General features: G+C 38.3%; 3 protein-coding genes and 1 pseudogene across 4 annotated transcripts in view; 3 read left to right on the forward strand and 1 right to left on the reverse strand.

Moving 5' to 3' along the window:
• Positions 1 to 6,029: 6,029 nt before the first annotated feature.
• On the reverse strand, positions 6,030 to 11,046 carry LOC143037421 (uncharacterized). The gene is made up of 6 exons (XM_076205587.1): positions 10,618 to 11,046; positions 10,288 to 10,506; positions 9,673 to 10,170; positions 8,175 to 9,566; positions 6,241 to 6,841; positions 6,030 to 6,127 (listed from the first exon to the last, which is right to left on the reverse strand). The coding sequence occupies exons 1-5, from the start codon at positions 10,852 to 10,854 to the stop codon at positions 6,416 to 6,418; spliced, it is 2,772 nt and encodes a 923-aa protein (XP_076061702.1). The 5' UTR covers positions 10,855 to 11,046; the 3' UTR covers positions 6,030 to 6,127; positions 6,241 to 6,415.
• Positions 11,047 to 17,397: 6,351 nt separating this feature from the next.
• On the forward strand, positions 17,398 to 21,262 carry LOC143037543 (uncharacterized). 2 transcript variants are annotated; one of them, XR_012967477.1, is made up of 6 exons: positions 17,398 to 17,833; positions 17,948 to 18,166; positions 18,284 to 18,781; positions 18,885 to 20,282; positions 20,451 to 21,051; positions 21,165 to 21,262. XR_012967477.1 is itself a non-coding variant. In XM_076205947.1 (5 exons), exons 1-5 carry the CDS (start codon positions 17,597 to 17,599, stop codon positions 20,874 to 20,876), a joined length of 2,778 nt encoding a protein of 925 aa, XP_076062062.1. In that variant the 5' UTR covers positions 17,398 to 17,596; the 3' UTR covers positions 20,877 to 21,262. The 2 variants fall into 2 exon arrangements, 1 of the variants encoding a protein (XP_076062062.1); XM_076205947.1 differs by having other exon boundaries at positions 20,451 to 21,262.
• A 13,591-nt stretch (positions 21,263 to 34,853) lies between these two features.
• Positions 34,854 to 55,972, forward strand: LOC143034578 (uncharacterized; annotated as a pseudogene).
• A 7,066-nt stretch (positions 55,973 to 63,038) lies between these two features.
• The window catches only part of LOC143034583 (uncharacterized), an 18,576-nt gene continuing 9,525 nt past the window's right edge, over positions 63,039 to 72,089 (forward strand). The window contains exons 1-6 of the mRNA XM_076200856.1: positions 63,039 to 63,472; positions 63,585 to 63,803; positions 63,921 to 64,418; positions 64,524 to 65,918; positions 66,087 to 66,509; positions 70,933 to 71,058. Coding sequence (XP_076056971.1) covers positions 63,236 to 63,472; positions 63,585 to 63,803; positions 63,921 to 64,418; positions 64,524 to 65,918; positions 66,087 to 66,509; positions 70,933 to 71,058 — 2,898 coding nt within the window. The 5' untranslated portion in view covers positions 63,039 to 63,235. The remainder of the gene's footprint in view (positions 63,473 to 63,584; positions 63,804 to 63,920; positions 64,419 to 64,523; positions 65,919 to 66,086; positions 66,510 to 70,932; positions 71,059 to 72,089) is intronic.

Consider the following 72,089-nt stretch of genomic DNA (forward strand, 5'->3'; position numbering starts at 1 on the left):
CTTAGTCTTGAGTTTATTCCTGACTAGTTTCGCAGGTATGCTTTTTCAAAGGAATATGTGTACAAACGGGCTGTGGGCATTATATACATAGGGTGGACCTCACCACCTCTCCGAGTTACCATAGTTGGTGGCGAATGTGAACATCACATTGTGGCTCATGTAACAATGAAGACATTTTTACAATTAAATATGATAACACTAATACCAAAGAAATTATAAATAGAAAATGTAACAATAGTAATGATAACGATGTAGATAAACAATTAAATAATAATATTAACAATAATAAAAAAATGATAGTAGCAATACAGTAAATAATAACAATAATAAGAATAAAAATGATAATATTAATAACCAAGAAATGAAAATTATTAATATTAATTATGACAATAATGGTGAAAACAATAATAATAAAAACGAAAAACTAATTAAATATTTAAATAGTAACAATAATAATAATGATAATAAAGATAATGAAAGTAATAATAATAAAGATGGTAATAATAAGAATAAAATTGTAATGATAAATTGAGACAGACAGGACTCATCATAGTAAATGACACAGGGAATAAAATAGGACACTTGACCACCAACAGAACCAAGACGAACCGTGACAATAGCATCGTTTACAAAATTCCCTGCAAAGGATGTGACTGTGCATATTACGGAGAGACATACAGAGGACTTAACAACAGACTCAAGGAACACAAAGCGGACATTAGACACCACCGAGAAACCAACGCTCTAGTTAACCACATTGACACAGAGGGACATTTGCCTAACTGGGAGGGTTCTACCATTCTAGCTAAAGGACTACACAAGAAACAACGGAAAATAATTGAATCACTTTACATTGCCAACCACAAAAACACAAACAAGAGAACTGGTGACTCGAAATGGACAAAATCTACCGCGACACTTGCCCTCCAAGTAGATACCTTTTTCCCACTTCGGCCTACCCTCTCCAGCTTTCTTCCTTTCACTCTGAAGTTCCTCCATGCTACCTTGCCCCAACTTTTTATCATGATTTATTCTTTTAATGCTATTTGTTAATATTTATTCTCAACACTATTATTATTATCATTGTTATTATTATTTATTTATTACTTCTATCATTATATATTTATAAATTTATCATTACAATTTTATTCTTATTGTTACCATCTTTATTATTATTACTTTCATTATCTTTATTATTATTATTATCATTGTTACTATTTAAATATTTAATTAGTTTTTCGTTTTTATTATTATTGTTTTCACCATTATTGTCATAATTAATATTAATAATTTTAATTTCTTGGTTATTAATATTATCATTTTTATTCTTATTATTGTTATTATTTCATGTATTGATACTATCATTTTTTTTATTATTGTTAATATTATTATTTAATTGTTTATCTTCATTGTTATATTTACTATTGTTACATTTTCTATTAATAATTTCTTTGGTTTTAGTGTTATCATATTTAATTGTAAAAATGTCTTCTTTGTTTCGTGAGCCACAATGTGATGTTCACATTCGCCACCAACTATGGTAACTCGGAGAGGTGGTGAGGTCCACCCTATGTATATAATGCCCACAGCCCGTTTGTACACATATTCCTTTGAAAAAGCATACCTGCGAAACTAGTCAGGAATAAACTCAAGACCAAGACTCCTGTGTTTCCTATTCCGCTTATATATATATATATATATATATATATATATATATATATATATATATATATATATGTATACATATGCTGGTACATTGTGACAAGTTGATGAAGGTGGAAAAAGAAGTCACGGGTCTAGTTCCGTGACTTCTTTTTCCACCTTCATCATATATACAGTACATATATATGTATATATATAGCATGATCCTTCAATTCCGTCCCTGTCAAAAGGGTACCACGGAAATAAATAAAATCGCCTGGAAGCAGCAAGAATAAAAGGAAAAACACCACCCAGTCCACAAGTGATTAATCATGATAGTCCATAATTTCTTCAAGGCTCCCACTTCTAGGGATTTTGTCCCCAAATTGGGACTTTTTCATGCATTAGTGATAATCTGGAGATTGTTTTTCCTAATGCGCTGAGCGAGAGATGACTAGCAACTGTAGTGTATCATCTATTTAATAATAAAAAACAAACTTCTGAAATAATTAACAAACAAGTTTTTTCTTCTTATTTCATAGAAATATTATTGTTTTTATGTAAATGTACCTGTGTCAATATCTGTAAACTTGGGACTTTTTGTCCTATCAAGATATTTTTCAGCACGAGTCTATAGGGAATTGTTGATCTGCCTTTGTGGGACCCCTGAGTTTCTTCGACAACAATGAGGCGCCTCAAAGGGGAACAAAATCACTTGTTTACAACCAGAATAGTGTAAGTGGATAAAGGATCACAAGGGAATAACAATAAACACACAATATTCAGTCAATAGACAAGCATTACATTCTTCCACACCATCGTGTTTATGGGCTCATTTATATATAAAAGAAGATGAAATCGGTCCATAGATGAGATATATGTAATGCATGTATCTATTCCGTCATTAAAGTAACATTAGATCGTATGTCATTAGGAAGCACAAAATATATCAAGTGCTTCAGTGCACTAAAAGATTGACCTAGAAGTCATATTCGCTAGGAGGACACCTATTTATATGAATGAAGTAGTCTTGAGTCAGCCAGAATGTAAACTTTATCGTGAATATACCATGTGTATTGGCATAACTTCAACAAAACTTTCAAGACGTCTTACTTGTCACCTCAAGAAGAACCACATATGTTGTCTACCCACCTCTCCTTTCACCACGGAATATCCATAAAAAGAAACTACAATAAGAATGAGTCAAGATGACTCAATGCGACTTCAAATTTCACAAGCTCTCTACATAAAGATTAAAACGTTTAGTATCCGCATAAAAATTATACATTCCTCTGCTTGCCTTCTGCAGTATGTCAAGTAGTCATCATATTGGGGGTTTTAGTAGCATCTAGGTGGCTTAGCATTTTGTTAATACTGGAGGCTATTTGCCTCTCTCTTTCTCAAAAAGTAAAAAAAAAATGCTGGTCCGTTTTAACATCTACCACCCTTCCGTTCTCCTACCTGCCATAGATCTCTCTTTTACGACCTCAGTGACTCTCTTTCTCAAGTACGGCATCATCCCAACGATAAAAGCGTTGGTTACTGAAGAGAAAATACCCCCCGGTTCTTCTCGACCCACTGACTTGCCCAGGAGGTGAAACTGTGGCCAGGTGCCCATCCCCTCCCAGCCCTCCTTGGCATGTGACACAGTCGCAACCTTGAGATCGAGGGGGAGAGCAAGACTCTTCATCTTCAGGCGTAAGGCTAGCGGAAAGCACCATTTCTTGTTTATATCAAAGAAGGAAACAAGCCATAACATATATATCATAAATTCATTGTCGGTTTTATCATTTTCGAGCAGTAGTATTATGTGCCTTATAATACTCAGAGCAACCTAACAGGCTAAATGTTGTATATATTGTTTTCAAGTGAATCGTCCACATAATTCTGTCTCACTCCATTTAACTTCTTGTATCCAAGGTTGCGACAATGCCACACGTTGGGATTGGCTGAGAGAGGGTGGATGCTCACTCCCGGCCGCAGTAGTACAAAGATACAATGAGTGGCACTCCGTGAGGAGCTATGGGACGCAACACGCCTGATTCCTCCACATTTCGTTTGTACGTCTTCTGTATGGCTGTTTATACTCAAATCTTTGTACTTTTAGTTCCGAATCCGAACCAGCCGAAGGGACGCATATGCACCAACAACATTATTCCTTCAAAATGTTGGGTATAGTTATTGTTTCCATTCAACAGGATTGCCTTACCATGAGCTCTACGCCTTTACTCTCCCGACTTCAGGAGAACATTTAAGATATTGCCAGAAGAAAATTATAATATTCGGGAAAAAGCATTCAATCGTATTAGTGTCACGGCCTTCAATACTTGTCTGTAAGATAACGTGTGTAAGCACAACCATCTATATAAGTAATGGAGATAAAATCAATAGGTGTTGTTTCACGTTCCCTGACTACAAGAATTCTGTTCTATAGAGTCTGGCAACAGACCTCGGGCCCTCTCATAAATCTCTCTTGAAAGAAAAAATAAATAAATGCTATTTGTGCTGTATTAGTGTGAAATAGCTTCTATATCACCGGCTTACAGTAGTAGGAGGATATGTATGTTTGTATGTTTGTATGTATGTATGTATGTATGTATGTATGTATCTATGTATGTATGTATGTATGTATGTATGTATGTATGTATGTATGTATGTATGTATGTATGTATGTATGTATGTATGTATGTCTGTATGTATGTATGTATGTATGTATGTATGTATGTATGTATGTATGTATGTATGTATGTATGTATGTATGTATGTATGTATGTATGTATGTATGCATATATGCATGCATGCATGTATGTATGTATGTATGTATGTATGTATGTATGTATGTATGTATGTATGTATGTATGTATGTATGTATGTATGTATGTATGTATGTATGTATGTATGCATGTATGTATGTATGTATGTATGTATGTATGTATGTATGTATGTATGTATGTATGTATGTATGTATGTATGTATGTATGTATGTATGTATGTATTTATGCATGCATGCATGTATGTATGTATGTATGTATGTATGTATGTATGTATGTATGTATGTATGTATGTATGTATGTATGTATGTATGTATGTATGTATGTATGTATGTATGTATGTATGTATGTATGTATGTATGTATGTATGTATCCAGAAAACTAAAGGAAGGAGAAAACTAGAACACAAACATTTTCGTCTGTTAAGACGTCGTCAGTACATATATCATAACAAAATAACAATCAAACAACGTTCAACGTTCAAATATAAAGAAATTAGCTGAGGGTTCCATTAGGGATTCCACACGATCTCACATGCCATCTGACCGTTCCTGACTTGCTGATGTTTGGAAGTAATTTTTTTAATAATGAAATTATCTTAATTGTACAAGCCACGGCTTAGGTTGAAATGGTCATGGATATATTTTTGATAATCATACTTTATTATGTTTCCATCTGAAAAGCATTTTCTATTTACAGTTTCCTCTAAACTGTCTGACCCAACATATTGATATGAGGCCTTTCAATTAGCGAGTTTATTGGAAATTTGGACATTTTTAATATTACATTTCTGATGGTTTCTTCTATCTTGTATTTTCTCCTGGATCCGAATAATACATCTTTTATCGTGCTTGCTTACGATGGAGTGTTACATTCTCTATTACTCTTCAGGATATTCTTTAATAATAAAGCTCATCACCTGGAAATATTGAAGACCAGTTGGATATTGAAATGATTAAGAAAATAAAGGAAAACTACAAAGTTGTTCGTAAGAAAGTATTAGAAGTTTTTTATAAAAAGATTCTTATTTAATTTCCTTTATTGACAAGGCTCTCTGGGAATTTCAAATGAAATGTGTTTTTGTATATTGACTCAGAGACCCTAGATTTGTTGATGTTAAATATTTTTAAAATCTTATTAGTTCCATTTCTAGACTCTGACAGGATAAAATAAATGGAAAAATAAATGCTCATAAATATGCTCCCTATGTACATTTAGTATGCATAGATAATTTACATTTGGCTTGTGAATATCAATATAGCAATTTTGATATAAACCAAACTTGTTTAGTATTTTTCCCTGGTTTCAATATTGAAAATAACTGTCATTTCATGATGCAATCATTATAATGTTTTACAAAAAATATTTCACATTTGATCTGTGCAGGGTACCTATTAATATTTCTTTTCATTGTTCTGTATATCTATTCATTCAGTTATTATTATCTACATGCTTATTTCATTATGGACAGAATGTCTCTTGTTGATATGTTTTGCCACTGTAATCCATTGTAACCTCTCCTTTTGTTTTCAGTTTAGCTTTGTATCTATATTGATTTCTCCTTTCAGGTTCATATCTGTCGTCGTTTTTATTTTTTATTTTGAATTGGAATGATAGTTTTTAATTATTTTAGAAATTTTATTATATAATCCATTTTATCAATATCATATAGAAATACAAACATATCCTCTTGACAGTTGAACTGGGTGTACGTCCTGTAGGAGTAAAGGTTGATAAGAACACAACAAAAATATATATACACCTTATATGATTTGTAACAGGTATATAGATTATAAGGCATCTAAAAAAGAAGAAACAAATATCTTACCAGTAGTAAATGACGCACTTGTAACCCTTCTGACTGTCCATCGGGTCGACATGAAGTTTTGTATTGATCCCATCAACCATGAATCCTCATACGAATAAGAGGTAACACCGTAAATTTAACCTTACATTTATCACTAATCATTGAATATATGGAAGAGTGTTCATCAAAGAGCCATTTATAGGATGTTTCCTGAAGTGGGACTGGACTGGAAGGTCATCTTGGTTTGCCGATCAGCTCCTCTACCGAAGGAAGATTCATGGTAGGATGTTTGTTCCCTCCAGCCCTTAGTTCTGCTGCTGCTGAGCGTCTGCGAACTCTGAGACACATCCTTCTTGACCTTAGGGATGGCGCCGCAGTCTTTTGTAGAGCCCTGCTCCTCCTCCTTCTTCGGCGCCGTGATAGTGAGGACGCCGTCGGAGGAGAGCGCCGAGGTGACGGCCTCCATGTCCACCGAGGTTGGTAGAATGAATCTTCGACGGAAGCTACGACTCGAAGTAGTGTTGTCCTCTTTCTTCTGTGTTTGGCCCTCGACGACCAGCATCTGTCCATCTGCCTTCACCTTCACGTCACCACCAACGAACTCATACACGTCCAGCACTACCTGTGGGTTTTGAAATCAAAAGACGATGAGTCATTAAATAGAATTATTGTACATAGAAGTTTCTTGATGTACCATGGGTAATTTACTGTATGATGGAATAACAATAGAGCAAGACACTTCGTAATTGTAGAAATCACTGCGTTATTCAACATAATAACATAAGAATAAAGGAGACTGCAGGAGACCATAAGGCCTACACTAGGTAGCTCCGTATCCATCACCACCGGTCATCCCCATCCATAAAGTTGTCTAATCGTTCCTTAAAACAACTGATAGTTTCAGCGCTTACTACATGGTTACTAAGTCTATTCCATTCGTCGACCACCATATTAGTAAACCAATTTTTGCCTATTTCCTTCTCAAATCTAAATTTGCCCAGTTTATAACCATTACTGCGAGTCCTGCCCTGTTGTTTTAATATGATGACCTTGTTTGCATCACCCTTGTTAAAGCCTTTGATCCACTTGAACACCTCTATTAGATCACCCCGCACGTAAGGCAAATTTCTGAGTTCATATAACATTTTGGTCATTCTTCTCTGTACTGATTCTAGTGAATCGATGTCCATTCTGTAGGACGGAGACCAAAACTGTACCGCATAGTCGAGGATGGGTCTAACTATCGCTAGATAGAGTTTGATAATTACCTCTGCTCTTCCATTCATTACCGTCCTAGCAATGAAACCTAATGTTCTGTTTGCTTTATTCCTGGCACTAATGCACTGTTTCCTGGTTTTAAAGTCCGGACTCACTAGAACTCCCAAGTCTCTATCGCACTCAGTTTTCTCTAAAACCGTGTTATCTAAGCTGTATCTATTTTCGGGATTGTGTAGCCCTGCGTTTAACACGCTACATTTAGGGATATTGAAGTTCATTTGCCATTTCATCGACTATGTGAACAGTTTGTTAAGATCATCCTGCAGAACCTCTTCGTCGTCTCTTGACCTAATTTGGCGTCCTATTTTAGTGTCGTCCGCAAACTTATTAACATCACTATTTATCCCATCGTCTAAGTCGTTTATATACATAATGAACAACAAGGGACCCAAAACCGAGCCCTGGGGGACCCCACTAATAACATTGCCCCACCAAGATTTTACTTGATTTATGGTGACCCGCTGTTTTCTGTTACTAATCCAAGCTCTAATCCATTCTAACACTTTTCCTCCTATGCCATGCGCTTTGATTTTATTTGGTAGCCTCTGGTGTGGCACCTTGTCGAACGCTTTGCTGAAGTGAAGGTAAATAACATCGTAATTATCATTGTTATCTGACGCCTTATATACTCAAATAGACTCAGTCTCTAAATCTATTTTTCACACATGTCTCCTTACCTTGTAACTGGTTTCCTCGTCTATAACCTGAGCAGCCTGACTTTCCTCCACAGATATAGACTGGCGAAGAGTTCTGTAGGCCTTCAAGTTATCACTGGTAGAAGCTACACCAAATCTTTCAAGAACCTTGGAGATGGCTGCCTGAAAGTGTTTGTGGTCGTTGCCAAAAAGAGAATCCTGCAAGAAGTTCCCTCGCCGTTCGACGGGAAATGAATCGTTGACCTGAACTGTTGATTTGTGAGAGTCCACCACTGTTTCAGGATGAGTTTCAGACCACGTGTTCGATGAGCTGACGTTTTCCTCTAATACAGAAGCACTGCCTTTGTTATGAACACTGGAAGAAGATTCCTCCGAAAGACTTTCTGCATCTGCGCACTCGAATTTCTTAAAATTCAAGAAGCCAGTCTCCAATGAGCCAATTTTGGGAGCCCAGTAAGGCTTGTCACTCCAACTAGAGGTGTCATCAGTGCACATTTGAACGGAAGAGTATTCTTTCGTTTCTTCTTGATGTGCATGAGCTTGATGAGTCTTTTGTTCTTGCGTGTTATCTGACTTCACTTCTTTATCACTGACATTTGAAATACTGGCTTCGATGTTCTGTTTGTTAACATGGCCTTGTATCTGTTCTACTTCCGTTTCAAACTTCTGATCGTGAACCTTTTGAGGACCGATCTGTTCCTCCTGCTGAATGGAGATGATTTGCACGTTTTCCATATGTTGCTTCTGCTCAAGTTGCTGTTTATCTTGCTGCAAGGGCTGTTGTTTGAGTGTGGTCTCACTCTCTTCCTTCTCATCCACAATATTAGTGTTTATCTTAATTTGCAATTCTTCTGCATTCTTTTGGAGTTTCTGATTATAAGCCTTCTGTTGCTCAATTTCATGTTTCTGTTGTTCGAGTTGGTCTTCTTGTTCGGAGAGCATCTGCTCCTGTTTGTGTATCTGCTGTGCTTGTTGCTGGATCTGATTGTCCTGCTGCTGGAAGAGCTGCTGCTGTTGAAGTCTAAGATGTTGTTCTTTCTCTTTAGTGCAGGCGTTTTGCTCTGACTGAATTTCACTGACAGAAGTCTGTTGACTTACTGAACGTACCTCTTGAGATTGTTCTGTGTTTTGCTGATCGGTGTTACTTTCATTCTGAATGGGAATGATGTGTTCAGATTGTTTGTGAGTGTTGCATTTCTTCTTGGCCAAGATTGTCAGGACTCCATCAGAAGACAAAGCGGCCGTAATGTCACTGGCATCAGTGTGGTAAGGCAAGGCAAATCGACGCTGGAATGTTAGATTGGAAGGAGAGCTGTTGACTGCTTTCTCCACTCTTCCCTCCACCACCAAACTTTCTCCAACAATTTTCACCTGCACATCACCATTCTTAAAATCTTGTGCGTCCAATACGATCTGAAAAAAATAATAAGAAGTTATAGTTGTTGTTTTTTAGTCTGTTATATGTCCATTAGGCTAAACGAGTTGTTTTTTTCATATAGAATGATAGAGAATAACCAACCTTGTAGGAAGAATCGTCCTCTGAGAGGGTGAATGCCTGAGTTTCATTCGAGAAGTCGACATCACGGAGGGTCCTGTACCGTTTGACGTTATCCGCACTGGAAGACGCCGTCCCAAACCTTTTCATGACGCGCTCCATTGCTGACGCGAAATCTCTGTGGGCATGGCGGAAGAAGGAATCTTCAAAGAAAGATCCTCGTAGTAGAACAGGCAGGGGTGTAACCGGCTCCACTACGATGCTGCTCCTTTCCCGTGACTGCTTTTCTTCTTGCGTTGTTTCCTTGTTTGCTTCTGTTGCGGAAGTTGAGCTGTTACAGTTGTCACTAGTGTTGTGATAACTCTTTGTTTCATCTTTGATTATTTTTTCGGTGATCTCTTTCTCCTGTGATTGCGTGGAGGAAGTGTTTTCAGAGGATGACTCTTGTGTCTTGATGGTTTCGGTTGTTGTGGTTCTATTTTCGATTGGAATGTTGAACTCATTTGGAGCATCTGGTTGGTTCTAGAAAACAGATTAATCATTAATAATTGAGAAGGAAATACATGTTATAAAAATTTAGTTTGTTTTCTTAGTCAATCTTTATTCTTATATAAAAGTGTTTTGGAGTAGAATACATACCTTTTTAGGTGCGGAGATTGTAAGGATTCCGTCGGAAGAGACTGTGGAAGTGACGGAGGCCCTATCAACGTTCCTTGGTAAGGAAAATCGTCTGCGGAAGCTGTGCGTAGAGATGGAGTTACCCTCTTTCTTCTCCACACGCCCTTCAACTTCCACATTGTGTCCTTCTGCCTTAACAGACAGATCACCGTCCTTGAAATCCTTCACGTCAAGTATGAACTGTTGGAAAAATAATTAAGTGTGGATTACCTCGTCTCTACATGTGACTTAATTAGAGTTGTTATCTTGGTCAGGAGATAATGTATAATTGTATACCTCCGAAAGACTTACCTCCCTGGCGTTGTGTTGATCTGTGACTGAGATTGCCTGGTTCTCCTCCTTGAGGTCTCTCTGTCGCAGACTTCTGTAGGAGGTCAGGAAATCTGGAGAACTGAAGCCATGTCTATCTGTGATCTCCTTGAGGGCCATCTGGAAGTGTTTGCGCCTCTGTTCGAAGAAGGAGTCGTGGAAGAAGCTGAGGCTGGACTGAGTGATGGGCAGGAGGAGTTCTTGACTCAGGAGAGACATGATGTCAAATGTTTATGTCGTCACTTGATATGCACGAAACCAAAATGTTTAGAAGTTTGGTCGTAGGAAGTGGTTGGCGCTGATTCACAGGTGAAGGACTGGATGCGGAATGGTCTTGAATAAAGGCGAGATCTCGAGTATATCTCAGGTCTTCTTTCTGATGTCTTGCTTACTGATGGGGTGCCCTGAGGACGAGGGTCCTTTTATAAGACCTGCTGTTGGCACCGGTTCACGAGGGAAGAGTCAGGTGCCAAGATACCCCGACACGTCACGATCTTGGTCACTTGAGAAGAATTTCTTGCCTTTTTTATCTTCTTCCTAGAGTTTATTAGTAATTTTCTGTTTTTATCTCCCACCCCCGAGCAAGATGTCCTGACTTTTGTTGTCAAAAGAAAAAGCTATTAAATTATTATTTTTGTTTTTTATCTTCTTTCTAAATCTTATTAGTAATTTTCTATTTTTACCACCAAGTAAGATATCCTGACTTTTGCTGTCAAAAGAAAAAGCTATTAAATGTCTTCTTTTTCTTCTTCCTAGATTTTATTAGTAATTTCCTATTTTTTCCCTCCCACCCCGTAAGATATCCTGTCTTTTACTGTCAAAAGAAAAAGCTATTAAATGCCAACAATATATTTATATTGTTTATGATAATAGTGATTCTGTGCCTGAAATGTAGATGTTCCGATAATGATGATAGTAATTATCTTTACCATTTTCTTGATTATGATGATGGTAGAGTTAGCGATAAATGCAAAAGTGGCTATTACTCTAATGATGGTGCCGTTGCTATGACGACGAGGGTCGTCTTCGTCGTCGTCGTCGTCGTCGTCGTCATCATCATCATCATCATCATCATCATCATCATCATCATCATCATCATCATCATCATCATCATCATCATCATCATCATCATCATCATCATCATCATCATCATCATCATCATCATCATCATCATCATCATCATCATCATCATCATCATCATCATCATCATCATCATCAAGATTATTATCATGATAATCATGAGTGCAATAATGACTGAGGAGGAAGGAAGCGAAATTAATTAAGCTTTCTCTTCCCCGTGTCTATTCGAATCTTTGTTAGGTTTCATTTACACATAATGCTTACCTTTTCTTTTCTCATCAAAAATTTTGTCGGGTATAAATTTCTGCAGTAAGATAATGAAATTATGAAACACACACACACACACACACACACACACACACACACACACACACACACACACACACACACACACACACACACACACACACACACACACACACACACACACACACACACACACATACACACACACAGATAAAATAATAAATATATATATATATATATATATATATATATATATATATATATATATAATTTCAATTATATTGGACAAACAGGCAAGGATTTAAAATTGAGAATAAACCAAGATAAATATAAGATCAGAACAGGACAAGTTTCAAGTGGGTTGTTTTTGCATTTAAGGGATTATCATTGCGTTGATTAGGATGACACAAAGAAAATTGTCTTAAGTAAGGACATTAAGGAGAGGAATATCATAGAATCATGTTATATAAAAGCTTCATTTGAGAACAACAGGAATATGAGTATGGGAATGTATAAATTAGAAAGCTTTGTAACATAAAATTGTTGACAGTAGCCGGGTCAAACGTCCGGCAGTACCGAGAAAGTGAGGTCGCAATTGGACCTGTCCTAATTCCCCCCCTAGCGTGCTTCTTTTGTATATATAATGTCACTGCTACCTTACTCTGTACCTTTGAAAATGTCTTGAATAGACGAAAACGTTCGGTCACCTTTAATTTTATTTTCCAAGTGTTTTTTTTTTTTTTTTTTTTTTTTACACATTTTGTAAAATCACGTGTTTTTGTGATTTATTCGCATCTATCTATCTATCTATCTATCTATCTATCTATCTATATATATATATATATATATATATATATATATATATGTACCGTATATGTGTGTGTATGCTGTAATGCCTGCCATTTATTTTATTCTATTTATTTATTCATTATTTTCTATTATTATAAGTTATTGTTATTTATCTTTGTTTATTATCTAGTGATTCACTTTATATATTTACTTATCCATTTCTCTATTTTGTCTTATATATATATATATATATATATATATATATATATATATATATATATATTTTTTTTTTTTTTTTTTTTTTTTTTTTTTTTTTTTTTTTTTTTGGCATCCGACCTATTTATGGGCCGAAAGGTCTCCTGCCACCATACTCTTCCTCAGTGCTTTTATTCCCGCCCAGACATAAGCTCTTGCTACTGCGCTCCCTCCCTCTGTTACCGCTCGCCATAAGCATCCCATGTAGTGCCAAACCTTTCTATGTCCAAAGGAAATCTGTTAACTGCTTCTAATCCTTTTCCTGCTCTGTCTCTCTCTTTCTCCCTGCTAGACAGGATACAGGTTGATGCACGACGTGGGGTGTCCGGACGTGAATAGTCACACAAGGAGGGAGGGTTGTGATGTGTCGGCGTTTGCGTTTGGCGTGCTGTCTTTTTTGAGGTGTCTCATGTGTAGTTTATGTTTGTGTTGGTTGGGTGGACGGATATTAGTAACTAAGTGAAGAGACTCAGAGGTCCCGAAGTCGCTTCATAGCGAACCCACGATGAATCGGACTGTGGCATTCTGAACCCTCTGATGGTCGTAGTTTTTTTGTGGAACATGGCATCTGGCTCAATCTCGGGGACTGGCACAGAAGCGGTCTGACTAAAGTTAAGTACAATCGACACTTGGCGAATAGTGTTGTGGTTCTGAAGCGATTAAGCTTTACCAGCACAGCCTTAGCTGTCGCTTACTGTCTGAGGAAGTGTGGGGTCCAGATAAGGTCACTGTCCAAAGTGCTACTCAGCACACAGGCATGATCTTTCAGTGGGATGTTTATACTGTTTATCTTAAGAGGAGTGTTCGTGATTGTTCTGCTGGTTTTCTTGCAGCCGAAGTATACAGCTTTGCATTTTGACGCGCTGGTTTTAATGCACCCCCGTTGCTTCCATGCGCGTGCCTTGTCTTGTATGTTTTGTATTACTTGTCACTGACACAGAGACAAAGGCACTCTCTCTGGGCCTTAAACTCGACACTGGGTTATACAAGGGTCAATTCAGTGACTTCATTAATAAGAACTACTGATGGGAAGAGAAGAAAGTGGACAAAGGATACAAACAAGTTGTGATTACGTGTTACCAAACCCTGACCAACAATAGCGATAGCGGTCTCTGAAGGAGATTCATGAAAGCCTTAGAGGACATCAGCAAACTCACGGACATCATCATAACACAAGCAGATAATGGTGGTGGCATCGTGATAATGAACAAGAAGGACTACGCGGGAAAGATGCACGAACTACTGAATGACGAGAACACGTATGAGAAGACGACTGCCGGCTTCGTGCAGCTAGAAATGGACAAGTTCAAGATGGAGACTTTATCCAGAACGAAGAGAGGCAAATGTCTTCTTGGGCTTCTGGAGGAGGCCCCAAGACCCACCAAAGATGAGAGGACTACCGAAGGTGCACAAGCCAGAAATTCTAATGAGGCCCATTATATCGGGAATAGGCAGTGCGCCACACCGACTATTCAAACGACTCGTGAAATCCTCTACAATGGGTTCGATAACTAGCGCATACCTACGCAACTCTGCAGATCTGATCAAACGCCTAAAGAATGTAAACTTCGAGAAAAAAAAAAGTTTTAAGGTTTTTTATGTGAAATTGTTCTTTGCGAATGTAAGCGTGAAGGGAGCTATGAACGCAGTGAAAAGGACTGTCAATTCCATGGATGACGTTGATTTGCCGGTCAGAAAAGTGGATTACCTGGATTTAGTGTCTCTATACGTAAACTTCGGTGCATTCATGTTCAAATACCAGGAGTATATACAACATCGAGGTTTGGCAATGGGCTCCCCTCTGAGTGCTGCCATGGAGTCCTTCTGTATGGAGACATTACAAGAGGCCAGGCTGTTACGCATCATTGGAAGAGGCTGTGAATGGTTCCGCTGTGTACACGGTGTGTTGGTTTTGATACCTGGATGTGGATGATAAACTTCGCATGTTTAATGAAGTAGATGAGAACATTCAACTTCCGGTGGAACTGGAAGTGGACCACAAGTTGCCGTTCCTCGACACTGTGATACACCGGGATGTATATGAGGTTAGATATTCTGCATACAGGAAACCAACAAACAATGACGAATTCATACACTACTTGTCGAGACACAGTACACGGACCAAATCCGGAGTAGTAATTGGTTTCTATCTGCGGGCCATTAGAATTCATAGCAAAGAGTTTTTAGAGCAAGAGATGGCCTATATTACCAGTACTTTTTGCATGCTATCGTACCCCTAAGCTCATTCAACAGACTCAAGAGAAAATCAGTAGACATTTACAAGAGAGCTAAAGGGGGAAAGGTAAACCGCGATTGGAGCTGACGTGCAGACTTCCTTGTTGCCCAATATTGGCGGACACGTATCTTATGACTCTGGGCGGAAAATTAAGGACATAGTAACAAGGACAGCGTTGTATACATCCTCCCGTGTGGTTGATGTTCGGCTGTGTATTGTGGTAAGACGTCAAGAAGGCTTACAAAAACGATAGGAGAGCACAAAAGTAACCTGCGGCACTACAGAGCCTCCAACTCCTTAGTGGTGCATGCAGAGTCACAGGGACACCTCTCTAGCTTGGAAAAAGCTCGCCCCCTCCTACAAAGGATTACAAAGGCGGAGCATGCCGACAGGAGACCATTTGGTCCATATCTACGTCGGATGCGAAAAAATCATAATAATAATAATAAATGAATAAATAAATAAAAAATATAATAATGTAAATAGCAAATAAAATACATAAATAAATGCATAGGTATAGTTAAATAATAAACAAACAGGTAAATAGTAAATAATAATAAATTGACATATAACTAATAATAAATGATAATCAAACAGACAAATGATAACAAAACAAAAACAAATAATATAAAATAAATGTTAATCATTACAGCATCTTGCTTAGGTGTTTATCTAAATGATTCTTAAAGCTTCGAACCGAACTACATTGCACTGCCTCTGCAGGAAGTTTATTCCATTCATTAACTACACGGTTGGCAAAGCTGTTTCTGCCCACTTCCAAATTGAATCTATTTCCGGACAGTTTGAAGACCATTGTTTCTTGTCTGATTCTCATTCAGTGTGAAAATTTTGTCACTTTTGATGCTGTCAATTCCCTTTAGAATTTTAAAGACCTGGTCTTCGGCAAAACTGCTGACCAATCAACACGTTCCGTTTCAAGACGCCCGGCAAGATGATCCGCCGTCAGGGTATAAAGTATGATGAACTGTATGTCTGTTACTCTAAAGAGGACGTGAAGTCGAAACGTTACATTACATTACTGTTCCTGGGTCAACCTGAGTTTCCTTGCCACCTTTTCTACTCAAATGTTTAACCTTGAAAAACATTGAAAAAGACCACAGTCAAAACGTCGGTAATAAAAACTAAATGCTCCTCTCGTGTTTCGTTTTCCCTCTGTCCTCAAATTGTTACGATATATATATATATATATATATATATATATATATATATATATATATATATATATATATATATATATATATATATATATACTGAATGATCTCCAGAACACAGATGGCATGGAATTAAAGAGAAAAATTAATGTGGTTGAAAAAGATATATGTATATATATATATATGTATATATATATACATATATATATATATATGTATATATGTATGTATGTATGTATGTATATGATAAAGGTAGAAAAAGAAGTCACGGGTCTGGTTTCGAGTTTTTTAGTTTATTCCTGAACGGTTTGAAATTCTGGAGCCATGAGATGATTTCCCTGAGGAATTCATATGAAAACTCATCACAACTTCAAAAACAAAGGCAAAAAAGAAAATGAAAATAAATAAGCCAATCGGGTGATTCGACTTCGCTGATAGAGACTTTTTTCATTTCCTCTGTCTTACTCTCGTTTTACCCAACGGGAAATAGATGCATTCCCTCTTTACCACCAAAGAGAGTACATGGCGGTGGTCTGAATAAAAGGTTGCTAAGTGCCACACTATAGTGACGGAGTTCATTAATTTCGGAATAGTTTGCTAAACGATAAGAAATCTCCTCTAAACCAGGGCTTCATGTACCTTATGAAACTTGCAGTTCTTTTTCCTTATTTTTTCCTTCTTCCTCACTACCACCACCATCATCATCATCGTTGTAAATATACACATTTCCATTTTCAATAATATCTATGTAAGGTATGACTGCTATTCCTTTTAATTTTGTAGAATATTTAGGCTTTCATACAACAGTGTTCATTGTACTAAGCGTAGTCTTTCTTCATAAAAAAATACGAATAAGAATGACTAATATCACAGAGAAGACAAGAAATCCTTCTCGAATGGCGTAGAGCATGACGTGTCGGAGTGTCTTGGCACCTGACTCTTCCCTCGTGAACCGGTGCCAACAGCAGGTCTTATAAAAGGACCCACGTCCTCAAGGTACACCATCAGTAAGCAAGACATCAGAAAGAAGAAGACCTGAGATATACTCGAGATCACGCCATTATTCAAGACCATTCCGCATCCAGTCCTTCACCTGTAAATCAGCGCCAACCATTTCCTACGACCAATCTTCTAAACATTAAGGTTTCGTGCATATCAAGTGACGACATAAACATTTGACATCATGTCTCTCCTGCGTCAAGAACTGCTCCTGCCCATCACCCAGTCTAGCTTCAGCTTCTTCCACGATTCCTTCTTCGAACAGAGGCGCAAACACTTCCAGATGGCCCTCAAGGAGATCACAGATAGACATGGCTTCAGTTCTCCAGACTTCCTGACCTCCTACAGAAGTCTGCGACAGAGAAACCTCAAGGAGGAGAACCAGGCAATCTCAGTCACAGATCAACACAACGCCAGGGAGGTAAGTCTTTCGGAGGTATACAATTATACATTATCTCCTGACCAAGATAACAACTATAATTCATTCACATGTAGAGACGAGCTAATCCACACTTATTTTTTTTTTTTCCAATAGATCATACTTGACGTAAAAGATTTCAAGGATGGTGATCTGTCTGTTAAGGCAGAAGGACACAGTGTGGAGGTGGAAGGGCGTGTGGAGAAGAAAGAGGGTAACTCCATCTCTACGCACAGCTTCCGCAGACGATTTTCCTTACCAAGGAACGTTGATATGGCCTCCGTCACTTCCACAGTCTCTTCCGACGGAATCCTTACGATCTTCGCACCTAAAAAGGTATGTATTCTACTCCAAAACACTTCCTTACATGATTAAATAATGACTAAAAATACAAACTGAATTCTTATAATATGTATTACCTTCTCAACTACTAATGATTAATCTGTTTTCTAGAACCAACCAGATGCTCCAAATGAGTTCAACATTCCAATCGAAAATAGAACCACAACAAGCGTGAACATCAACACACAAGAGTCATTCTCTGAAAACACTTCCTCCACGCAATCACAGGAGAAAGAGATCACCGAAAAAATAATCAAAGATGAAACAAAGAGTTATCACAACACTAGTGACAATTGTAACAGCTCAACTTCCGCAACAGAAGCAAACAAGGAAACAACCCAAGAAGAAAAACAGTCACGGGAAAGGAGCAGCATCGTAGTGGAGCCGGTTACACCCCTGCCTGTTATACTACGAGGTTCTTTCTTTGAAGATTCCTTCTTCCGTCATGCCCACAGAGATTTCGCGTCAGCAATGGAGCGCGTCATGAAAAGGTTTGGAACGGAGTCTTCCAGTGCGGATAACGTCAAACGGTACAGGACCCTCCGTGATGTCGACTTCTCGAATGAAACTCAGGCATTCACCCTCTCAGAGGACGATTCTTCCTACAAGGTTGGTTATTCTCTATCATTCTATATGAAACAAAACTTGTTTAGTCTGATGCACATATAAAAGACTAAAAAACAACAACTATAACTTATTATTATTATTTCAGATCGTATTGGACGCACAAGATTTTAAGAATGGTGATGTACAGGTGAAAATTGTTGGAGAAAGTTTGGTGGTGGAGGGAAGAGTGGAGAAAGCAGTCAACAGCTCTCCTTCCAATCTAACATTCCAGCGTCGATTTGCCTTGCCTTACCACACCGATGCCAGTGACATTACGGCCGCTTTGTCTTCTGATGGAATCCTGACAATTTTGGCCAAGAAGAAATGCAACACTCACAAACAATCTGAACACATCATTCCCATTCAGAATGAAAGTAACACCGATCAGCAAAACACAGAACAATCTCAAGAGATACGTTCAGTAAGTCAACAGACTTCTGTCAGTGAAATTCAGTCAGAGCAAAACGCCTGCAATAAAGAGAAAGAACAACATCTTAGACTTCAACAGCAGCAGCTCTTCCAGCAGCAGGGGAATCAGATCCAGCAACAAGCACAGCAGATACACAAACAGGAGCAGATGCTCTCCGAACAAGAAGACCAACTCGAACAACAGAAACAGGAAATTGAGCAACAGAAGGCTTATAATCAGAAACTCCAAAAGAATGCAGAAGAATTGCAAATTAAGATAAACACTAATATTGTGGATGAGAAGGAAGAGAGTGAAACCACACTCAAACAACAGCCCTTGCAGCAGGATAAACAGCAACTTGAGCAGAAACAGAAGCAGCATATGGAAAACGTGCAAATCATCTCCATTCAGCAGGAGGAACAGATCGGTCCTCAAAAGGTTCATGATCAGAAGTTTGAAACGGAAGTAGAACAGATGCAAGGCAAGGTTAACAAACAGAACATCGAAGCCAGTATTTCAAATGTCAGTGATAAAGAAGTGAAGTCAGAGAACACGCAAGAACAAAAGACTCATCAAGCTCATGCACATCAAGAAGAAACGAAAGAATACTCTTCCATTCAATTGTGCAATGATGACACCTCTAGTTGGAGTGACAAGCCTTACTGGGCTCCCAAAATTGGGTCATTGGAGACTGGCTTCTTGAATTTTAAGAAGTTCGAGTGCGCAGATGCAGAAAGTCTTTCGGAGGAATCTTCTTCCAGTGTTCATAACAAAGACAGTGCATCTGTATTGGAGGAAAACGTCAGCTCATTGAACATGAGGTCTAAAATACATCCTGAAACAGCGGTGGACTCTCACAATTTAACAGTTCAGGTCAACAATTCATTTCCCGTCGAACGACGAGGAAACTTCTTGCAGGATTCTCTTTTTGGCAACGACCACAAACACTTTCAGGCAGCCATCTCCAAGGTTCTTGAAAGATTTGGTGTAGCTTCTACCAGTGATAACTTGAAGGCCTACAGAACTCTTCGCCAGTCTGTATCTGTGGAGGAAAGTCAGGCTGCTCAGGTTATAAACGAGGAAACCAGTTACAAGGTAAGGAGACTGAGTCTATTTGAATAACGTAGTGATTTCTACAATTACGAAGTGTCTTGCTCTATTGTTATTCCATCATGCAGTCAATAATCCATAGTACATCAGGGAGCTTCTATGTACAATAATTCTATTTAATGACTCATCGTCTTTTCATTTCAAAACCCACAGGTAGTGCTGGACGTGTATGAGTTCGTTGGTGGTGACGTGAAGGTGAAGGCAGATGGACAGATGCTGGTCGTCGAGGGCCAAACACAGAAGAAAGAGGACAATTCTACATCGAGTCGTAGCTTCCGTCGATGCTTCATTCTACCAACATCGGTGGACATGGAGGCCGTCACCTCGGCGCTCTCCTCCGACGGCGTCCTCACTATCATGGCGCCGAAGAAGAAGGAGGAGCAGGGGTCTACAAAAGACTGCGGCGCCATCCCTAAGGTCAAGAAGGATGTATCTCAGAGTTCGCAGACGCTCAGCAGCAGCAGAACTAAGGGCTGGAGGGAACAAACATCCTACCATGAATCTTCCTTCGGTAGAGGAGCTGATCGACAAGCCAAGTTGACCTTCCAGTCCAGTTCCACTTCGGGAAACATCCTATGAATGGCTCATTGATGAACGCTCTTCCATATCTTCAATGATTAGGGATAAATATAAGGTTAAATTTACGGTGTTACCTCTTGTTCGTATGAGGACTCATGGTTGAAGGGATCAATACAAAACTTCATGTCGACCCGATAGATAGTCTGATGGGTTACAAGTGCGTCGTTTACTACTGGTAAGATATTTGTTTCTTGTTATTTAGATGCCTTAGAATCCATATACCTGTTACAAATCATATAAATTGTATATATATTTTTATTGTGTTCTTATCAACCTTTACTCCTACAGGACGTACACCCAGTTCAACTGTCAAGAGGATATGTTTGTATTTATATATGACATTGATAAAATGGGTTATATAATAAAATTTATAAAATAATTAGAAACTATCATTCCAATTCAAAATAAAAAATAAAAACGACGACAGATGTGAACATGAAATGAGATATCAATATAGATACAAAGATGAACTGAAAACAAAAGGAGAGATTACAATGGATCACAGTGGCAAAACATATCAACAAGAGATATTCTGTCGATAATGAAATAAGCATGTAGATAATGATAACTGGATGAATAAATAAACAGAACAATGAAAATAAATATTAATAGGTATCATACATATATCAAATGTGAAAGATTTTTTGTGTGCAAAATATCATAATGATTACATCATAGAATGATGTGGAAAATACCAAACATGTAAGCTTTATATAAAAATTGCTATATTGATATTCACAACCCAAATATAAGTTATCTATAAATGCCGAATGTACATAGCAAACATATTAATGACCATTTATTTTTCTATTTCTGTTAACCTGGTAGTACAGGACTATACTCTTGGTATTTTAGTCTATAAATGGAACTAGTGAGTCAGTAGAAAAAAAATAGTAATTTGAAATTCCCAGAAAGCTTTATCATGAAATGAAATTAAATAAGAAAATTGTATAAAACCTCTCCTGATTATTACTTTCAATATAAACTTCGTATTTTTCCTTTATTTTCTTAACCAATTAAATAGCCAGCTGGCCTTTCAAATTTTCAAGTGATGAGCTTTGCTAGTAAAGAATACTAGCAGAGCCCGTGATAATGACCAATATAATACCTCAAATGTCTGCCTTTATTTACATTATTTCTTTGTTGTCTTATTCTGTTCCTCATATTTTCAAGATACTGCCTTATTTCCTCTTCTTTCATATTATTTCTTTTCTGTAAATCTCTGTTCCTCAAATTTTCAAGATAATTTTCTCTCTCTTGATTGTTTATATGATTCCTCAATGCTTGCATTCGTTCTCTATTACGGTCTCGCATTATTTGTCTTTCTTGTGCTCGTAATCCATCTCGTTTTCTTCTTTGGCGTTCTCTTGCCGCCTCTGTTGTCTCACTCTTTCTTCCATGTTTTGGGCTTTAGTTGAAATACCAGTAATTTCAAGTCAAAATAACGACGAACTATATAGTTTGTAGTATCCGTGATAAAATTAATCCATTCAAAATATACTTGCGTATGTGCAGGAGAGGCATGTATAAACGATTGAATTATCGTCAAGGAACCTATGGATAAACTTGAATAGACGTTTGAATTGTCTTCACGGAACCTATTGAGGAGTGTGACGAACATTATTAAGAATATATTTATTTACCCATTTGGTTATTTATTTATTTACCAGTACTTATTTATCTACTATTTGTTTGTTTATTATTTATCGATTATTAGTTTGTTTATTAATTTATGTATCTGCTTATTTATCTATTTATTTATTTATTTATTTATTTACTTATTTATTTTCGTGAGGTTCTGTCAGGAGCTCAGAAAGCAACGCGACATGACGTCACACGTTACCCGTGTTGCTCTGGGTTGCAAAGACAACATATAGAAAGAGATGGTTAGCCGTTTGGTGAACAGCTGCGTGCGTTCGAGGTCCTGCCCTTGATAATGAACAATAGAGTTGACCACGACGCTTGACCCTTTTGATCCCGTGAGGTCAAGAATACCATCTCGCTCCCATGTCTGGTGCGATAGTATGCATGCTGCATGTGTGCACGTTGTCTAGATGTATAGAGCCGGTAAATGAAAGGTAGATAGGTAGATGCGCTGTCTAGATGCTCTAGGAGTTGTCCAACATGGCTCGGCGTCGCTACATGTGTCCGGCCTTGCAATACATTCTGTCTTTGGAGTTCACATAGAACTTGATGTCCGAACTGTAAGAAGGAGATAGACGGTGACACACACACACGACCTTACGAGACCCAGTCACCCCCTCCCCTCCTCCCATACCAGTACTCACGATGACAGCCTCTCGACAATCCCCATCGTCTATGACACTTCAAGCCACTGTCAACAACATCCCACCGCTGCCACCAGATATGTTGCTTTGGGTTGCAAAGACAGCATATAGAAAGTGATGGTAGCTGTGGCTTCTTGCGAGCGGCTTGGAGGCGAAGATAAATGGCCGTGTGTTTCTGTGTTTATTGTATAATTCCCGCTCTCCGAAGAGAGCATTGTCCTTATATACATCAAACGTGGTAAGGTTGCCGATAAGGTAATTATTTGTACAATCGCTGTTTCCAGCGAGACTAGATATGGACATAGGTTTACATTGACATACAGAACAAGGAAAAGAGATGATACATTGCTGTGTAATATCTATACAATGTGTGTCCGGATTTGGACAGGTAGAAAAAAACCTTGAGGAACATTAATTACACTGTACAACAAATTTTAGGATTAAGAAAAAAACATAGTTGTCATGTGCGTTTTATTATGAAGTTCAGTGTGCTGAAATTCAAATTTGATAACAAAAATTTCATGCCACGTCACAATTTTTTGTAAATCGCTGTTTTAATAATTATGCAATTAATAGAGATTTCCAAGGTTCCATAAATGTATTTTGCTCCCAAAGTCAGATTAAATGTCTTCATTGTATTTATTTAATTAATATATAATGAATCGGCATGTTTGTTAGCTTTATATGATGTATTAACCTACAATCTATTATTTACTTCATCTTTTATAAGACGTCTCAGGCGTGTCACGCTTCAGGTTCCAACAGAAGTCAGCCAGCATAGCAGGGCTCCATTTTCCCTTGTACCTGTTTTCCATTGACGCTATATCTTGATGGAACCTCTCTCCATGTTCATCACTCACATCTGCTGCATTCTCTGGGAAGAAGGACAGATGAGAATGAAAAAAGTGTATCTTCAGTGACATATTGCATCCGAGATCTTGGTAGCATTTGATTAGCCTCTCCACTTTACGCTCTCGCTGGGACTCTTGGTGCTTTCCCAGAAGCCCTTTGCATACATCTTTGAATGTATGCCAGGCCGCTAGCTCAGGTTCATCCATTGTCGCCTCAAAGTCCTCATCATTTATAAGCTTGCGAATCTGAGGGCCTACAAATATACCCTCTTTAATCTTGGCATCACTAATTTTAGGGAAGATCCCTTTGAGATACTGGAAACATGGCTTGTTATGTTGCAGTGCTTTGGTAAATTGCTTCATTAGGCCTAGTTTTATATGCAGTGGTGGCAAAATGATTTTCTCCTTCTTAACTAGTGGCTCATGAATTACATTATGGCATCCAAGCGTCATAGATTCCCGAGATGGCCATTCTGAGCGTATATAATGTTCTGATCTGGCACTACTGTCCCACTTGCAAAGAAAGCACATAAATTTGGTGTATCCAGTTTGTAGCCCATTAAGTATGGCTACTACTTTCAAGTCTGCACAAATTAACCACTCATGCTCTTTGTAACTTATGCGGTCTAGAATAAAAGCAAGGTTCTCATATGTCTCTCTTAAAATGACTGAGTAAGCAACTGGAACTGAAGGCATGGTGTTCCCAATGTGCAACAGAACTGCTTTTATGCTGTAAAGGGATCCATCTATGAATAGCCTCCACTCATTGGGTTCATAGGACAGCTCAAGGGCACTGAATAGGCCTCTGATATCATTACAATAACTCAAGTTGTTTTCCAAAGTGAAGAAATCCTGTAGATTTGCAGAACGCTTCCTAAATACTGTAATTCGAGCTTCTTCATCCAACAGGTGCCATTGTTGCAAACGTGAGGCCAGGAGTTCACTCTGTTGCTTAGTAAGTGTTAGATCACGATCATTGAGTTCTGGTTGGGTGATGAGGTGTGGTTTCTTATCAGATTCAAGTTGTGTCGTATACGTTGCATCTTGAGATTCTGAATCGTCTGAGTTGCTCGTGTCATTGCTTGGTAGTTCAGAGGGCGGCTGTGGTACAGGAATATCACTTGAATGTAGAACTGGGCGAATAGCAGACTGAAGATCTGGATACACGATAGATTTCTTGCCTTTTCTGTTGCGACCTGCAGGAAAATAAAATAAAATCAGACTAAAAATGGATACTATTGGTTGTGATCACGTGCAAAAATAGTGGAAGTGCAACTTATTATGTATTTCGATCTTTTTTATTGATACATCTCTTGAAAATATATATAAAAACAGTAAAAAATAAACACTGAACACCCACCTTTAATATCCGTTAAGCAGAAGTAGCAATCTGTTGAGTGGTCCTTTGGCTCCCTCCAGACCATTGGTACGCCAAACATGAGGCCAGTCCCTTTGCCTTTCACCCAGGCAGAAAGGGAACTTGTACACCTGACACAACATATGTGAGGTGCCCAGCTTTTGTCCTGGTCACCCACTTTACATCCAAAGTACAGCTCATAAAGTTTCTTTACACGTTGAGTCAACTGTCTCTTGTATTGCCTTAATGTAACTGATCCACATATATAACAAAACTTGTCTGGCGAATTCTTGCATTCTCTAGACATCTTAACTCTGTATCCTGTTAAGAAAAAAAAACACATAGCTATGTGAAAAATTATATAAATGGTAAAAGCAACAAAAAATACCGTTCAGATAGACATTGCGGGCACTGCTATTTACGAAGAACTGGAGGGTCACAGAAAGAAACGGATGTTATATTCGTGATCTACGCAAAAAATAACTCTAGAAAAGGATAGTCTCATTTCCGTTTTTTTTTTTTTATTGTTATACAGTGTTATTGAATGGCAATATCATTGGTTAGCCACTTGGTGAACAGCTGCGTGCGTTTGAGGTCATGCCCTTGATAATGACCGCGACGCTTGACCCTTATGATCCCGTGAGGCCAAGAATACCACCTCACTCCCATGTCTGGTGCGATTGTATTCATGCTGCATGTGTGCACGTCTTCTAGATGTTGAGAGCCGGTAGATGAAAAGTAGATAGGTAGATGCGCTGTCTAGAAGCTCTAAGAGTTGTCCAACACCCGTTGGAAGCAAGGAATGCCCAGCGGACTCTCTAGTCGTCTCTCTCTCTCTCTTTCTCGTTAGGTCAATCATAAAGGCAATAAAAATATTTCAATCGTTTATGTCATGTCACAATAAAATTTTACAGACGTTTGATTATTTTCATGTAACCTATGATTAAACTTGTATAAACGTATGAATACTGTTTATTTATTTATTTATTTATTTATTTATTTATCTACTTATTTTCGTGAGGTTCTGTAAGGAGCTCAGAAAGCAACGCGACATGACGTTACACGTTACCCGTTGGAAGCGCGGAATGCGCAGCGGACTCTCAAGTCGTCTCTCACTCTCTCTCTCTTTCTCGTTAGGTCAATCATAAAGGCAACAAACATTTTTGAATCGTTTATGTCATGTCACAACAAACTTTTATAGACGTTTGATAATCGTCATGTAACCTATGATTAAACTTGTACAGACGTTTGAATACTGTTAATTTATTCATTTATTTATCTATTTATTTATGTATCTACTTATTTTCGTGAGGTTCTGCCAAGAGCTCAGAAAGCAACGCGACATGACCTCACACGTTACCCGTTGGAAGCGCAGAATGCGCAGCGGACTCTCGAGTCGTCTCTCTCTCTCTCTCTCTCTCTCTCTCTCTCTCTCTCTCTCTCTCTCTCTCTTCCTCTCTCTCTCTCTCTTTCTTTCTTTCTTTCTCATTAGGTCAATCATAAAGGCAATAAAAAAATTGAATCGTTTATGTCATGTCATAATAAACTTTTATAGACGTTTGATTATCTTCATGTAATCTATGATTAAACTTGTATAGACATTTGAATACTGCTAAATAAATACTGAACTATAACAATGGGTTCTGATCCTGCGTGACACACATAAGTACAAGAATAATGGAGAATGTATCACTCCATCGTAAGTACTATAAAAGATGTATTAGTCGGGTCCGGAAGAAAGTAAAAGATAGAAGAAACCATTACCAATATACAATAATATTAGTAATGTCCAAACTTCCAATATTTGCGTTTAGGCAGAAAGTTTTTCCACAGACAAGTTGCACTGAAGGATGCGGCAATAATACTAATACAGCTAGGCAGCTTTTTGCAAATCTCATGGTGAGACATACTGGATGAATGGAAAGAATAAGTTTGATATATCCAACGTTTCGAAAATACAATCATCAAGATTATAGGAATGTATGTACACTAAATGTTGTTGTTGTATAAGCGTCCCCCCGACTGGTGAAGATTTGGGATTAGAAGCACAATGATTTGATTATAAACAGCCATACAAAAGACGTGAAGAACAATACTGGGGGAGGCGGCAAGTGAAATGTGGAGAAATTATCCGTGTTACGTCCTACAGCTCCACAAGGAGTGCCATTCATTGTATCGTTGTAATGCTGCGGCCGCTGTTGTGCATCCACCCTCTCCCAACGAACCCCGGCGTGAGGCATTGTCGCAACCTTAGACACAACGAGTTAAATGGGGCGAGGCAAAATAATGGCGATAGATATACCATTATTCTATCTGTTATTAGGACACCCTTAGGACCATAAGGCACATATCGATGACAATTGAAAAAGATAATGCCGACAGTTGTTTTATGATATATCACTTTATTCTATTCCTATCTTGATATGAACGAGAAACTCCTCTTTTTAGCTTCTCGCTAGCTCAGGCAGCTGATTCGACGTAGGTGAAGAAGTCTTGTGATGGCGCCAAATATTGGAGATGGTTGTGAGATGGTGGCTACCGGTATCAACTGTCCTTCCTGGGGCAGTGGGACGAGAAGAAAGGAAACTATTTTGTCTTCAATAACTAGCGCTTCTATCCTTGAGGTTCATATCATACCGAAGGGTTGGTGGAGTTATAAAGGAGGTAACGAAGTTAGAAGAACAGAGTGATGGCTGGAATTAAAAGGGATCAGCTTTATTATTTCAGTGCAGTTTACTATCTGATCATAGATAAAGGGACTATCATTATTCATTCCTTGTGAATGGAGTGATTTTTATCCTTTTGTGTTGGTTGTCTCCATGCGATTATATACAGCTCCATTGCGTCTCTTTCATAGTGAAGGACCTGAGGAATCGTGTTAATAATAATAACACTGATAAACAGATTTTAAAAAGTTGTGGATATCTTGGTATCCAACACTTGTTCTAAGACAAGTGAAACATGCTGATTCAGGATATTAAAACCATTTGTCTATGTCACCCACCGTTTATTTGGTATACACTTTCAACCATTTATATTTCACTAGACCAATTTATTGTTACATGAGTAATAATGAACATGTCATTAGCTAAGAAAATAGTGAAATTGAGGTACATGGCACATATATAGTAATATCTAGTTCAACATATAATACACACATGAAATCCATACACACTGAAAATTCTTCCTTAATCTAAGGTGTGTTTGGTTTCCATTTCTTGGCCGTAGACTTGCATTTGTGCTGAGCTTTTGGTATGTCATGCTGAAGTGTCCAGCAGTATTCAGCCAACATTGCTGCACTTGATCGACCTTGATACTGTGACTCCATCAGTGAGATATCCTGGTGAAAATGTTCACTGTGTTCATCACTGACTGAACCTAGGTATTCGGGGGAGAAGTCAAGATGTGAGTCGAGGAGATGAATTTTGAGAGACATGTTGGTACACAACTGTTTGTACGCACTGATGCAGTTCTTCACAACATTAACATGGTCAGCAGATTTATAATTGCCAAGGAAAGTGGCTACAACTGATTTGAATGTCACCCATGCATTTCTTTCTGTATCAATCAGTAAGTCTTGGAAGTGTGTGTCAGCAATTACCTTCCTTATTTGTGGACCATTTCACATAACTCAACTCTGGAAACTTGTTTCACAGGTACTGAAAAGCATCTGAGTTGTTGTCTAGTGCCTTCACAAAATTCTTCATGACCCCCAGCTTGATGTGAAGTGGTGGCATGGGAATTTTATCACGGTCAATCAATGGCACACAAAGGAAATTTTTATTTCCTGGCTGCATTCTGTTTCTAATTGACCGACACTTTTTTCAATGTAGTGTTGCTTTCTATCTCTACTGTCCCACTCACAGATAAAACAGCAGTACCTGGTGTACCCTGTTTGCATCCCATGAGAATGGTGATAACTTTTCAATCACCACAGATACACCATTTATACTCATGATGGCGTATTTTTTTCAAGAAGGAGCGATATAGTTTCATATGTTTCTTTAAGGTGGATAGAATATCCCACAGGGACTGATGCATATTTGTTTCCATTGTGTAATAATACTGCTTTCAAACTTGGTTTAGATGAGTTGATGAACAATCGCCATTCTTCAATGTTGTGTTCCACCCCAAGGCTTGACACAAGACCTTCATTGTCTGAACAGTAGCAAATAGTGTCACTCATTGCAAAGAATTTCACAAGTTCCTTGTGTCTGTGGCAAAATGTGAAGTAGTTGGACCCAGTGCAAGCAAATTCAATTCTTTAAGGCATAAACCGAACAATTCAGCTTGACCTTTTGTTAGGGCCAGGTCCTATACAAGCTCAGAAAGATCATCATTGGTCATTAAATGAATACCTTCTCCAGATTGGTAGTCAGGGTTAGATACATTGCTGGAAGATGAAGGAGAACTTTCTTCTTGCGTTTCTTCATCAACTGTATATTCTGTAGGTGCTATTGGTATTGGACAACTTAGGGGATCATGTGGAATTGGTTTAGAAACTGAGAGAACGTCTGGATACTTTATGGATGCATGAGTTTTGTAAGAAAAGCCGGTGACATTTGGCAAACAAAAATAACAGTCTGTGGTGTAGTTACTTGACTCACACCATATCATAGGAACTCCAAATGCCATACGGTTGTTCTTCTTTGCCTTCCTTATTCAACCTCGCAAGTTGCATGCATATGTCAAATAGATGAACTGTGGTGCCTAGGATTTATCAGTGTCCACCTTTGAATCATAGTATAGTTCATACGCTTTCTTCAGAAATGGTGTAAAAGTTTTCCGATGGGATTTGTCTGATAGCTGCACACATAGCAGAACAGATCCGGTGAATTTATGCAGCCTCTGGACGCCATAATTTTGCCTTAACCCTCGAATAAAAAAAGAAACCGATGAAGGATCAGTAATGCTATATCTTAAATGTTTTGACATATTACCTTAAATATAACTATTTTCACAGATGACAATAATATTGTATGGCATTTAATAAAAAAATACTAAAAACGGGGGGGGGGGTAAAAGAAAATGTGATGAATGGTTTCTTGAAAATTAATTTTTGTCAATATTTCAAAACCTGATGTGATACAGTAATACTGTTTCCAGTTTTGACATCAGCATATAAAACTACACTAGAAAAAGGCAACATCATGCCAGATGTTTATAGCTTGTTTATCTGTGTAATAATAAGAGCCCCAGCAGCCGAGTAGGCCTAAGCTGACCTACTCTTTCATGACCCAACCTTTTCTGACCTGACCTTGCTCATCTCAGCGTTCCTTACCCAGATCCTCCATAAACGATAGACAGTTGTCGCTTCAGGTAACCCGTGTTGGGTATTGAATACCTAAGTTTCATGTACTCAGTATGTTAGGGAACGTGACGATACTCCTACAGACCAGAGTTACCATTATTCTTCTTATGACTAGAGACCAATCTCCGCTCCAAAGAGAAAGTTGATCACTTCTATCCTCGGTCCTTCCTTTTCTATTGCCTTCCTTAAATCTCTACTTTACCATCTGTGTGACTTCGCCTCTTTGTTGAGAAATCGTCCGCATGGATAGAAGCGCTGGTGTTAGCCACCGAAATGCTAACTAATCGTTTTGATGATAGATCTACCGATGTAACTCTTAAAGGTTACCATGGGATCTATGTCCAAAGTTAAGTAAAAGTGTTGGTCTATCGTCTGGGTTCAGTTTCTCACCTGAACCTTTCGTGTCACCGAAACATTCGTCTGGCGTTAGCCAGAAAAAAATCATGAGCCCCCCACAGCATCAGAAGGTTTCATCGACGTGAATTCAACCAATTATTTACCAAATGGGTATCAATTGGTTGGATGATATCGCCTGGCGTGACAACAACGAGCCTCGGCACGAAAGGCATTAGAAACCTAAGAAACACAAAACACGCACCGATTTAGATTGTGACGCAACATTGCCGACGAAATGAAACGGCGATGTGGAGCCAAGTACTCTCTGAGGTCCACCTTGGTAGGCTGTCTAGATATTTTTAGATTGAAAAAATAATGAACTTATATATGAATATAAAACACAGAAAATTAAAAAATAAGTAATAAGTAGATAAATTAGTAAATAAGTAATGTGAGAGTTAAACGGGTAAAAAAGTAGATTAGTAAGAGAATATATAAAAAAGTAGATGAATGAATAAATAAGTCAATAAATAGATAAATAATTATACCAATAGAAATAAACCAAAAAAGCATGAATGAGTAAATGAATATACGAATAAGTGGATATATCAATATATGTATATATATATATATATATATATATATATATGTATGTATATATATACATATGTATATATATACGTATATATATATATACATATATATACGCATATATATATATATATATATATATTTTTTTTTTTTTCAATCACATATCACTTTTAATTCCATACCATCGCAAACTAGACTGAGAATCGCTCGAAGGAGGTATACGCTGGAAATTAAAACAAGGACGAGCCGAGGATTCGAACCCAGCTAACCCGTAACAAAGTTACATTGACGTAACCCAATACGCTATCAAGAGAGCGTATTGGGTTACGTCAATGTACCTTTGTTACGGGTTATCTGGGTTCAAATCCTTGTCTCGTCTACGTTTCAATTTCCAACGTATACCTCCTTCGAGCGATTCTCAATCTCGTTTGCGATGGTATAGAATTAAAAGTGATATGTGGTTGAAATATATATTAATTGATCACTGGGAATCATTCAGTGAATATATATATATATATACATATATATATATATATATATATATATATATATATATATATATATATATGTATATATATAAATGTATGTATATATTTATATATATGTATATGTATGTTCTCTTGTAGACATGTTCAATTGAAGACCAGATCTAAATCTATATCCACTATTTACAAAGTATTACAAAAGCGGAGCATACCGACAGGAAACCTTCTGGCCTTTAACTAGGTCCGATGCAAAAAATATATATATAATAATGATAAATAGATAAATAAATGAATAAGTAAAATTCACCCTAGATATTTCACAGGTTTAAAATATCACACAACGTGAGAATCAGCAGATAATAGTAGGCCATTGTGATTCCTAACAACTTTTTTTATCTCTATTGTGACAGTAGAATTCTTTGGGATTCTCTTTCAATTTATCAGGGATATTCATTTCACATTGCCTTTTTCTTTTTTCATTGTCTTTTTTAAAGCTCTCTGTATTATTACATAACTTTGATAGTCATTAGGTGCACCCGAGCACTTGTATTTATTATAAGCCTGTTTTTTTTTTAGCAATACTTTTTTTTAGTTTCTTTGTCAAGCCATTTTAGGCGAGCCTTATTTAGGGGCGTCTGTCCTTAAACGGGATGTAAGTATGAACCATCTTAGTGAGCGTATTTTGAAATATTTCCCACATCTGCTCTACAGGTCTTTCACTTAATTTTGCCTCCCAATCTGTAAGCTGAAGTTCCTGACGTAGTCCTATGAACTGTAAACTGAGCTTTACTGAAATCGGGTGTTTTAGATACACTAGTATCGATTCTAAAAAAAAAAAATAGCAGTTTGAGTTCAACTAAGATGTGATCGCTACTTGCAATAGTTTCACCAAATTCTATATCGGTTATCATGTTTTCGCGGCTAGGGATCAATAGATCGAGTAAGTTTCCATGTCTTGTGGACTCTTTTACATGCTAAACTAAGCAATTCTCACCGAAAAGATCTATCAAGCGACTACCTATATGGCCATGTTCTAGCGTCATCCAATCACTGTCAGTGAAACTGAAATCGCACATTATCAATAATTCCTGGTTGCAGAAACTAGACAGTTCTTGAAATAACAGTTTGTCGTCTGCTAATGATAATGTTTTTAGCCTATATATTACACCTACATTCATTCTTCTCTATTTGTTTGTGTTAATTCTACCAACAAACTATCATATGCATCACTTTCTCTAAAATGCAGGCATGGACATTGTTTTTAACGTACAACAGAAATCCCCACCTTTCTTGTGGTTTCTATTCTATTGAAAGTGTTTAAATCCCGCAATAATATATTCAGCTTTAAACTCTCCACCATTTAACCATGTCTCGGTTATTCCTATCATATCGGGATTTTCGCTTTCGGCATACGCCTGCATTTCTTGGAATTTGTTCCTAATATTACGAGCATTAAAGTACAGGGTTTTAAGAAACTCGTGATTATTTCTTTTTGACACGTTTTGAGTTTCAACATCATGCCTTACATTATAGTTTTGTTTTTTATTGATACCTTGCTCTATATTGATATTTAGTCCTTTATTGACGTTCAATGCCTCATGGATATTTGCCCCATTACGAACATCTAATCCCTCATGGTCATCCCCCTACGTCACCACGTTCCACACCGGCCTCACGTCGTTCATTGACATTCTGTCCGGCATCCCTTCCTGAAATAATATTCTTTGCTCCATTGATATTATATCTTATCGTCATATTTTGACCTCCACTATCATTACATCCCATCGTAATATTTTGCGCTCCACTATCATTAAATCCCATCCTGATATTTTGTCTTCCACTCCACTATCATTACATCCCATCGTGATAGTTTGTCCTTTGACATTACATATATATATATATATATATATATATATATATATATATATATATATATGTATATATATATATATATATATAGATAAATAGATAGATAGATAGATATAGATATATATATATATGTATATATTTATATATACATATATATATATGTATATATATACATATATATATATATATATATATGTATATTACATATATATATATTGTATATACAAATCGGAGGCGAAACATTAAAATTCTGGAGCCATAGAATGATTTCCCTGAAAAATTCATTTGAAAATTCATTAAACTCTGCTGATAGAGACTTTTTCCGTTTCCACTGTCTAACTCTCGTTAAACTTAACGGGAAAATAGACGCATTCCCTCTTTTTTAACCCCTTTATCACCAAAGAGAGTACATGGCGGTGGTCTGAATTAGAGGCTGCTAAGTGCCACACTATAGTGACGGAGTTTATTAATTTCGGAATAGTTTGCTAAACGATAAGAAACCTCCTCTAAACCAGGGCTTTATGCACCTTATGAAACTTGCAATTCTTTTTCCTTACTTTTTCCTTCTTCCTCACCACCACCACCACCATCATCATCATTGTAACTATACACATTCCCATTTAAAAGATATCTATGTAAGGAATGACTGCTATTCCTTTTAATTTTGTAGAATATTTAGGCTTTCATATAACAGTGTTTATTGTACTAAGCCTAGTCTTTGTTCATAAAAAATACGAATAAGAACGACTAATGATATCACAGAGAAGACAAGAAATCCTTCTCGAATGGCGTAGAGCATGACGTGTCGGGGTATCTTGGCACCTGACTCTTCCCTCGTGAACCGGTGCCAACAGCAGGTCTTATAAAAGGACCCACGTCCTCAGGGTACACCATCAGTAAGCAAGACATCAGAAAGAAGAAGACCTGGGATATACTAAAGATCACGCCATTATTCAAGACCATTCCGCATCCAGCCTTCACCTGTGAATCAGCGCCAACCACTTCCTACGACCAATCCTCTAAACATTTTGGTTTCGTGCATATTAAGTGCCGACATAAACATTTGACATCATGTCTCTCCTGAGTCAAGAACTGCTCCTGCCTATCACCCAATCGAGCCTCAGCTTCTTCCACGATTCCTTCTTCGAACAGAGGCGCAAACACTTCCAGATGGCCCTTAAGGAGATCACAGATAGACATGGCTTCAGTTCTCCAGACTTCCTGACCTCCTACAGAAGTCTGCGACAGAGAGACCTCAAGGAGGAGAACCAGGCAATCTCCGTTACAGATCAACACAACGCCAGAGAGGTAAGTCTTTCGGAGGTATACGATTATACAAAATCTCCTGATCAAGATGACAACTATAATTAACTCACATGTAGAGACGAGCTAATACACACATATTTATTTTTTCCAATAGATCATACTTGACGTAAAAGATTTCAAGGATGGTGATCTGTCTGTTAAGGCAGAAGGACACAGTGTGGAGGTGGAAGGGCGTGTGGAGAAGAAAGAGGGTAACTCCATCTCTACGCACAGCTTCCGCAGACGATTTTCCTTACCGAGGAACGTTGATATGGCCTCCGTCACTTCCACAGTCTCTTCCGATGGAATCCTTACGATCTTCGCACCTAAAAAGGTATGTATTCTACTCCAAAACACTTCCTTACATGATTAAATAATGACTAAAAATACAAACTGAATTCTTATAATATGTATTACCTTCTCAACTACTAATGATTAATCTGTTTTCTAGAACCAACCAGATGCTCCAAATGAGTTCAACATTCCAATCGAAAATAGAACCACAACAAGCGTGAACATCAACACACAAGAGTCATTCTCTGAAAACACTTCCTCCACGCAATCACAGGAGAAAGAGATCACCGAAAAAATAATCAAAGATGAAACAAAGAGTTATCACAACACTAGTGACAATTGTAACAGCTCAACTTCCGCAACAGAAGCCAACAAGGAAACAACCCAAGAAGAAAAACAGTCACGGGAAAGGAGCAGCATCGTAGTGGAGCCGGTTACACCCCTGCCTGTTATACTACGAGGTTCTTTCTTTGAAGATTCCTTCTTCCGTCATGCCCACAGAGATTTCGCGTCAGCAATGGAGCGCGTCATGAAAAGGTTTGGAACGGAGTCTTCCAGTGCGGATAACGTCAAACGGTACAGGACCCTCCGTGATGTCGACTTCTCGAATGAAACTCAGGCATTCACCCTCTCAGAGGACGATTCTTCCTACAAGGTTGGTTATTCTCTATCATTCTATATGAAAAAAACAACTCGTTTAGCCTAATGGACATATAACAGACTAAAAAACAACAACTATAACTTCTTATTATTTTTTTCAGATCGTATTGGACGCACAAGATTTTAAGAATGGTGATGTGCAGGTGAAAATTGTTGGAGAAAGTTTGGTGGTGGAGGGAAGCAGTCAACAGCTCTCCTTCCAATCTAACATTCCAGCGTCGATTTGCCTTGCCTTACCACACCGATGCCAGTGACATTACGGCCGCTTTGTCTTCTGATGGAATCCTGACAATTTTGGCCAAGAAGAAATGCAACACTCACAAACAATCTGAACACATCATTCCCATTCAGAATGAAAGTAACACCGATCAGCAAAACACAGAACAATCTCAAGAGATACGTTCAGTAAGTCAACAGACTTCTGTCAGTGAAATTCAGTCAGAGCAAAACGCCTGCAATAAAGAGAAAGAACAACATCTTAGACTTCAACAGCAGCAGCTCTTCCAGCAGCAGGACAATCAGATCCAGCAACAAGCACAGCAGATACACAAACAGGAGCAGATGCTCTTCGAGCAAGAAGACCAACTCCAACAACAGAAACAGGAAATCAAGCGACAGGAAGCTTATAATCAGAAGCTCCAAAAGGATGCAGAAGAGTTGCAAATTAAGATAAACACTAATATTGTGGATGAGAAGGAAGAGAGTGAGACCACACTCAAACAACAGCCCTTGCAGCAGGATAAACAGCAACTTGAGCAGAAGCAGCATATGGAAAACGTTCAAATTGTCTCCATTCAGCAGGAGGAACAGATCGGTCTTCAAAAGGTTCACGATCAGAAGTTTGAAACGGAAGTAGAACAGATGCAAGGGCAGGTTAACAAACAGAACATCGAAGCCAGTATTTCAAATGCCAGTGATAAAGAAGTGAAGTCAGATAACACGCAAGAACAAAAGACTCATCAAACTCATGCACATCAAGAAGAAACGAAAGAATACTCTTCCGTTCAAATATCCAATGATGACACCTCTAGTTGGAGTGACAAGCCTTACTGGACTCCCAAAATTGGGTCATTGGAGACTGGCTTCTTGAATTTTAAGAAATTCGAATGCGCAGATGCAGAAAGTCTTTCGGAGGGATCTTCTTCCAGTGTTCATAACAAAGGCAGTGCTTCTGTATTGGAGGAAAACGCCAGCTCATCGAACACGAGATCTGAAACACATCCTGAAACAGCGGTGGACTCTCACAAATTAACAGTTCAGGTCAACGATTCATTTCCCGTCGAACGACGAGGAAACTTCTTGCAGGATTCTCTTTTTGGCAACGACCACAAACACTTTCAGGCAGCCATCTCCAAGGTTCTTGAAAGATTTGCTGTAGCTTCTACCAGTGATAACTTGAAGGCCTACAGAACTCTTCGCCAGTCTGTATCTGTGGAGGAAAGTCAGGCTGCTCAGGTTATAAACGAGGAAACCAGTTACAAGGTAAGGAGACTGAGTCTATTTGAATAACGTAGTGATTTCTACAATTACGAAGTGTCTTGCTCTATTGTTATTCCATCATGCAGTAAATTACCCATGGTACATCAAGAAACTTCTATGTACAATAATTCTATTTAATGACTCATCGTCTTTTGATTTCAAAACCCACAGGTAGTGCTGGACGTGTATGAGTTCGTTGGTGGTGACGTGAAGGTGAAGGCAGATGGACAGATGCTGGTCGTCGAGGGCCAAACACAGAAGAAAGAGGGCAATGCTACTTCGAGTCGTGGCTTCCGTCGATGCTTCATTCTACCAACATCGGTGGACATGGAGGCCGTCACCTCGGCGCTCTCCTCCGACGGCGTCCTCACTATCATGGCGCCGAAGAAGAAGGAGGAGCAGGGGTCTACAAAAGACTGCGGCGCCATCCCTAAGGTCAAGAAGGATGTATCTCAGAGTTCGCAGACGCTCAGCAGCAGCAGAACTAAGGGCTGGAGGGAACAAACATCCTACCATGAATCTTCCTTCGGTAGAGGAGCTGATCGACAAGCCAAGTTGACCTTCCAGTCCAGTTCCACTTCGGGAAACATCCTATGAATGGCTCATTGATGAACGCTCTTCCATATCTTCAATGATTAGTGATAAATATAAGGTTAAATTTACGGTGTTACCTCTTGTTCGTATGAGGACTCATGGTTGAAGGGATCAATACAAAACTTCATGTCGACCCGATAGATAGTCTGATGGGTTACAAGTGCGTCGTTTACTACTGGTAAGATATTTGTTTCTTGTTATTTAGATGCCTTAGAATCCATATACCTGTTACAAATCATATAAATTGTATATATATTTTTATTGTGTTCTTATCAACCTTTACTCCTACAGGACGTACACCCAGTTCAACTGTCAAGAGGATATGTTTGTATTTATATATGACATTGATAAAATGGGTTATATAATAAAAATTTATAAAATAATTCGAAAATAACATTCCATTTCAAAATAAAAAATAAACACGACGACAGATGTGAACATGAAATGAGATATCAATATAGATACAAAGATGAACTGAAAACAAAAGGAGAGATTACAATGGATCACAGTGGCAAAACATATCAACAAGAGATATTCTGTCGATAATGAAATAAGCATGTAGATAATGATAACTGGATGAATAAATAAACAGAACAATGAAAATAAATATTAATAGGTATCATACATATATCAAATGTGAAAGATTTTTTGTGTGCAAAATATCATAATGATTACATCATAGAATGATGTGGAAAATACCAAACATGTAAGCTTTATATAAAAATTGCTATATTGATATTCACAACCCAAATATAAGTTATCTATAAATGCCGAATGTACATAGCAAGCATATTAATGACCATTTATTTTTCTATTTCTGTTAACCTGGTAGTACAGGACTATACTCTTGGTATTTTAGTCTATAAATGGAACTAGTGAGTCAGTAGAAAAAAAATAGTAATTTGAAATTCCCAGAAAGCTTTATCATGAAATGAAATTAAATAAGAAAATTGTATAAAACCTCTCCTGATTATTACTTTCAATATAAACTTCGTATTTTTCCTTTATTTTCTTAACCAATTAAATAGCCAGCTGGCCTTTCAAATTTTCAAGTGATGAGCTTTGCTAGTAAAGAATACTAGCAGAGCCCGTGATAATGACCAATATAATACCTCAAATGTCTGCCTTTATTTACATTATTTCTTTGTTGTCTTATTCTGTTCCTCATATTTTCAAGATACTGCCTTATTTCCTCTTCTTTCATATTATTTCTTTTCTGTAAATCTCTGTTCCTCAAATTTTCAAGATAATTTTCTCTCTCTTGATTGTTCATATTATTCCTCAATGCTTGCATTCGTTCTCTATTACGGTCTCGTATTATTTGTCTTTCTTTTGCTCGTAATCCTTCTCGTCTTCTTCTTTGGCGTTCTCTCGCTGCCTCTCTGTTATTTTACTCTTTCTTCCATGTTTTGGGCTTTAGTTGAAATACCAGTAATTTCAAGTCAAAATAACGACGAACTATATAGTTTGTAGTATCCGTGATAAAATTAATCCATTCAAAATATACTTGCGTATGTGCAGGAGAGGCATGTATAGATGTTTGAATTATCGTCAAGGAACCTATGGATAAACTTGAATACACGTTTGAATTGTCTTCATGAAACCTATGGAGGAGTGTGACGAACACTATTAAGAATATATTTATTTACACATTTAATTATTTATTTATTTACCAGTACTTATTTATCTACTATTTGTTTGTTTATTAATTCATTGATCTATTAATTAATTTATTAACTTATTTGTCTATTGATTTATTCATCTGTTTATTTATCTATTTGTTTATTAATTTATTTATCTGTTTATTTATTTATTTATCTACTTATTTTTGTGAGGCTCTGTCAGGAGCTCAGAAAGCAACGCGACATGACGTCACACGTTACCCGTGTTGCTCTGGGTTGCAAAGACAACATATAGAAAGAGATGGTTAGCCGTTTGGTGAACAGCTGCGTGCGTTCGAGGTCCTGCCCTTGATAATGAACAATAGAGTTGACCACGACGCTTGACCCTTTTGATCCCGTGAGGTCAAGAATACCATCTCGCTCCCATGTCTGGTGCGATAGTATGCATGCTGCATGTGTGCACGTTGTCTAGATGTATAGAGCCGGTAAATGAAAGGTAGATAGGTAGATGCGCTGTCTAGATGCTCTAGGAGTTGTCCAACATGGCTCGGCGTCGCTACATGTGTCCGGCCTCGCAATACATTCTGTCTTTGGAGTTCACATAGAACTTGATGTCCGAACTGTAAGAAGGAGATAGACGGTGACACACACACACGACCTTACGAGACCCAGTCACCCCCTCCCCTCCTCCCATACCAGTACTCACGATGACAGCCTCTCGACAATCCCCATCGTCTATGACACTTCAAGCCACTGTCAACAACATCCCACCGCTGCCACCAGATATGTTGCTTTGGGTTGCAATAACAACATATAAAGGTGATGGTAACTGTGGCTTCTTGCGAGCGGCATGGAGGCGAAGATAAACGGCCGTGCGTTTCTGTGTTTATTGTATAAATCCCGCTCTCCAAAGAGAGCATTGTCCTTATATACATCAAACGTGGTAAGGTTGCCGATAAGGTAATTATTTGTACAATCGCTGTTTCCAGCGAGACTAGATATGGACATAGGTTTACATTGACATACAGAACAAGGAAAAGAGATGATACATTGCTGTGTAATATCTATACAATGTGTGTCCGGATTTGGACAGGTAGAAAAAAACCTTGAGGAACATTAATTATTGAATGGCAATATCATTGGTTAGCCACTTGGTGAACAGCTGCGTGCGTTTGAGGTCATGCCCTTGATAATGACCGCGACGCTTGACCCTTATGATCCCGTGAGGCCAAGAATACCACCTCACTCCCATGTCTGGTGCGATTGTATTCATGCTGCATGTGTGCACGTCTTCTAGATGTTGAGAGCCGGTAGATGAAAAGTAGATAGGTAGATGCGCTGTCTAGAAGCTCTAAGAGTTGTCCAACACCCGTTGGAAGCAAGGAATGCCCAGCGGACTCTCTAGTCGTCTCTCTCTCTCTCTTTCTCGTTAGGTCAATCATAAAGGCAATAAAAATATTTCAATCGTTTATGTCATGTCACAATAAAATTTTACAGACGTTTGATTATTTTCATGTAACCTATGATTAAACTTGTATAAACGTATGAATACTGTTTATTTATTTATTTATTTATTTATCTACTTATTTTCGTGAGGTTCTGTAAGGAGCTCAGAAAGCAACGCGACATGACGTTACACGTTACCCGTTGGAAGCGCGGAATGCGCAGCGGACTCTCAAGTCGTCTCTCACTCTCTCTCTCTTTCTCGTTAGGTCAATCATAAAGGCAACAAACATTTTTGAATCGTTTATGTCATGTCACAACAAACTTTTATAGACGTTTGATAATCGTCATGTAACCTATGATTAAACTTGTACAGACGTTTGAATACTGTTAATTTATTCATTTATTTATCTATTTATTTATGTATCTACTTATTTTCGTGAGGTTCTGCCAAGAGCTCAGAAAGCAACGCGACATGACCTCACACGTTACCCGTTGGAAGCGCAGAATGCGCAGCGGACTCTCGAGTCGTCTCTCTCTCTCTCTCTCTCTCTCTCTCTCTCTCTCTCTCTCTCTCTCTCTCTCTCTCTCTCTCTCTCTCTCTCTTCCTCTCTCTCTCTCTCTTTCTTTCTTTCTTTCTCATTAGGTCAATCATAATGGCAATAAAAAAATTGAATCGTTTATGTCATGTCATAATAAACTTTTATAGACGTTTGATTATCTTCATGTAATCTATGATTAAACTTGTATAGACATTTGAATACTGCTAAATAAATACTGAACTATAACAATGGGTTCTGATCCTGCGTGACACACATAAGTACAAGAATAATGGAGAATGTATCACTCCATCGTAAGTACTATAAAAGATGTATTAGTCAGGTCCGGAAGAAAGTAAAAGATAGAAGAAACCATTACCAATATACAATAATATTAGTAATGTCCAAACTTCCAATATTTGCGTTTAGAACATAAGAACATAAGAACATAAGAAATAAAGGAGACTGCAAAAGACCATAAGGCCTACACTAGGCAGCTCCGTATCCATCACCACCTGTCGTCCCCATCCATAAAGTTGTCTAATCGTTTTTTAAAACAACTGATAGTTTCAGCGCTTACTACGTGGTTACTAAGTTTATTCCATTCATCGACCACCCTATTTGTAAACCAATTCTTGCCTATTTCCTTCTTAAATCTAAATTTGTCCAGTTTATACCCATTTCTGCGAGTCCTGCCCTGTTGTTTTATTATGATGACCTTGTTTGCATCACCCTTGTTATAGCCTTTGATCCACTTGAACACTTCTATTAGATCACCCCGCACTCTGCGTCTTTCCAGAGAGTGTAAGTTTAGGTGCCTAAGCCTCTCTTCGTAAGGCAAATTTCCGAGTCCTTGTATCATTTTGGTCATTCTTCTCTGTACTGATTCTAGTGAATTTATGTCCATTTTGTAGGACGGGGACCAAAACTGTACCGCATAGTCAAGGATGGGTCTAACTATCGCTAGATAGAGTTTAATAATTACCTCTGCACTTCTATTTGTTACCGTCCTAGCAATGAAGCCTAATGCGTTGTTTGCTTTATTTCTGGCGCTAATGCACTGCTTCCTGGTTTTAAGGTCCGGACTCACCAGAACTCCCAAGTCCCTCTCGCACTCAGATTTTTCTAAAAACGTGTCATCTAAGTTGTATCTATTTTTGGGGTTGTGTAGCCCTACGTTTAACACGCTACACTTAGAGATATTGAAGTTCATTTGCCATTTCACCGACCATGTTAACAGTTTATTAAGATCATCCTGCAGAATCTGGGCGTCTTCTCCTGACCTAATTAGGCGTCCTATTTTAGTGTCGTCCGCAAACTTACTAACATCACTATTTAACCCATCGTCTAAGTCGTTTATATACATAATGAACAATAAGGGACCCAAAACCGAGCCCTGGGGGACCCCGCTAGTAACATTGCCCCACCTAGATTTTATTCCATTTATGGTGACCCGCTGTTTTCTGTTACTAATCCAAGCTCTAATCCATTCTAACACTTTTCCTCCTATGCCATGGGCTTTGATTTTATCTAGTAGTCTCTGGTGTGGCACTTTGTCGAACGCTTTGCTAAAGTCAAGGTAAATAACATCGTAATTTTCATTGTTGTCTGCCGCCTTATATACCTTAGTGTAAAAGGATAGAAGATTAGTCACGCATGACTTACCTTTGGAGAAACCATGCTGTGAATCACGAATTAAATTATGCCCTTCAATGTGTTCTGTAGGCAGAAAGTTTTTCCACAGACAAGTTGCACTGAAGGATGCGGCAATAATACTAATACAGCTAGGCAGCTTTTTGCAAATCTCATGGTGAGACATACTGGATGAATGGAAAGAATAAGTTTGATATATCCAACGTTTCGAAAATACAATCATCAAGATTATAGGAATGTATGTACACTAAATGTTGTTGTTGTATAAGCGTCCCCCCGACTGGTGAAGATTTGGGATTAGAAGCACAATGATTTGATTATAAACAGCCATACAAAAGACGTGAAGAACAATACTGGGGGAGGCGGCAAGTGAAATGTGGAGAAATTATCCGTGTTATGTCCTACAGCTCCACAAGGAGTGCCATTCATTGTATCGTTGTAATGCTGCGGCCGCTGTTGTGCATCCACCCTCTCCCAACGAACCCCGGCGTGAGGCATTGTCGCAACCTTAGACACAACGAGTTAAATGGGGCGAGGCAAAATAATGGCGATAGATATACCATTATTCTATCTGTTATTAGGACACCCTTAGGACCATAAGGCACATATCGATGACAATTGAAAAAGATAATGCCGACAGTTGTTTTATGATATATCACTTTATTCTATTCCTATCTTGATATGAACGAGAAACTCCTCTTTTTAGCTTCTCGCTAGCTCAGGCAGCTGATTCGACGTAGGTGAAGAAGTCTTGTGATGGCGCCAAATATTGGAGATGGTTGTGAGATGGTGGCTACCGGTATCAACTGTCCTTCCTGGGGCAGTGGGACGAGAAGAAAGGAAACTATTTTGTCTTCAATAACTAGCGCTTCTATCCTTGAGGTTCATATCATACCGAAGGGTTGGTGGAGTTATAAAGGAGGTAACGAAGTTAGAAGAACAGAGTGATGGCTGGAATTAAAAGGGATCAGCTTTATTATTTCAGTGCAGTTTACTATCTGATCATAGATAAAGGGACTATCATTATTCATTCCTTGTGAATGGAGTGATTTTTATCCTTTTGTGTTGGTTGTCTCCATGCGATTATATACAGCTCCATTGCGTCTCTTTCATAGTGAAGGACCTGAGGAATCGTGTTAATAATAATAACACTGATAAACAGATTTTAAAAAGTTGCGGATATCTTGGTATCCAACACTTGTTCTAAGACAAGTGAAACATGCTGATTCAGGATATGAAAACCATTTGTCTATGTCACCCACCGTTTATTTGGTATACACTTTCAACCATTTATATTTCACTAGACCAATTTATTGTTACATGAGTAATAATGAACATGTCATTAGCTAAGAAAATAGTGAAATTGAGGTACATGGCACATATATAGTAATATCTAGTTCAACATATAATACACACATGAAATCCATACACACTGAAAATTCTTCCTTAATCTAAGGTGTGTTTGGTTTCCATTTCTTGGCCGTAGACTTGCATTTGTGCTGAGCTTTTGGTATATCATGCTGAAGTGTCCAGCAGTAGTCAGCCAACATTGCTGCACTTGATCGACCTTGATACTGTGACTCCATCAGTGAGATATCCTGGTGAAAATGTTCACTGTGTTCATCACTGACTGAACCTAGGTATTCGGGGGAGAAGTCAAGATGTGAGTCGAGGAGATGAATTTTGAGGGACATGTTGGTACCCAACTGTTTGTACGCAATGATGCAGTTCTTCACAACATTAACATGGTCAGCAGATTTATAATTGCCAAGGAAAGTGGCTACAACTGATTTGAATGTCACCCATGCATTTCTTTCTGTATCATTCAGTAAGTCCTAGAAGTGTGTGTCAGCAATTACCTTCCTTATTTGTGGACCTATGAACATACCCTCTTTCACTTTCACATAACTCAACTCTGGAAACTTGTTTCACAGGTATTGAAAAGCATCTGAGTTGTTGTCTAGTGCCTTCACAAAATTCTTCATGACCCCCAGCTTGATGTGAAGTGGTGGCATGGGAATTTTATCACGGTCAATCAATGGCACACAAAGGAAATTTTTATTTCCTGGCTGCATTCTGTTTCTAATTGACCGACACTTTTTTTCAATGTAGTGTTGCTTTCTATCTCTACTGTCCCACTCACAGATAAAACAGCAGTACCTGGTGTACCCTGTTTGCATTCCCATGAGAATGGTGATCAATTTTCAATCACCACAGATACACCATTTATACTCATGATAGTGTATTTTTTCAAGAAGTAGCAATATAGTTTCATATGTTTCTTTAAGATGGATAGAATATCCCACAGGGACTGATGCATATTTGTTTCCATTGTGTGATAATACTGCTTTCAAACTTGGTTTAGATGAGTTGATGAACAATCGCCATTCTTCAATGTTGTGTTCCACCCCAAGGCTTGACACAAGACCTTCATTGTCTGAACAGTAGCAAATAGTGTCACTTATTGCAAATAATTTCACAAGTTCCTTGTGTCTGTGGCAAAATGTGAAGTAGTTGGTCCCAGTGCAAGCAAATTCAATTCTTTAAGGCGTAAACTGAACAATTTAGCTTGACCCTTTGTTAGGGCCAGGTCCTGTACAAGGTCAGAAAGATCATCATTGGTCATTAAATGAATACCTTCTCCAGATTGGTAGTCAGGGTCAGATACATTGCTGGAAGATGAAGGAGAACTTTCTTCTTGCGTTTCTTCATCAACTGTATATTCTTTAGGTGCTATTGGTATTGGACAACTTAGGGGATCATGTGGAATTGGTTTAGAAACTGAGAGAATGTCTGGATACTTTACGGATGCATGAGTTTTGTAAGAAAAGCCGGTAATATTTGCCAAACAAAAATAACAGTCTGTGGTGCAGTTACTTGACTCACACCATATCATAGGAACTCCGAATCCCATATGGTTGTTCTTCTTTGCCTTCCTTATCCAACCTCGCAAGTTGCATGCATATGTCAAATAGATGAACTGTGGTGCCTAGGATTTATCAGTGTCCACCTTTGAATCATAGTATAGTTCATATGCTTTCTTCAGAAATGGTGTAAAAGTTTTCCGATGGGATTTGTCTGATAGCTACACACATAGCAAAACAGATCCGGTGAATTTATGCAACCTCTGGACGCCATAATTTTGCCTTAACCCTCGAATAAAAAAAGAAACCGATGAAGGATCAGTAATGCTATATCTTAAATGTTTTGACACATTACCTTAAATATAACTATTTTCTTAGATGACAATAATATTGTATGGCATTTCATGAAAAATTACTAAAAACGGGGGGGGGGGGTAAAAGAAAATGTGATGAATGGTTTCTTGAAAATTAATTTTTGTCAATATTTCAAAACCTGATGTGATACAGTAAAACTGTTTCCAGATTTGAAATCAGCATAAAAAACTACACTAGAAAAAGGCAACATCATGCCAGATGTTTATAGCTTGTTTATCTGTGTAATAATAAGAGCCCCAGCAGCCGAGTAGGCCTAAGCTGACCTACTCTTTCATGACCCAACCTTTTCTGACCTGACCTTGCTCATCTCAGCGTTCCTTACCCAGATCCTCCATAAACGATAGACAGTTGTCGCTTCAGGTAACCCGTGTTGGGTATTGAATACCTAAGTTTCATGTACTCAGTATGTTAGGGAACGTGACGATACTCCTACAGACCAGAGTTACCATTATTCTTCTTATGACTAGAGACCAATCTCCGCTCCAAAGAGAAAGTTGATCACTTCTATCCTCGGTCCTTCCTTTTCTATTGCCTTCCTTAAATCTCTTCTTTACCATCTGTGTGACTTCGCCTCTTTGTTGAGAAAACGTCCGCATGGATAGAAGTGCTGGTGGTAGCCACCGAAATGCTAACAAATCGTTTCAACTATAGATCTACCGATGTAACTCTCAAATGTTACCATGGGATCTATGGCCAAAGTTAAGTAAAAGTGTTGGTCTATCGTCTGGATTCAATTTCTCACCTTAACCTTTCGTGTCACCAAAACATTCGTCTGGCGTTAGCCAGATTAAAAACATGAGCCCCCCACAGCATCAGAAGGTTTCATCGACGTGAATTCAACCAATTATTTACCAAATGGGTATCAATTGGTTGGATGAAATCGCCTGGTGTAACAACAACAAGCCTCGGCACGAAAGGCATTACAATACTAAGAAACACAAAACACGCACCGATTTAGATCGTGACGCAACATTACCGACGAAATGAAACGGCGATGTGGAGCCAAGTACTCTCTGAGGTTCACCTTGGTAGGCTGTCTAGATATTTTTAGACTGAAAAAATAATAAACTTATAAATGAATATAAAACACAGAAAATTAAAAAATAAGTAAAAAGTAAATAGATTAGTAAATAAGTAATGTGAGAGTTAAACGGATAAAAAAGTAGATTAGTAAGTGAATATATAAAAAAGTAGATGAATGAATAAATAAGTCAATAAATAGATAAATGAGGAGACTGTATGAAGGAGTGATTGTGCCAACAGCACTGTATGGGGCAGAAACGTGGAACATAAGAGAAGAAGAGAGAAGGAGTTTGAATGTGTTTGAGATGAGGTGTCTGAGAAGTATGGTGGGGGTTACTAGGCTAGATAGAGTGAGAAATGAGGAGGTGAGGAGGAGAACAGGGGTGAAAAAGGATTTGGGAGATAGGGTTGATGAAAGAATATTAGGATGGTTTGGACACATGGAAAGAATGAGTGAAGAAAGACTAGTAAAAGAGGTATGGAATGCAGATGTGGAGGAAGTGAACATGAGGGGACGTCCTAGGATGAGGTGGATGGATGGGGTGAAGGGGGCTTTGGGGAAGAGGGGAATGTCTGTTGAGGAAGGAAGGGAGAGGACGGAAGACAGAGGTGAGTGGAGAATGGTTGTATATGGATGATGTTGTGATTGCATGAGGAGGAATGGGCGGGGGGTGGGGTAGTATGCGTGAGTAAATTTTGACGCAGCCCGAAGGGATTTCTCCCCGTCCTCTCCTTATATGCAAGGGGGGACGGAGAGGGGGGGTCGACGATTAAATGAAGCGGCCTTGCTGTGGATGTGCTGTGTCTTGCGACACTGCTTCTGACCCAGGGCGGTGGGCAGGGTGCAGGGATGACCCGTCATCCAGGAGGTGCTCAGATGAGAGGGAGGGTGGGAGGGGTGTGGAGTGTATTTAGGGATGAAATGGGTGGGAGTGTTTTTATGCCTTTCCCTTTTTGGCTACCTCCCTTGGAAGGGGGAAAAAGCCTTGGTATATGTATGTACCAATAGAAATAAACGAAAAAAGCATGAATGAGTAAATGAATATACGAATAAGTGGATATATCAATATATGTATATATATATATATATATATATATATATATGTATGTATATATATAAGTATATATATATATACATATATATACGCATATATATATATATATATATATATATATATATATATCTTTTTCAACCACATATCACTTTTAATTCCATACCATCGCAAACTAGACTGAGAATCACTGGAAGGAGGTATACGCTGGAAATTGAAACAAGGACGAGCCGAGGATTCGAACCCAGCTAACCCGTAACAAAGTTACATTGACGTAACCCAATACGCTATCAAGAGAGCGTATTGGGTTACGTCAATGTAACTTTGTTACGGGTTATCTGGGTTCAAATCCTTGTCTCGTCTACGTTTCAATTTCCAACGTATACCTCCTTCGAGCGATTCTCAATCTCGTTTGCGATGGTATAGAATTAAAAGTGATATGTGGTTGAAAAATATATTAATTGATCACTGGAAACAATTCAGTGCATATATATATATATATATATATATATATATATATATATATATATATAAATGTATGTATATATTTATATATATGTATATGTATGTTCTCTTGTAGACATGTTCAATTGAAGACCAGATCTAAATCTATATCCACTATTTACAAAGTATTACAAGGGCGGAGCATACCGACAGGAAACCTTCTGGCCTTTAACTAGGTCCGATGCAAAAAATATATATATAATAATGATAAATAGATAAATAAATGAATAAGTAAAATTCACCCTAGATATTTCACAGGTTTAAAATATCACACAACGTGAGAATCAGCAGATAATAGTAGGCCATTGTGATTCCTAACAACTTTTTTTATCTCTATTGTGACAGTAGAATTCTTTGGGATTCTCTTTCAATTTATCAGGGATATTCATTTCACATTGCCTTTTTCTTTTTTCATTGTCTTTTTTAAAGCTCTCTGTATTATTACATAACTTTGATAGTCATTAGGTGCACCCGAGCACTTGTATTTATTATAAGCCTGTTTTTTTTTTTAGCAATACTTTTTTTTAGTTTCTTTGTCAAGCCATTTTAGGCGAGCCTTATTTAGGGGCGTCTGTCCTTAAACGGGATGTAAGTATGAACCATCTTAGTGAGCGTATTTTGAAATATTTCCCACATCTGCTCTACAGGTCTTTCACTTAATTTTGCCTCCCAATCTGTAAGCTGAAGTTCCTGACGTAGTCCTATGAACTGAGCTTTACTGAAATCGGGTGTTTTAGAAACACAAGTATCTATTCTAAAAAAAAAAAATAGCAGTTTGAGTTCAACTAAGATGTGATCGCTACTTGCAATAGTTTCACCAAATTCTATATCGGTTATCATGTTTTCGCGGCTAGGGATCAATAGATCGAGTAAGTTTCCATGTCTTGTGGACTCTTTTACATGCTAAACTAAGCAATTCTCACCGAAAAGATCTATCAAGCGACTACCTATATGGCCATGTTCTAGCGTCATCCAATCACTGTCAGTGAAACTGAAATCGCACATTATCAATAATTCCTGGTTGCAGAAACTAGACAGTTCTTGAAATAACAGTTTGTCGTCTGCTAATGATAATGTTTTTAGCCTATATATTACACCTACATTCATTCTTCTCTATTTGTTTGTGTTAATTCTACCAACAAACTATCATATGCATCCTGTTTCACTTTCTCTAAAATGCAGGCATGGACATTGTTTTTAACGTACAACAGAAATCCCCACCTTTCTTGTGGTTTCTATTCTATTGAAAGTGTTTAAATCCCGCAATAATATATTCAGCTTTAAACTCTCCACCATTTAACCATGTCTCGGTTATTCCTATCATATCGGGATTTTCGCTTTCGGCATACGCCTGCATTTCTTGGAATTTGTTCCTAATATTACGAGCATTAAAGTACAGGGTTTTAAGAAACTCGTGATTATTTCTTTTTGACACGTTTTGAGTTTCAACATCATGCCTTACATTATAGTTTTGTTTTTTATTGATACCTTGCTCTATATTGATATTTAGTCCTTTATTGACGTTCAATGCCTCATGGATATTTGCCCCATTACGAACATCTAATCCCTCATGGTCATCCCCCTACGTCACCACGTTCCACACCGGCCTCCCGTCGTTCATTGACATTCTGTCCGGCATCCCTTCCTGAAATAATATTCTTTGCTCCATTGATATTATATCTTATCGTCATATTTTGACCTCCACTATCATTACATCCCATCGTAATATTTTGCGCTCCACTATCATTAAATCCCATCCTGATATTTTGTCTTCCACTCCACTATCATTACATCCCATCGTGATAGTTTGTCCTTTGACATTACATGCTAATGTAATATTTCGTCCTATACCGACATTATATCCTAAAATTATATTTTGTCCTACACTGCAATACATTATTGATATACCCATATATATATATATATATATATATATATATATATATATATATATATATATATGTGTGTGTGTATATATATGTGTATATATATATATATATATATATATATATAGATAGATAGATAGATAGATAGATAGATAGATATATATATATATATATGTATATTACATATATATATATTGTATATACAAATCGGAGGCGAAACATTAAAATTCTGGAGCCATAGAATGATTTCCCTGAAAAATTCATTTGAAAATTCATTAAACTCTGCTGATAGAGACTTTTTCCGTTTCCACTGTCTAACTCTCGTTAAACTTAACGGGAAAATAGACGCATTCCCTCTTTTTTAACCCCTTTATCACCAAAGAGAGTACATGGCGGTGGTCTGAATTAGAGGCTGCTAAGTGCCACACTATAGTGACGGAGTTCATTAATTTCGGAATAGTTTGCTAAACGATAAGAAACCTCCTCTAAACCAGGGCTTTATGCACCTTATGAAACTTGCAATTCTTTTTCCTTACTTTTTCCTTCTTCCTCACCACCACCACCACCATCATCATCATTGTAACTATACACATTCCCATTTAAAAGATATCTATGTAAGGAATGACTGCTATTCCTTTTAATTTTGTAGAATATTTAGGCTTTCATATAACAGTGTTTATTGTACTAAGCCTAGTCTTTGTTCATAAAAAATACGAATAAGAACGACTAATGATATCACAGAGAAGACAAGAAATCCTTCTCGAATGGCGTAGAGCATGACGTATCGGAGTGTCTTGGCACCTGATTCTTCCCTCGTGAACCGGTGCCAACAGCAGGTCTTATAAAAGGAACCACGTCCTCAGGGTACACCATCAGTAAGCAAGACATCAGAAAGAAGAAGACGTGAGATATACTAAAGATCTCGCCATTATTCAAGACCATTCCGCATCCAGTCCTTCATCTGTGAATCAGAGCCAACCACTTTCTACGACCAATCTTCTAAACATTAAGGTTTCGTGCATATCAAGTGACGACATAAACATTTGACATCATGTCTCTCCTGAGTCAAGAACTCCTCCTGCCCATCACCCAGTCCAGCCTCAGCTTCTTCCACGATTCCTCCTTCGAACAGAGGCGCAAACACTTCCAGATGGTTCTCAAGGAGATCACAGATAGACATGGCTTCAGTTCTCCAGATTTCCTGACCTCCTACAGAAGTCTGCGACAGAGAGACCTCAAGGAAGAGAACCAGGCAATCTCCGTTACAGATCAACACAACGCCAGAGAGGTAAGTCTTTTGAAGGTATACAATTATACATTATCTCCTGACCAAGATAACAACTATAATTAAGTCACATGTAGAGACGAGCTAATACACACATATTTATTTTTTCCAATAGATCATACTAGACGTAAAAGATTTCAAGGACGGTGATCTGTCTGTTAAGGCAGAAGGACACAGTGTGGAGGTGGAAGGACGTGTGGAGAAGAAAGAAGGTAACTCCATCTCAACACACAGCTTCCGCAGACGATTTTCCTTACCGAGGAATGTTGATATGGCCTCCGTCACTTCCACAGTCTCTTCCGATGGAATCCTTACGATCTCCGCACCTAAAAAGGTATGTATTCTACTCCAAGACATTTCCTTATATCATTGAATAATGACTAAGAATACAAACTGAATTCTTATATGTATTACCTTCTCAACTACTAATGATTAATATGTTTCCTAGAACCAACCAGATGCTCCAAATGAGTTCAACATTCCAATCAAAAATAGAACCACAACAAGCGTGAACATCAACACACAAGAGTCATCCTCTGAAAACACTTCTTCCACGCAATCACAGGAGAAAGAGGTCACCGAAAAAATAATCAAAGATGAAACAAAGAGTTATCATAAAACTAGTGACAACTGTAACAACTCAACTTCCGCAACAGAAGCCAACAAGGAAACAACGCAAGAAGAAAAACAGTCGCAGGAAAGGAGCAGCATCGTAGTGGAGCCGGTTACACCCCTGCCTGTTATACTACGAGGTTCTTTCTTTGAAGATTCCTTCTTCCGTCATGCCCACAGAGATTTTGCGTCGGCAATGGAGCGCGTCATGAAAAGGTTTGGAACGGAGTCTTCCAGTGCGGAGAACGTCAAACGGTACAGGACCCTCCGTGACGTCGACTTCTCGAATGAAACTCAGGCATTCACCCTCTCAGAGGACGATTCTTCCTACAAGGTTGGTTATTCTCTATCATTCTATATGGAACAAAACTCGTTTAGCCTAATGCACTTATAACAGACTAAAAAAATAACAGCTATAACTTCTTATTATTTTTTTCAGATCGTATTGGACGCACAAGATTTTAAGAATGGTGATGTACAGGTGAAAATTGTTGGAGAAAGTTTGGTGGTGGAGGGAAGAGTGGAGAAAGCAGTCAACAGCTCTCCTTCCAATCTAACATTCCAGCGTCGATTTGCCTTGCCTTACCACACCGATGCCAGTGACATTACGGCCGCTTTATCTTCTGATGGAGTCCTGACAATTTTGGCCAGGAAGAAAGGCAACACTCACAAACAATCTGAACACATCATTCCCATTCAGAATGAAAGTAACTCCGATCAGCAAAACACAGAACAATCTCAAGAGGTACGTTCAGTAAGTCAACAGACTTCTGTCAGTGAAATTCAGTCAGAGCAAAACGCCTGCACTAAAGAGAAAGAACAACATCTTAGACTTCAACAGCAGCAGCTCTTCCAGCAGCAGGACAATCAGATCCAGCAACAAGCACAGCAGATACACAAACAGGAGCAGATGCTCTTCGAGCAAGAAGACCAACTCCAACAACAGAAACAGGAAATTGAGCAACAGAAGGCTTATAATCAGAAGCTCCAAAAGGATGCAGAAGAGTTGCAAATTAAGATAAACACTAATATTGCGGATGAGAAGGAAGAGAGTGAGACCACACTCAAACAACAGCCCTTGCAGCAAGATGAGCAGCAACTTGAGCAGAAACAGAAGCAGCATATGGAAAACGTGCAAATCATCTCTATTCAGCAGGAGGAACAGATCGGTCCTCAAAAGGTTCATGATCAGAAGTTTGAAACGGAAGTAGAACAGATGCAAGGCAAGGTTAACAAACAGAACATCGAAGCCAGTATTTCAAATGTCAGTGATAAAGAAGTGAAGTCAGAGAATACGCAAGAACAAAAGACTCATCAAGCTCATGCACATCAAGAAGAAACGAAAGAATACTCTTCCATTCAATTGTGCAATGATGACACCTCTAGTTGGAGTGACGAGCCTTACTGGACTCCCAAAATTGGCTCATTGGAGACTGGCTTCTTGAATTTTAAGAAATTCGAGTGCGCAGATGCAGAAAGTCTTTCGGAGGGATCTTCCTCCAGTATTCATAACAAAGGCAGTGCTTCTGTATTGGAGGAAAGCGTCAGCTCATCGAACACGAGGTCTGAAATACATCCTGAAACAGCGGTGGACTCTCACAAATCATCAGTTCAGGTCAACGATTCATTTCCCGTCGAACGGCGAGGAAACCTCTTGCAGGATTCTCTTTTTGGCAACGACCACAAACACTTTCAGGCAGCCATCTCCAAGGTTCTTGAAAGATTTGGTGTAGCTTCTACCAGTGATAACTTGAAGGCCTACAGAACTCTTCGCCAGTCTGCATCTGTGGAGGAAAGTCAGGCTGCTCAGGTTATAGACGAGGAAACCAGTTACAAGGTAAGGAGACTGAGTCTATTTGAATAACGCAATGATTTCTACAATTACGAAGTGTCTTGCTCTATTGTTATTCCATCATACAGTCTATAATCCATGGTACATCAAGAAACTTCTATATACAATCATTCTATTTAATGACTCATCGTCTTTTCATTTCAAAACCCACAGGTAGTGCTGGACGTGTATGAGTTCGTTGGTGGTGACGTGAAGGTGAAAGCAGATGGACAGATGCTGGTCGTCGAGGGCCAAACACAGAAGAAAGAGGACAATTCTACTTCGAGTCGTAGCTTTCGTCGATGCTTCATTCTACCAACCTCGGTGGACATGGAGGCCGTCACCTCGGCGCTCTCCTCCGACGGCGTCCTCACTATCACGGCGCCGAAGAAGGAGGAGGAGCAGGGGTCTACAAAAGACTGCGGCGCCATCCCTAAGGTCAAGAAGGATGTGTCTCAGAGTTCGCAGACGCTCAGCAGCAGCAGAACTAAGGGCTGGAGGGAACAGACATCCTACCATGAATCTTCCTTCGGTAGAGGAGCTGATCAGCAAACCAAGTTGACCTTCCAGTCCAGTTCCACTTCGGGAAACATCCTATAAATGGCTCATTGATGAACACTCTTCCATATCTTCAATGATTAGTGATAAATATAAGGTTAAATTTACGGTGTTACCTCTTGTTCGTATGAGGATTCATGGTTGATGGGATCAATACAAAACTTCATGTCGACCCGATGGACAGTCAGAAGGGTTACAAGTGCGTCATTTACTACTGGTAAGATATTTGTTTCTTTTTTTTAGACGCCTTAGAATCTATATACCTGTTACAAATCATATAAGTTGTATATATATTTTTTTGTTGTGTTCTTATCAACCCTCACTCCTACAGGACGTACACCCAGTTCAACTGTCAAGAGGATATGTTTGTATTTCTATATGACATTGATAAAATAGGTTATATAATAAAATTTATAAAATAATTAAAAACTATCATTCCAATTCAAAATAAAAAATAAAAACGACGACAGATGTAAACCCGAAATATAGATACAAAGCTGAACTGAAAACAAAAGGAGATATTACAATAGATTACAGTGGCAAAACATATAAACAAGAGACATTCTGTCAATAATGAAATAAGCATGTAGATAATGATAACTGGATGAATGAATAAACATAACAATGAAAAGAAATATTAATAGGTATCCTGCATACATCAAATGCTAAAAAAAAATTGTAAAACATTATCATGATTGTATCATGGAATGACAGTTTTTTCAGTATTGAAACTGGTGGAAAATGCCAAATAAGCTAGCTTCTTATCAAAAGTGTTATATTGATATTCACAAGCCAAATACAAATGATGTATACACTCCAAATATACAGAGAAAGCATATCAATGACCATTTATTATTCTATTTCTGTTAGCTTGGCAGTATAGGACTATGCACTCGGTCGTTTTAGTTTAGAAATGGAACTAATGAGTTCTTAAGAATATTTGACAGCTTCAGAACTAGGACTTCTGAGTCAGTTTAAAAAAGAAATTGAAATTCCCAGAAAACCTCATCATGAAAGAAAATGAAATAAGAAAGATTGTATAAAAACTCTCCTGATTATTACTTTCAATATAAGTTTTGTAGTTTTCCTTTATTTTCTTAACCAATTGAATAGCCAACTGGCCTTTAAAATTTCCAAGTGATGAGCTTTGTTATTAAGGAATATCCTCAAGAATAATGGAGAATGTATCACTCCATCGTAAGTACTTTAAAAGATGTATTAGTCGGGTCCGCGAGAAAGTATAATATAAAAGAAACCATCACAAATGTAATATAAGTGATGTCCAAACTTCCAATACATAGTTATTTGTGTTTAGGCAGGAAGTTTTTCCCTAGACAAATTGCATTGAAGGTTGCGGCACTAATACAGCTAAGTAGCCTTTCCTGCACACCATTTTTTTCTTCTTTTTATATACAAGAGACTGGATGTTGTACGGAAGCCGGAGGAGTAGATTCTCAAATGCCATGGTGAGACATACTGGATGAATGGAAAGAATAATTTTGATATATCAAACGTTTCCAAGATACAATCATCAAGATCATAGGAATGTATGCACACTAAAAGATGTTGTTATTGTATAATCGTCCTCCCGACTGCTGCAGATTTGGGATTAGAAGCACAATGATTTGATAATAAACAGAGACAAAAGACGTGAAGAGCAGTACTGGGGGAAGCGGCAAGCGAAATGTGGAGAAATTATGCGTGTTACCTCCTACAGCTACACAAGGAGTGTCATTCATTGTATCGTTGTCCTGATGCGGCCGCGGTTGTGCATCCACTCACTCCCAGCTAACCCCGGCGTGAGGCATTGTCGCAACCTTAGACACAACGAATTAAATGGGACGAGACAAAATAATGTCGATAGATATACCATTAATCGATATGTTATTAGGACACCCTTAGCACCATAAGGCACATATCGATGACAATTGAAAAAGATAATACCGACAGTTATTTTATAATATATAACAAGGGTTCTCAGCCTTATTTGGCCCATTCACCCCTTTCACCATTTGTCTGAATGTCATTCCCCCTCCTTTCCAAGATTGCCTGTTTCAAAAAGTGCATTCTAAATAATATGTAAATATTACTAAAAACCCTTTTATTTTTTCCAAATTAGTATATATTTTTCCCATATTAGTATAATTCCAGCCCAGGTGACAGGCCAGATAGGCCAAAACCTATAATTGCTTTCCTCACCGCGTAAACTGACTGTGGTCACAAATCACCCCCAGAAAACCCAAAATTCCCCCCTGGGGGTGAATTTCACCCCTAATGAGAACCCCTGATATATAACTTTATTCTATCCCTATCCTTGATATGAACGAGAAACTCTTCTTTTTAGCTTCTCGCTAGCTCAGGCAGCTGATTCGACGTAGGTGAAGAAGTTTTGTGATGGCGCCAAATATCGGAGATGGTTGTGAGATGGTGGCTACCGGTAGCAACTGTCCTTCCTGGGGCAGTGGGACGAGAAGAAAGGAGACTATTTTGTCTTCAATAACTAGCGCTTCTATCCTTGAGGTTCATATCATACCGAAGGGTTGGTGGAGTTATAAAGGAGGTAACGAAGTTAGAAGAACAGAGTGATGGCTGGAATTAAAAGGAATCAGCTTGATCATTTCAGTTCAGTTTACTATCTGATCATAAATAAAGGGACTACCATTATTCATTCCTTGTGAATGGAGTGATTTTTATCCTTTTGTGTTGGTTGTCTCTATGCGATTTTATACAGCTCCATTGCGTCCCTTTCATAGTGAAGGACCTGAGGAATCGTGTTAACACTGTGAAAATAATGATAATAATAATAATAAAAGTCCCAGCGGCCGAGTAGGCCTAAGCTGACCTACTCTTTCATGACCCAACCTTTGCTAACCTGACCTTGCTCATCTCAGCGTTCCTTACCCAGATCCTCCATAAACAATAGACAGTTTGTCGCTTCAGGTAACCCGTGTTGGGTATTGAATACCTAAGTTTCATATACTCAGTATGTTAGGGAACGTGACGATACCCCTACAGACCAGAGTTACCATTATTATTCTTATGACTAGAGACCAATCTCCGCTCCAAAGAGAAAGTTGATCACTTCTATCCTCGGTCCTTCCTTTTCTATTGCCTTCCTTAAATCTCTTCCTTACCATCTGTGTGACTTCGCCTCTTTGGCGAGAAATCGTCCGCATGGATAGAAGCGCTGGTGTTAGCCACCGAAATGCTAACTAATCGTTTTGATGATAGATCTACCGATGTAACTCTTAAATGTTACCATGGGATCTATGGCCAAAGTTAAGTAAAAGTGTTGCTCTATCGTCTGGATTCAATTTCTCACCTTAACTTTTCGTGTCACCGAAACATTCGTCCGGCGTTAGCCAGATTAAAACCATGAGCGCCCCACAGCATCAGAAGGCTTCATCGAGGTTAATTCAACCAATTATTTACCAAATGGGTATCAATTGGTTGGATGAAATCGCCTGGCGTAACAACAACAAGCCTCGGCACGAAAGGCATTAGAATCCTAAGAAACACAAAACACGCGCCGATTTAGATTGTGACGCAACATTACCGACGAAATGAAACGGCGATGTGGAGCCAAGTACTCTCTGAGGTTCACCTTGGTAGGCTGTCTAGATATTTTTAGATTGAAAAAATAATGAACTTATATATGAATATAAAACACAGAAAATTAAAAAATAAGTAATAAGTAGATAAATTAGTAAATAAGTAATGTGAGAGTTAAACAGACAAAGAAGTAGATTAGTAAGTGAATATATAAAAAAGTAAATGAATGAGTAAATAAGTCAATAAATAAATAAATGATTATACCAATGAAAATAAACGAAGAAAGGGTAAATGAGTAAATGAATATACGAATAAATGGATATATCAATATATGTATATATATATATATATATATATATGTGTGTGTGTGTGTGTGTGTGTGTGTGTGTGTGTGTGTGTGTGTGTGTGTGTGTGTGTGTGTGTGTGTGTGTGTGTGTGTGTGTGTGTGTGTGTGTGTGTGTGTGTGTGTGTGTGTGTGTGTGTGTGTGTGTGTGTGTGTGTGTGTGTGTGTGTGTGTGTGTGTGTGTGTGTGTGTGTGTGTGTGTGTGTGTGTGTGTGTGTGTGTGTGTGTGTGTGTGTGTGTGTGTGTGTGTGTGTGTGTGTGTGTGTGTGTGTGTGTGTGTGTGTGTGTGTGTGTGTGTGTGTGTGTGTGTGTGTGTGTGTGTTTATTCCATTCATTAACCACACGGTTGTCAAAGCTGTTTCTCCACTTCCAAATTAAGCCTATTTCCTGATAGTTTGAGGACAATATTTCTTGTCGGATTCTCATTCAGTGTGAAAATTTTGTCACTATTGATGTTGTCAATTCCCTTTAAAATCTTAAAGACCTCTATCAAGTCACTTCTAAGTGTACGCTTTTTTAGGGAAAACAGATTCATATGTATTAGTTTATTTTATATGATTTGGAGACAATACATTGTAGTCTGTGGTCTATATAATTTATATAAACTATGGACAGAAGTGGCCCAATAACGAAACCCTGAGGAACTACACTCGTAATATTTTTCCATATAGAAATTTTCCCATTTACAACAACTCTATGTTTTCGATCATTCAACTAATTACTAGTCCAAATTAATAGGTTACCACTTACTCCGTGTAAAGCTAATTTAGTAAGTAGTCTTTCGTGGGGGACGGTATCAAAAGGTTTTGCAAAATCTAGATATATTAAATATTTATTCTTTCTTTTGTCATAATTCGAGATGACTGTGTTGTAGAATTCGAGTAAGCTAGTCACGCAAGAACGTTTCCTTCTGAATCCATGCTGGCTATCATTTATCAAACGGTTACTTTCTAAATGATGTTCGATAGCATCTCTGATGATAGTTTCCATCCTTTTTCCTACGATTGAAGTCAAGCTTATAGGCCTGTAGTTATTTGGTTTCTTTTTGTCACCTTTTATGAATATGGGAGTAACTTTAGCTAGCTTCCATTCTCTTGGGACACCAGATATGATGGATTTCTTGAAAATATTTTCTAATGGAACAACAATCTCATTTTTTTTTCCTTTAATATTCTTAGATGCCAACCGTCAGGCCCTGTTATATTAACTTTCCTTTTCTCTATACACCTTTTATTTTTTTTATTATTATTTTTTTTTACCGTAATGAGTAAATTCACCCTAGATTTTTCACACGTTTACAATATCACACATTCCTTTATTTGAATATTGAAGTTGAGAATCAGCATATAATAGTAGGCCAATGTGATTCCTAACAACCTTTTTTATCTATAATGTGACTATTTATTTGGGATTCTCTTTGAATTTATCAGGGATATTCATTCCACATTGCCTTTTTTATTTTTTTATTGTCTTTTTTAAAGCTCTCTGTATTATTACATAACTTTGATAGTCATTAGGTGCACCCGAGCACTTGTATTTCTTATAAGCCTGTCTCTTTTTAGCAATACTTTTTTCAGTTTCTTTGTCAAGCCATTTTGGGCGAGCCTTATTTAGGGGCGTCTGTCCTTAAACGGGATGTAAGTATGAATCATCTTAGTAAGTGTATTTTGAAAATTTCCCACATCTGCTCTACAGGTCTTTCACTTAATTTTGTCTCCCAATCTGTAAGCTGAAGCTCCTGACGTAGTCCTATGAACTGAGCTTTACTGAAATCGGGTGTTTTAGAAATCGAGTAAGTTTCCATGTCTTGTTGGCTCTTTTACATGCTGAACTAATCAATTCTCATCGAAAAAATATATCAAGCGACTACCTATATGGCCATGTTCTAGCGTCATCCAATCACTGTCAGTGAAACTGAAATCACCCATTATCAATAATTCCTGGTTGCAGAAACTAAACAGTTCTTGAAACAACAGATTGTCGTCTGCTAATGATAATGTTTTTGGTCTATATATTAGGACATTGCTTTTAACGGACAACAGAACACCCCACCTTTCTTGTGGTTTCTATTCTGATGAAGGTGTTTAAATCCCGCATTAATAGATTCAGCTTTAAACTCTCCACCATTTAACCATGTCTCGGTTATTCCTATCATATCGAGATTTTCGCTTTTGCCATACGCCTGCATTTCTTGGAATTTGTTCCTAATATTACGAGCATTAAAGTACAGGGTTTTAAGAAACTCGTGATTATTTCTTTTTGACACGTTTCGAGTTTCAACATCATGCCTTACATTATAATTTTGTTCTTTATCGATACCTTGCTCTATATTGATATTTAGTCCTTTACTGACATTCAATACCTCATGGACATTTACCCCATTACGGACATCTAGTCACTCACGGTCATCCCCCTACGTCACTGCGTTCCACACCGGCCTCCCGTCGTTCATTGACATTCTATCCGGCATCTCTTCCTAAAATGATATTCTTTCCTCCACTGATATTATATCTTATCGTGATATTTTGACCTCCACTATCATTACATCCCATCGTGATATTTTGACCTCCACTATCATTACATCCCATCGTAATATTTTGTCTTCCACTCCACTATCATTGCATCCCATCGTGATAGTTTGTCCTTTGACATTACATGCTAATGTAATATTTCGTCCTCTTCCGATATTATATCCTAAAATTATATTTTGTCCTACACTGCAATACATTATTGCTATATCCATATATATATATATATATATATATATGTATATATATATATATATATATATGTGTGTGTGTGTATATATATATTTATATATATGTATATGTGTATATACATATATATACATATATATATATATATATATATATATATATATACTGTATATACAAATCGGAGGAGAGACATTTAAATTCTGGGGCCATAAAATGATTTCCCGGAGAAATTTATATGAAAATTCATTACAACTAAAAAAAAAAAGAATAAATAAATAAGTAAAAATAAAAATAAAAAATCGGACGATACGACTTTGCTGATAGAGACTTTTTCCATTTCCTGTCTTACTCTCGTTATACTTAACGGGAAAATAGACGCATTCCCTCTTTTTTAACCCCTTTATCACCAAAGGGGTACATGTCGGTGGTCTGAATAAGAGGCTGCTAAGTGCCACACTATAGTGACGGAGTTCATTAATTTCGGAATAGTTTGCTAAACGATAAGAAATCTCCTCTAAACCAGGGTTCGTGTACCTTATGAAACTTGCAGTTCTTTTTCCTTAGTTTTTCCTTCTTCCTCACCACCACCACCATCATCATCATCGTTATAACTATACACATTCCCATTTTAAATAATATTTATGTAAGGTATGACTGGTATTCCTTTTAATTTTGTAGAATCTTTAGGCTTTCATAAAACAGTGTTCAATACACTAAGCGTAGTCTTTGTTCATAAAAAAAAATACAAATAAGAATGACTAATATCACGGAGAGGACAAGAAATCCTTCTCGAATGGCGTAGAGCATGACGTATCGGAGTGTCTTGGCACCTGATTCTTCCCTCGTGAACCGGTGCCAACAGCAGGTCTTATAAAAGGACCCACGTCCTCAGGGCACCCCATCAGTAAGCAAGACATCAGAAAGAAGAAGACCGGAGGTATACTCAAGATCACGCCATTATTCAAGACCATTCCGCATCCAGTCCTTCATCTGTGAATCAGCGCCAACCACTTCCTACGACCAATCCTCTAAACATTTTGGTTTCGTGCATATCAAGTGACGACATAAACATTTGACATCATGTCTCTCCTGAGTCAAGAACTGCTCCTGCCCATCACTCAGTCCAGCCTCAGCTTCTTTCACGATTCCTTCTTCGAACAGAGGCGCAAACACTTCCAGATGGCCCTTAAGGAGATCACAGATAGATATGGCTTCAGTTCTCCAGACTTCCTGACCTCCTACAGAAGTCTGCGACAGAGAGACCTCAAGGAAGAGAACCAGGCAGTCTCCGTCACAGATCAACACAACGCCAGAGAGGTAAGTCTTTCGGAGGTATACGATTATACATTATCTCCCGACCAAGATAACAACTATAATTAAGTCACATGTAGAGACGAGCTAATCCACACTTATTTGTTTTTTCCAATAGATCATACTTGACGTGAAAGATTTCAAGGACGGTGATCTGTCTGTTAAGGCAGAAGGACACAGTGTGGAGGTGGAAGGGCGTGTGGAGAAGAAAGAGGGTAACTCCATCTCTACACACAGCTTCCGCAGACGATTTTCCCTCCCGAGGAACGTTGATATGGCTTCCGTCACTTCCACAGTCTCTTCCGACGGAATCCTTACAATCTTTGCACCTAAAAAGGTATGTCTTTTACTCCAAAACACTTCCTTACATGATTAAATAATGACTAAGAATACAAACTTAATTCTTATAATATGTATTACCTTCTCAACTACTAATGATTAATCTGTTTCCTAGAACCAACCAGATGCTCCAAATGAGTTCAACATTCCAATCGAAAATAGAACCACAACAAGCGTGAACATCAACACACAAGAGTCATCCTCTGAAAACACTTCCTCCATGAAATCACAGGAGAAAGAGGTCACTGAAAAAATAATCAGAGATGAAACAAAGAATTATCACAACACTAGTGACAACTGTAACAACTCAACTTCCGCAACAGAAGCCAACAAGAAAACAAGCCAAGAAGAAAACCAGTCACGGGAAAGGAACAGCATCGTAGTGGAGCCGGTTACACCCCTGCCTGTTATACTACGAGGTTCTTTCTTTGAAGATTCCTTCTTCCGTCATGCCCACAGAGATTTCGCGTCAGCAATGGAGCACGTCATGAAAAGGTTTGGAACGGAGTCTTCCAGTGCGGAGAACGTCAAACGGTACAGGACCCTCCGTGATGTCGACTTCTCGAATGAAACTCAGGCATTCACCCTCTCAGAGGACGATACTTCCTTCAAGGTTGGTTATTCTCTATCATTCTATATGAAATAAAACTCGTTTAGTCTGATGCACATATAACAGACTAAAAAAAAACACAATTATACCTTCTTGTTATTTTTTCAGATCGTATTGGACGCACAAGATTTTAAGAATGGTGATGTACAGGTGAAAATTGTTGGAGAAAGTTTGGTGGTGGAGGGAAGAGTGGAGAAAGCAGTCAACAGCTCTCCTCCCAATCTAACATTCCAGCGTCGATTTGCCTTGCCTTACCACACTGATGCCAGTGACATTACGGCCGCTTTGTCTTCTGATGGAGTCCTGACAATTTTGGCCAAGAAGAAATGCAACATTCACAAACAATCTGAACACATCATTCCCATTCAGAATGAAAGTAACTCCGATCAGCAAAACACAGAACAATCTCAAGAGGTACGTTCAGTAAGTCAACAGACTTCTGTCAGTGAAATTCAGTCAGAGCAAAACGTCTGCAATAAAGAGGAAGAACATGCTAGACTTCAACAGCAGCAGCTCTTCCAGCAGCAGGACAATCAGATCCAGCAACAAGCACAGCATATACACAAACAGGAGCAGATGCTCTCCGAGCAAGAAGACCAACTCCAACAACAGAAACAGGAAATCGAGCGACAGAAAGCTTATAATCAGAAGCTACAAAAGGATGCAGAAGAGTTGCAAATTAAGATAAACACTAATATTGTGGATGAGAAGGGAGAGAGTGAGACCACACTCAAACAACAGCCCTTGCAGCAGGATAAACAGCAACTTGAGCAGAAACAGAAGCAGCATATGGAAAACGTGCAAATCATCTCCATTCAGCAGGAGGAACAAATCGGTCCTCAAAGAGTTCACGATCAGAAGTTTGAACCGGAAGTAGAACAGATGCAAGGCCAGGTTAACGAACAGAACATCGAAGCCAGTATTTCAAATGTCAGTGATAAAGAAGTGAATTCAGAGAACATGCAAGGACAAAAGACTCATCAAGCTCATGCACATCAAGAAGAAACGAAAGAATACTCTTCCATTCAATTGTGCAATGATGACACCTCTAGTTGGAGTGACAAGCCTTACTGGACTCCCAAAATTGGGTCATTGGAGACTGGCTTCTTGAATTTTAAGAAATTCGAATGCGCAGATGCAGAAAGTCTTTCGGAGGAATCTTCTTCCAGTGTTCATAACAAAGGCAGTGCTTCTGTATTGGAGGAAAACGTCAGCTCATCGAACACGAGATCTGAAACACATCCTGAAACAGCGGTGGACTCTCACAAATCAACAGTTCAGGTCAACGATTCATTTCCCGTCGAACGGCGAGGAAACCTCTTGCAGGATTCTCTTTTTGGCAACGACCACAAACACTTTCAGGCAGCCATCTCCAAGGTTCTTGAAAGATTTGGTGTAGCTTCTACCAGTGATAACTTGAAGGCCTACAGAACTCTTCGCCAGTCTATATCTGTGGAGGAAAGTCAGGCTGCTCAGGTTATAGACGAGGAAACCAGTTACAAGGTAAGGAGACTGAGTCTATTTGAATAACGCAATGATTTCTACAATTACGAAGTGTCTTGCTCTATTGTTATTCCATCATACAGTCAATAATCCATGGTACATCAAGAAACTTCTATATACAATGATTCTATTTAATGACTTATCGTCTTTTCATTTCAAAACCTACAGGTAGTGCTGGACGTGTATGAGTTCGTTGGTGGTGACGTAAAGGTGAAGGCAGATGGACAGATGCTGGTCGTCGAGGGCCAAACACAGAAGAAAGAGAACAATTCTACTTCGAGTCGTAGCTTCCGTCGATGCTTCATTCTACCAACCTCGGTGGACATGGAGGCCGTCACCTCGGCGCTCTCCTCCGACGGCGTCCTCACTATCACGGCGCCGAAGAAGGAGGAGGAGCAGGGGTCTACAAAAGACTGCGGCGCTATCCCTAAGGTCAAGAAAGATGTGTCCCAGAGTTCGCAGACGCTCAGCAGCAGCAGAACTAAGGGCTGGAGGGAACAGACATCCTACCATGAATCTTCCTTCGGTAGAGGAGCTGATCAGCAAACCAAGTTGACCTTCCAGTCCAGTTCCACTTCGGGAAACATCCTATGAATGGCTCATTGATGAACATTCTTCCATATCTTCAATGATTAGTGATAAATATAAGGTTAAATTTACGGTGTTACCTCTTGTTCGTATGAGGATTCATGGTTGATGGGATCAATACAAAACTTCATGTCGACCCGATGGACAGTCAGAAGGGTTACAAGTGCGTCATTTACTACTGGTAAGATATTTGTTTCTTGTTTTTGGATGCCTTAGAATCTATATACCTGTTACAAATCATATAAGTTGTATATATATATTTTTTGTGTTCTTATCAACCTTTACTCCTACAGGACGTACACCCAGTTCAACTGTCAAGAGGATATGTTTATATTTCTATATGACATTGATAAAATAGATTATATAATAAAATTTCTAAAATAATTAAAAACTATCATTCCAATTCAAAATAAAAAATAAAAACGACGACAGATGTAAACCCGAAATATATATACAAAGCTGAACTGAAAACAAAAGGAGAGATTACAATGGATTACAGTGGCAAAATATATAAACAAGAGACATTCTGTCAATAATGAAATAAGCATGTAGATAATGATAACTGGATGAATAAATAAACATAACCATGAAAAGAAATATTAATAGGTATCCTGCATACATCAAATGCTAAAAAAAATTGTATGTAAAACATTATAAAGATTGTATCATGGAATGACAGTTTTTTCAGTATTGAAACTGGTGGAAAATGCCAAATAAGCTAGCTTCTTATCAAAAGTGTTATATTGATATTCACAAGCCAAATACAAATTATCTATAAATTCCAAATGTATATAGGAAGCATATTAATGACCATTTATTCTATTTCTGTTAGCTTGGCAGTATAGGACTATGCGCTCGGTAGTTTTAGTTTAGAAATGGAACTAATGAGTTCTTAAGAATATTTGACAGCTTCAGAACTAGGACTTCTGAGTCAGTTTGCAAAAAAAGTATTTGAAATTCCCAGAAAACCTCATCATGAAAAAAATTAAATAAGAAAGATTGTTTGAAAATTCTCCTGATTATTACTTTCAATATAAGTTTTGTAGTTTTCCAATATTTTCTTAACCAATTAAATAGCCAACTGGCCTTTAAAATTTCCAAGTGATGAGCTTTGTTATTAAGGAATATCCTCAAGAATAATGGAGAATGTATCACTCCATCGTAAGTACTATAAAAGATGTATTAGTCGGGTCCGCGAGAAAGTATAATATAAAAGAAACCATCACAAATGTAATATAAGTAAAGTCCAAACTTCCAATACATAGACATTTGTGTGTAGGCAGGAAGTTTTTCCCCAGACAAATTGCATTGAAGGTTGCGGCACTAATACAGCTAAGGAGCCTTTCCTGCACACCATTTTTTTTTTCTTCTTTTTATATACAAGACACTGGATGTTGCACGGAAGCCGAAGGAGTAGATTAGCAAATGCCATGATGAGACATACTGGATGAATGGAAAGAATAATCTTGATATATCAAACGTTTCCAAGATACAATCATCAAGATCATAGGAATGTATGCACACTAAAAGATGTTGTTATTGTATAAGCGTCCTCCCGACTGCTGCAGATTTGGGATTAGAAGCACAATGATTTGATTATAAACAGAGACAAAAGACGTGAAGAGCAGTACTGGGGGAGGCGGCAAGCAAAATGTGGAGAAATTATGCGTGTTGCGTCCTACAGCTCCACAAGGAGAACCATTCATTGTATCGTTGTACTGCTACAGCCGTGGTTGTGTATCCACCCTCTCCCTGCCAACCCCGGCGCGTGGCATTGTCGCAACGTCACATGGGGCGGGACAAAATAATGTCGATAGATATAACCATTAATTGATCTGTTATTAGGACATCCTGAGCACCATAAGGCATATACCGATGACAATTGAAAAAGATAATGCCAAAAGTTATTTTATGATATATCACTTTATTCTATTCCTATCCTTGATATGAACGAGAAACTCCTCGTTTTAGCTTCTTGGTAGCTCAGGCAGCTGATTCGACGTAGATGAAGAAGTCTTGTGATGGCGCCAAATATTGGAGATGGTTGTGAGATGGTGGCTACCGGTAGCAACTGATCTTCCTGGGGCAGTGGGACGAGAAGAAATGTGACTAATTTGTCTTCAATAACTAGCGCTTCTACCCTTGAGGACGATATCATATCAAAGAGTCGAAGTTATAAAGGAAGTAACGAAGATACTTAAGGCAGTTAGAAGAACGGAGTGATGGCTGGAATTAAAAGGGATTAGCTTTACTATTTCAGTGCAGATTAGTATCTGATCATAAATGAAGGGAGTATCATTATTCATTCCTTGTGAATGGAGTGATTTTTATCCTTTGTGTTGGTTGTCTCTATGCGATTTTATACAGCTCCATTGCGTCCCTTTCATGGTGAAAAACCTGAGGAATCGTGTTAACACTGTGAAAATAATGATAATAATAATAAGAGCCCCAGCAGCCGAGTAGCCTAAGCTGACCTACTCTTTCATGACCCAACCTTTGCTAACCTGACCTTGCTCATCTCAGCGTTCCTTACCCAGATCCTCCATAAACGATAGACAGTTGTCGCTTCATGTACTCAGTATGTTAGGGAACGTAACGATACTCCTACAGACCAGAGTTACCATTATTTTTATGACTAGAGACCAATCTCCGCTCGGTCCTTTCTTTCCTATTGCCTTCCTTAAATCTCTTCTTTACCATCTGTGTGACTTCGCCTCTTTAGCGAGAAATCGTCCGCATGGATAGAAGCGCTGGTGATAGCCACCGAAATGCTAACTAATCGTTTTGATGATAGATCTACCGATGTAACTCTTAAATGTTACCGTGGGATCTATGGCCAAAGTTAAGTAAAAGTGTTGCTCTATCGTCTGGGTTCAGTTTCTCACCTTAACCTTTCGTGTCACCGAAACATTCGTCCGGCGTTAGCCAGATTAAAACCATGAGCGCCCCACAGCATCAGAAGGTTTCATCGACGTGAATTCAACCAATTATTTACCAAATGGGTATCAATTGGTTGGATGAAGTCGCCTGGCGTGACAACAACAAGCCTCGGCACGAAAGGTATTACAATCCTAAGAAACACAAAACACGCACCGATTTAGACTGTGACGCAACATTACCAACAAAGTGAAACGGCGATGTGGAGCCAAGTACTCTCTGAGGTTCATCTTGGTAGGCTGTCTAGATATTTTTAGATTGAAAAAATAATAAACTTATGAATGAATATAAAACACAGAAAATTAAAAAATAAGTAATGAGATAAGTAAATAAATTAGTAAATAAGTAATATGAGAGTTAAACAGATAAAAAAGTAGATAAGTAAGTTAATATATCTATTATAATAAAGTAGTAGCCTCTGTCTGTCTTTCTGTTTGTTTATTTGTGTTTGTTTGTACACAAACTCCTCCAAGGGTTTTAGAGATAGACCACCATAACCATATATATTCTGATACCCTATCACTCCAGGTACTTGGATAACTATATTTCATTTCCAATATATATATATATATATATATATATATATACACATATATATATATATATATATATATATGTATATGAATATATATATATATTTTTTGGTTAGGGTTAAGGGTCAAAGTTAGGAGGTTTATGGTGTGGGAACACGCCACTACTGTAGTGTCCTCTTAAGTCGCGTAGTATCTTTTTTTGTGACTTAAGAATTAATATGGTTAAACAAACCTTTGTATGTTTCCATAAATATTATCTATATTTGTGAAATTAATGTTGCCACAAACCATGATAGTTTTTGTGAGAAGAAAGCATGTTAATGTAAAATGATTGCATACTTTTACCAAATGTTGAAATATTGGTTATTTTCATTTAATTTTAGTGCGGGCGGAAATAGATTATTCACAAACTCCTACGTTTTTGCAGATAAACCCCTATAACCATATATATTTTGAAGATAAATAAACTAGATACATTTCTTCACCTTATAGCTGTAGACATTTATTGTCAATCCACACACACACACATGCACATACACAAACATGTAAAAGATTGCGTACATATGGTATTTGTGTTTGTGTATGCATGCATTTTCAAACTAGGGTACTCCTGCAAAAACAAACTCCACCTGCTTAAGCGGAGGTTCTTATCTTTAAACTTGTTAAACTACTTCAAGGGATGGTGATCTGTGAAAACCGTTACCTGGGCACCAACATGAACATGCACAAAAAATTACTTAATTGCTAAGAGGGTTGATGGGAATTCCTTTTCAAGGGTATTGTACTTTAACTGAGCCATATTCAATTTCTTACTAAAGTAATTCACGGGGTGTTCACCTTTTTTTTTTTTTTTTTTTTTTTTTTTTTTTTTTTTAGCAAAGCTGATTCGCTTCAATGTTAATCGCATCACAACACAGATGAAATGGCTCTGAGAAAATCTGGGACTTGCAACACAGGGACAATACACCAAAACACTCTTAGCTTGTTCCTTCCTCAATGATAGCCGCTTGTTGCGGGTTCACACGATACGGGGCTTGCTTGATGGGCGTCGCATTTTCCACATCCACGTCATGCGGCGTCAGGTGAGTCCTCCCAGGGGCATCCCGAAAGCTCTTCTGGTATCACCTCTGCAACTCCAGTAGGACCTCTCGCTGCTCATCCGAAAGATGACCCAGCTGGCCCAGCACCTTTGGCCACACATCTGCATTCGCCTTCCACGTCATCTCGAAGTTGGGGAAGGTCGAGTCCTCGTCTTCCTCAGGCACGATGGTGACGGCATGCACACTATTACCAGACGCACCTACGTCACTTTTGTCCCTCTCCTGGTACGCTTTCAACATACCGAGGTGACACAACTGCTGCTTCCGTCTCCTATCAGGAGTGACAACAACGTAGTTCAGTTCCCTCGCTCGTTTTGTTACGTCATATGGGTCGCTGAACCTTGTTCCTTGCTTAAACTCTCGCACTTTCGCCTAATGGTCATAATTTTGTTTCACTCGCTCTTGAACACTCTTTAAGGTTTCCCTAACTCTCTGCCAACATGAGGTCAACCTACTCCTCACTGCCTCCACAGACTTTATCACTCTTGGAACACCTTTATGTCCCGCAAAGGAACTTTCATACCCTAACCGCATAACTCCTTCCCTGTAGACCTTCGGCAACATTATTTGTCGCCTTTCAGACCATACTGCGTCATAAGTAGGACAAGTACTATCCACCCACTTGCGGAATAGTACTCCCGACTCTAAATAGTATTCCCCTGACAACTCAATCCCACTCACCACTCCTTCCTTCCGACCTCTCAAATCGAAGCCAACTCTCTGTATGCCACGGGGGCTCATTGCCCCCACCTCCTTCTCTCCCACTCCCTGTGAGACACTGAGACCCTTTGTTTCTCCCTTCTTTTCTCCCATTCTCTATGGGCCACTGGGGTTCTTTGTTTCTCCCTTCTTCTCTCCCATTATGTGTGAGTCACAGGGCTCTTTTCTCCTGTCTTCTCTCCCATTCTGTGTGATTCGATGAGACTCTTTTTTCTCCTTTCTTCTCTCCCATTCTCTGTGAATCACTTAGACTCTTTTCTTCTCCTTTCTTCTCTCCCATTCTGTGTGAGTCA

This window comes from Oratosquilla oratoria, chromosome 2 (assembly GCF_046742065.1).
Source record: "Oratosquilla oratoria isolate Oo_2021 chromosome 2, ASM4674206v1, whole genome shotgun sequence".
Classification (NCBI taxonomy): Eukaryota; Metazoa; Arthropoda; class Malacostraca; order Stomatopoda; family Squillidae; genus Oratosquilla; species Oratosquilla oratoria.

What these genes read in the sequence shown, in the direction of transcription:
- LOC143037543 (XM_076205947.1), top strand. Translation starts at nt 17,597, where the DNA reads ATGTCTCTCCTGCGTCAAGAACTGCTCCTGCCCATCACCCAGTCTAGC. An exon ending in ATCAACACAACGCCAGGGAG is followed by an intron (nt 17,834 to 17,947) that starts GTAAGTCTTTCG and finishes TTTTTCCAATAG; the next exon opens with ATCATACTTGACGTAAAAGA. An exon ending in CGATCTTCGCACCTAAAAAG is followed by an intron (nt 18,167 to 18,283) that starts GTATGTATTCTA and finishes TCTGTTTTCTAG; the next exon opens with AACCAACCAGATGCTCCAAA.
- LOC143037421 (XM_076205587.1), bottom strand. Translation starts at nt 10,854, where the DNA reads ATGTCTCTCCTGAGTCAAGAACTCCTCCTGCCCATCACTCAGTCCAGC. An exon ending in ATCAACACAACGCCAGGGAG is followed by an intron (nt 10,507 to 10,617) that starts GTAAGTCTTTCG and finishes TTTTTCCAACAG; the next exon opens with TTCATACTTGACGTGAAGGA. An exon ending in AGGACGATTCTTCCTACAAG is followed by an intron (nt 9,567 to 9,672) that starts GTTGGTTATTCT and finishes TATTTTTTTCAG; the next exon opens with ATCGTATTGGACGCACAAGA.